The sequence below is a fragment of the Primulina tabacum genome, chromosome 2 (genome assembly GCF_025594145.1).
Source record: "Primulina tabacum isolate GXHZ01 chromosome 2, ASM2559414v2, whole genome shotgun sequence".
Lineage (NCBI taxonomy): Eukaryota > Viridiplantae > Streptophyta > Magnoliopsida > Lamiales > Gesneriaceae > Primulina > Primulina tabacum.
Window position 1 is genome coordinate 13,682,287 of NC_134551.1, and position 72,089 is coordinate 13,754,375.

Here is a 72,089-nt window from a genome sequence, read left to right on the forward strand (position 1 = left end):
AATGACTGAACACAGAGAAAATGACCGACAGATGCCGCCTGAGGCTATACCAATCAGAGATCACTTTCCGACCAGTGATCAACGCGCACTATTCTGGCATTTCTAGAGGAACCACTAACGCCAACAATTTCGAGCTTAAGCCCGCATTGATAAACATGGTTCAACAGAACCAGTTTGGCGGAGCCGCTACTGCAGATCCTCATCTACATCTCAGAACATTCTTGGAGATAACAGACACGGTAAAAATAAATGGTGTTTCTGATGATATTATTTGACTGCGCTTGTTTCCGTTTTCTCTTAGGGATCAAGCAAGAGGATGTGTCCAATCGCTTCCCTTGGGAAGTATTACGACATGGCAGGAGCTAGCGACGAAATTTCGGGCGAAATATTTTCCCTCTGCAAAGTCTGCACAGTTGAAGATTGAGATAAGTACTTTTAGGCAGACTGATTTTGAGCAGTTGTACGAAGCATGGGAAAGATATAAAGAGTTATTGAGGAAGCGCCCGAATCATGGCTTTGAAGACAGGGTGCAAATCGAATTATTCTATAACGGGTTAAATGGTCAGACACGGACGACAGTGGATGCAGCGGCAGGTGGCACGATCTTTGCCAAATCTCCTGAACAAGCTTATGATTTACTTGAGCAGATGACTATAAACAGCTACCAGTGGCCGTCTAAGAGATCTGGAGTGAAGAGGGCAGTTGGGGTTTATGCTGTGGATCCGATTACGTCACTCACTGCCCAAGTGTCTGCACTGACCACACAACTAGCAGCTATGAACAAAGTGAGCACATCAGAGACTGATGGTCCATCGATTGTTGCTGAAGAACAATCCTTTCCTGAAGGAGCTCAGTATATCAACAACATAAATTTTGGAGGATTCGACGGATATCGAGGTAACCCTCCCCCTAACACTTATCATCCTGGTTTGAGAAACCATGAGAATTTTTCATATGCAAACAATAAGAATGTATTGAATCATCCACCGGAGTTCAATACATCAAATGGGGAAGGGAAGCCGTCATTTGAGGATTTAGTTGGGACATTCGTTTCTGAATCTGGCAAGAGGATGGCTAGGACTGAGTCTAGACTTGACAACCTTGAGACACATATGACAAATATTGGAGCTTCTTTGAAAATCCTGGAATCGCAAGTTGGGCAGATAACGAAGCAACTCACGTCTCAACCATCAAGTGCATTACCAAGGACTGCAGATCCAAATATGAAACAAGTGAATGCTATTTTCATCCAACATGAGGAGGTTGGGATGATATAAGGAGAAGAGAAAAAAATTGATCGCACAACCAGCCGGGAAGATAAGCCGACTCCAAGCAAAGGAAACCGAGGTAAGAAAGGTATGAGTTATGATTTTGATCAATGTATTGATATTTCTGTGCTCCCCTATCCCCAGAGATTTTTACAGTTACAAGCTGAATTTCACAAGAAAAAAGGTCTTGAAGATCTCAAGACTCTACACTCTAATATTCAGTCTGCAGAGAAGGAAGAGGTGGCATTTACTGTAGGAGATGATAAGGGCAGGCAAGGAAATCTTCCTCAGAAGCTACAAGACCCCGGAGAATTTGTAGTACCATGTGAAATAGGGGGTAAATTGATGGAAAAAGCTATCTGTGATTCAGGAGCAAGTGTGAATATAATGCCAAGTTCTCTTTACGAGAAACTTGGATTGAGTAGGATAAAGCCCACAAGACTAAGCTTGCAGATGGCAGATAAATCGGTCAGGACACCGCTGGGTATTGTGGAAGATGTTGAACTTAAGATTGATAAAATAAGGGTTCTAGCAGATTTTGTGGTGCTTGACATGGGGAACAGTCAGAATGTTCATGCTATTTTAGGACGACCATTTTTGGCTACCGTTGGAGCCGTCATTGATTTGAGACAAGAAAACTGACCATGGAGGTTGATGGTCAAAACGTAGAACTCAAGGCTTCAAAGATATCATACGATCCACCATGAACAGGATTGGTGTAGTCGGGCTGATGACGTTAAACCAAGCGCTGCGTGGGAGGCAACCCAAAATTTTTATTTTTTAGCATTCATTTTGTTTTTATTATTTTATTTTATTTTACTCCCTTAGTTGTTAATTTTACCCACCACCAGATCTATCACCGCCGCAGCCCATGGACGATGATGCTGAAGATGCAGCGAACGATGACTCGAGCCACGAGTTCTGACTCTCGTGCGCGAGGTATGTGTTGTCGTATTCTTTATTTCTATACATTAAGGACAATGCATACTTTAAGTTTGGGGGGGGTGAATTTTTGTTTGCTTGTTTAAATTATTATTATTATTATTTTTTATTACTCAGTAGTTAAATTGAATTTTTTGTTCTTCTTTAGTTTTTTAGTTATTGCATGTTAGATTTGTTAGGAGAAGTCATGGATAAGTAAAATGTGTGACCGATGATGAAAATTGAATTGCGATCCTGAAGTATATATGTGTTCATGATAACTTAGGAGTCACAATTATTTTGCACTGTCGTGTTTGTATCGTTGCTTAGAGACAAGTTGCATGCCTATGATGCTAAATAGATGAGGGAGATTGATTCTTGGTAATTCTTGCATGACATTGATTAACACTTTTGCAAACATAGAAATGATCTAGGCAATTTTTTTTCACAATATCTTTGGGCCTATATTCTTTGTTTACTATCAATTGTAGCCCTTTGAGCTTCGAATTAACTGAGATGCTGAGAATTTCTTTTGTACCTACCTCGTATATCATTTTTTTGGTTGAACAAATGCATGTGATTAGTTTGTATGAGTTGACTAATGGATTGACGGAAATCTAGAACTTGCTAGAACACTTTTCGAGGCAAAATACGGATAATATGTGACATAGGAATGATTTAGGCGATCTTTGGAGCCGTTTTGAGCCTTCGAGCCTACCAAATGAACATGAAATATCCCTAGTGTCCCATTTTGAGCCTATTAAAAATCAAGTGGTGTATGTCAATGACATACAATTAGCCCCCACTTGTATTATTCTACATCCCACAACGATTACCTAATGAATCTTATACACTTATTTCCCTACCTAATTTTGAGAGAAATAAGTTCATGGGTATTGTAACGATTCAAATACTCCTTGAAAAGAAAAGAAAAATTGAAGTGTGCAAAAAGGAGTTGAAAAAAAAAAGGGAACGAAAAACAATCAAGGCAATGAATCAAACAAAAGTGGTGAAAAAGGAAAAGTTCGAAAATGGAGGATATGATGGGGAAGAAAGCAATAAAGTGATGGTGAATGAAATGATAGTGAAAATGATGAAGATTGATTATTTCTCTAAAATTTTGATTTCCATACCCTTTATTGTAGCCGTGAGTCGTGGCCTAACGTTACAAGCTTACAAGACCTATTAACCTTGTCACATTTATCCAATATACTAGTAGAGAAAAGTTGTTCAAATCAAGCCTATGGATACCTGAAAAACATTGTCAACGAGTATAGACTTTAATCACTTGCTTGCAAGCATCTCATTTTGTGATTTCATCTTTGGCATACTTGTGTTGACCATCTTTCGAGCCGAATAATCACCGATAAAGTCTTATGTGATCTGTTAATGCAAATTTATATGTTGATGGAATGTGAGTTGAACTGAACTGATGATTTCTTGATTCTGTAAGGCGAATGGGCATTGCAACTCTATTTGAGCATTCGATTGGGTAAACGAACATTGATATACCACACACACACGTGACTCTTGAAAAATCGTGAATTACATGAATCTAGATAAGTCGGAGGTCAATATCACTTTTCGCATATCCATGACTTTAGTAGTTTACGTAATTTTTGTTTAATTATTAGCTTTTATTTTATTTTGCTCGGGACTAGCAAAAGTTCAAGTTTGGGGGATTTGATAAGTTCAAGATTTGCACTTAATTTTTATAAGAATTCATATTGAATTATGGCTTGTTTCTATTGTCATTTCAAGTATGGAGAAAAAGTGGAAACGAAGCCAAATGGACCAAGAAATGCACAGCCATGAGCACGCCATCGGTCAGAGGCGCAAGCGGTCGCACCACTTCACGCGCAGCCGCGCGCGCACAAATGAAGAACGAAGACCAGAGGCGCACGCGCGGTCGCGCCACTTTACGCGCGGCGCAGACACGCAACCAAGGCAGAAGCTTGCGCGTGGCCGCGCGACCGCGCGCACACATACATGGGCCAGCGAGCAGAAAGGAACGCGCGGCCGCGCGAGATCATGCGCCACCGCGCGCACCGAGCGTCCATAATCTTATAAAATGGGCGAGCTAGGTCAGAAACAGGAGAGAGGGCAGCCGTCATTGGAGAAAAGCACGAGGAAACGCACAAGCAAACACGAGACAAAGATTCGGAGCGCGAAGAACAATCACAAATACGAAGAACGACGGATCTGGGGACGGAGACGACACTTTGGATTTGTTATCTTTTCCTTCGCTTCTTTATTTTATAGTGTAGCGATGTCTAGAACTATGAATATGTCTTGTGTTCTCTTGGATTTCGTGATGAACTAAATTTCCATTCTAGAGGTTGACGTAGCTTTGTCTATACGATGATTTGACGTGGATATTTTTATGATTGAATTTTTGTTTTGTTTAATTGTGTTCTCTATGTATTATTTCACTGCAATTTACTGGCCATAAATTGTATGTAGTCTGATTAATTCTACAACTCGGGAGAAGGACTAGGATTATAGATCATTATTGACGCATCGTTGAATGTTTATATCGTTCGGAAGGCGTATAACTTTAGCGAGGCTTAGGTAAGAACATTGTTTGCCTTTACCAATTAAACGTAGATTTTATTAGGAATAATTGAATCGAAGTTTGATTGGTACAATTTATTGATCATTTGGGAAAGGGGGAATAAAATACGTAAGTGTTCTTGGCCATTAAATAATAGGAATTCGGGAATTTAAATACAACCAGGAAGAATTATTGTAGAAACTTAGTGAAATCATTCCTCTAGATATTTTCTCTCATTGATGTTTCTCCATTCGGTGATTAGTTTAATTACTTTCTTGCAATCAAGTCATTTACATAAACCAAACATTCTTTCTGAATTTTCTAGATAAAGTCGAGACTATATAATTACAAGCATTGATATATATTTTATTTACACTCCTCGTGGGATCGACACTTGCACTCAAAAATACATTTTACTATAACTTGACGTCGTGCGCTTGCGAGCAATTAAGAAAACACGCAACAATCTTCGACCGGAAGAGTCACTATGGTAGCTGGCAGTGCCTTTGTTTGTTGCGATGTGGATGGATCCTCTTCAGTTCGTATTCCTAGCTCGAACTCATACGCTTTAAGGTCGGCGAAGAGATCATGAAGTTCCAGTTTGTTCAGATCTTTTGATTCTCGCATTGCTATAGTCTTTACATCCCATTTTCTGGGAAGAGCTCGCATAACTTTTAAAGCAATTTCTCTGTTGGAATATTCTTTTCCGAGTGAGGTGAGTTCGATGATGATACTGCTGAACCGTTCGTCAAATTCTGCAAGAGTTTCTCCTGGCTTCATCTTTGCATTGTCAAACTTCTGGATAGCCACAGTCAACTTGTTTTCCTTAGTCTGATCATTGCCTTCGCATAGTTGAGTAAGTTTTTCCCATATTTCCTTCGCAGTAGTGCAGGTCTTGATCTTGGCGAATATATTCTTGTCCAGAGTTTTATAGAGAATATCTTTCGCAACATTATCCAAATTTGCCTTCTTTTTATCCTCAGCTGTCCATTCAGATTTGTGCTTTTCAAACATCTGAGTAGAACCTTCAGTTATTGTTGCAGCTGTATTCACCTTCAGAATTCTCATTGGCCCATCAGTGATGACATATCACATATCGTCATCTTGGGCTGCTAAATGTGCATGCATGCGAATTTTCCAATCATCATAATCTTCTTTAGAGAACATTGGAATTTTATTGAAAGAAGCCATAAGTGATTGAAAAGATGTCAGTGTTTGAGAAAACCCCGCTCTGATTGATACCACTTGTTGAGATCGGGAAAGAGTTTAGAGAGGGGGGTGAATGAACTTTTTCAAATTTTCTTATTTAAAATAAGTTTTTCAAACGTTTTTATGTGGTTGAAAATTCTTTCTCAAACGGTTGGAACTTGAACCACTGATGAGTGCGGAAAACGGTTCACAATTTCCAATGACGGTACAAACACTTTTAGCAGACTTAACATATTGCGGTTAAAAAGGTAAGAGCTTGCGATAAGTAAATAACACAAGATTTTTATGGATGTTTGGAGATTGAATACTCCTACGTCACCCCTTCTTCTTTTTCCAGGAAGGATTCCACTAAAAGACTTTGGCTTTAAAACGTATTTGCAATAGCCCACTCCAATCAGGACTTATCACACTGCCTGTATTGGAACTCTTAGTGATCACTTTACACTTCTGGATATTAAGAACACTCAGTTCACCAGATAACAAAACTTGATCTAATAACCAACAGGTTACTAATGAGAATAAACGGTTTGGTGTGAGTAGCACGAAAATGATCCTAAGATGATCAAATAATTTTCTGTTGAAAGCATGATGATTTGAGCGAAGAAGTATGTAAACTTTTAGGAGCGCTCGGAGATCATTTTAAGTATGCAAGCAAGTTGTTATCATTCAATTGTGAGCTGAAAGGACGTATTTCTGCTTAGCACACTCTTCCGTTAATATACACGATTTTCTTAACGGTCGGGAAGGACATAGCAACGTTAACCTGATTCTCTGAACAGATGAGTCGTTGTCGTCTTTATGAGCATTAAATGTTCTTTAATGAACGCATTTAATCTTCCTTTTACTCAGCAACGTTCTGAAGTGCTTTTCCTGAGGAGTTCCTTTTATAGTAACTGTATTTAGCATCAGAACATGCAGTCTATACTTGGTCTCCTTTCTTTGGGATAGGATCATAAATGCGGATCAATCTTGGAGCAGATGTATATACGTTGACTTCAAGATGATGTAATACTTCGAATGTATTAAACCGGTCAGAGAATGTCTTTGAGTAATAAATGGTCTTTTAAATGATCAGGTTCTGATAAGCGGTTGAAACTCCTTTTAGCTTTGGCCGGTTAGAAAGATACGCCATTATTTGAGCTGGACGGTTGAACTGATATATGTATGAACCGCAGAGCTGTCTTGTTTTTGTCATACGCCAAAATTTTTGGGAATAATATTTTCTTCAACACTATCATTTATATTAGCCAGCGGATAAGAAGAAAGTAGTCTTGTAACTTTCATAAATCATTTTCTAGAAAGATTGCATAAAAAGCTCTGCAATACAACTTATAAGTAATTGTAGAGCTCATAAGCTCTTAAAATTTTTGGAAATAATTTTGTAAACAACTTATAAGCTATCAAAATAAATGGTTTGACAACTTATAAGTTATTTGCAGAAAATTAGGTTTTTTTTGACAAAATTTTATTTTAAAATTTTACTTCTCTAAAATATCTTTGTATATTTTCTTAAATCAACACTATGTACTCCAAAATTTTTGATAAATTCTTAACCTGATGTTTTTTTTTTTGATCAAATTTACTAGAACAAATTAAAAATACTATTAAATATTTATTTTTTTCCAAAAAATATCTATTTTGGAAATTATAAATATAAAATAGCTTTATTTCCTTTTTAAGTGTAGTGTTGGATAAATAATTAGAAGTTATCGTAATTTGAAAAAAAAAAATGTGAAAAATGACTAAGTATTGAAATTCAGCAAGTCTTGCGACAACTTCAACACACCTAGTTAAAGACCAATATAAAAAGAATTCAGCAAGTTCGTCTTTTAAGTGTAGAACCAAGATTAGGGGACCAGATTGAAATGCTTTTAAAGCTATAAGAGCCCTCTGAATCTTGGACAACAAGAAGTTTCAAGTTGTTCCTTTATATCAGGTTCAAAGAATGTTTTAAAGTAAATACAAATTTATTATGGACGTTAACTGATAGTATACCCAATCAAAGGATATGTCACGCTAAAATTATTTTTGGTTCATGCCTCTGTACAATCTCGCTTAGTGGTTTTAATCTGAACGTTGAAAATCTTGTATATAAGGCCAATTGAAGATTCAAGAAACTCTCTACGATCAACGAAAAACCGTTATCCATTTGAAATCTTCAAGCATTCTTTGAATACCCTGCTGAAAGTTATAAAACACACTCTTAATAGTTTAAAATCAAATTATTTAGTATCAATCGTGTTGTCTTAAATATTTACATTGTAATCAAGTTTCATTTAATCAAATGTGAGTAATATTGTAACTACTAGAAAGAGTTTTTTTCACATAAGTTGTTTGATAAGTTCTGCAAGTTTTAGTAGGCAAATGAAAAGTAATTCTGAAGTTGCATGCTTCAAATAGCTTGTAATTGCCAAAGTGTTTCTTTTGGTAACGAAATAAGGAAAAACGCAGAAATATTTTTACCTTCAAACTTCCAAAAACATATCTCCATGTTATTACTCCTTTTGCTAGGTTCACTAAGTCCAGCCGGGCAGTTCCACTTTTTGCTTCTTACTATTCAGAGATTACCTGCTACACCCAGCGTAGATCTGTTGTGACATCGAATTCTCGCACCCAAGACGAAGCGGAAGTTTAAAAATTTTGTTCTTGGGCGTCGTGTGTTCAAAACATCCATAGGGTGTTTAGAATTATACCTTTGCGTTCTAAACGCTGGACTCCAAACTATTCCGATGTTTAAGCGGATATAGCCCTTCTTGTAAATCCCTACGAACGGCTCTTCTCCTTTGATCTCCTAATTAGGTCCCACGATCAGAAACTTTGTTCCTCGCTTGAATTGCACTAGAAATCACAAACGATTTGTGCGTTGAGATTGTAACCTCCGAATTTCCAAAATCCAGAGTCGGTGCAACGTTGGAAGAACACAAAGTGGCCGAATTATTTTTCTCAAAAATTCTATGGTATGGCCGTGTGTTCCATGATTCATAGTCATGGATTTTGTGCTAATTGATTCTTAATCAATCATTAACCAATAATTATTGATTCTTAATCAATCATTAAGAAAATCCAATTTGCTTTTGGTAAAAAATTCTTCCAACTTTTGTTTAAGGAGGCCGAGAGCTTTATGGCAAAGGGAGGAAAGTGTTTTTCAATTTTTGTGTGCAAAATTAGGGTTAGGTTTATTATGAGTCCTAGTGGTATATATATAGAGTGAGACTCCTAATCCACAAGGACTCTAATAATTTCATTATATTTAAACTCTCATATATTATATATATGATGTATTTATTAACCTTTAATAATACATGACATAATAATATCATATACACATATTTTATATCACCATATAAAATATATACATATATATGTATATTAAATTAAATAACTATTATTTAATTTATAAACTAACTCCTTAGTTAATTTAATTCTAGACTCCTCTAGAATATTTATGGGAATTTTTTCATATTAGTAGTCACTACTACTAGCACAATCATTTAATTAGTAAATTCTCAATTCACTAAATAAATGATTCCGAACTCATTATAACCCCGATCGACGATCCGAAAGCGTCGATGTACCAAAGTTACAAATCTTGTTCATATAATGAAAATTGAAAATTTCGAAGATCAAAATTTTCATTTGCCAAATTTAGAACTTACCATATATGGCAGTTACCATATTTGGCAGCTGCCAGTTTTAGGGAACTCCTTCACAAAACAGGCAGTTCCACTCTCCTTCCTTATTTAGAAATCATGCTAACTTTCACTTCTTCCATCATATGGAATCAGCTCACAAACTTCTTTATAAGTTTCATGTTTGATCTCCATCAAACTATAGTCGCCAAATTCCAACTCCTTGAAATTTGACTATCTCAACAGGAACACAGAATCCGATACTTGTGTGACCCTCAATGGTTCAGGGATACAGCTAGCCGTGGGTTAACATCTATATGTGATTCAGAATAACATTTATTCTTATTTGGGTTTATCCTAGTTAACCTCATTCTTTTCATCAACTCCTTGATCAAGAATGTCAGAACTCATTTCTGATTGCACCCATCGGATCATGGTAAGAGCGTCTAGTAGCATCGCCCCATGATCCCCTAGGTATCACTGATAGTGCCTGCAAGAACTTTTAGTCATGGTTAGCGTACAGTACGGTCCCTTCAACACATATATCCCGATCGAATCTGCAACCATTGGTATATCGAGAGTTGCATATGAATTCGATAACGATGTGATTTATCTTTGAGTATTAATAGTGGCATGGCATGTGCAACTAGGAAAACACCTTTCCCTAAAGCACATTTCTTGCTCTGGCCAGAGACTCCTTGCACTATTAACTCATCAGATCACATAGGATATCTTCACCCATAGGCGAACGATGAATCCCCGACTACAATGCATTTGCTCCTACGTATTTCGAAACTACACCCAACCTCGCCACCTGATGACCCTCGATGGAGTCGGTAAACGGATCAAAGTGAATGCTAGTACGTATAGCCCCTACATTGTCCCGGGTCAAAGGACTAATGGTGTACAACCATAACTGCGAACTATTCCACTCGATAAGTGGGAACCACTTGGATAGTCCGAGGGAGGGTTGTTCAGTGCATCCTCATATGATCACCCATCTGTGTGAATGGGCATCTCCATGCCTTTGCCAATGAAACATGGCGTTTACACCACAAATGCTAGTCTCAAGCTCGAGCGACATTTATCCTTGTTTTAGGCGGCGGATTCGACTGGGAACCGGTTTAGAATATACGTTACACTTCCTAAAGAGTTTCATGATCTTACGTTGTGACACATACCTCATGGTACCTATTGTATATTCAAGAACTTTATCTATGCAGCTTGCATGGGTATACAAATAAAGTATAATGTCATAATCGAATAAAATCATAACATATTATTAAAATAAATATTGTTTTGCATTAGAGTAAATAAAAGCCCTAGCCACAAATTGGCTTGCCGGGCACCTACTCTAACAAGATCGAGATCTGTTCTTGATTGCGAACACCGGTCGAGATCCCAAGTTTTTGAAAAAATATCGTGAGCTGTTTATTCACCCCTTCTAAACACATCCGATCATAACATATAGATGTGACATTTATGATAAAATTTTGAAACTGTTTTCACACACACATATATATGTATATATAAAAATAAATACCTACATTACCTTCATAATATTATATCTGTTTTTGTAATTCCGACAACAAAAATGTTATATAAGATCAAACACATCAATATTTTTAAGTTGTTTAAGATAATTTCATTTAAAAACATTAATTTATTTTTAAAATAAGATTATGCAACTTATAACTTCATAAATAACTTATAACGTATGAGATATGTGAACTTATAAACAGTTTTAATTAAATTTAGTCAAACGCAAATTTTGTTGTTGAGTTTGAAGTTTCACCTGGTTAGGGTTTAAAGCTAGCTGGAATGGTTTCGTATAAGTTGTTGTACAATCAAGGTTTAATAGTAAAGATCTACACTTGGAAGAAATGGAGCCGTAGAAGAATTTTCTTCGAACTTCCATAAACAAATCTTAAGTCATTTATTTACAGCATTTAATATTACCCAATAAAATCTTTATACTTTTTACTTGGATCTTGTTATTTTAACCCAACTGGTTCGTCATTTTATTTACCAAGTCTAGAATAATTTTTTGCACTTGGGAAATTTTTTAATTAACTATCTGTTGCACCCAACTGATTGAGAGTCAGGTTTTAGCTACTAACATAGCTGAAATCACTTGAGTTTAAAAATTCTCCAAAAGTTGATAGGTAAATATTTATTCACCTTACTCTAAACATGTATCCTATCCTAACACATATAAAGTCGTACATAGGGTGGACATCAGTTGGGTTTTGTCAAGTTCCAATAAGTTTAGTCATGTAGCCAACATATGGGATAGGTGAAAAAATACCCAATTATGACTCGACAAGAACGTGTACCCAATAGAGGACGAATTATTTAATATTATAAGTTATATTTAATTGTTTTACGAGAAAATGAAAAACCATGTCATATTTACCATTAGAATATCGTTTAATAAATTAATATATAAATTTTATTAGTTTATATGCATAATTATTTGTTTTGTAGTGACGTAGCCAAATAATATAGTTACCTGAATCAAGAGAATTTAGTGTTGAAGTAGGTTTCCGATAAACTAACTTGTAGCTCAAAATTTTATTGACTCTGATGTAAAACAATCTTTAATGTAATAATATTTTACGATTTACTTCTATTATGGTATTATAGTTTATCTGTATACCCATACAAGCTGCATAAACACAGTCCTTGAATATACAATAAGAATCATGAGGTATGCCTCGCAACGTAAGATCATGAAATTCAATAGGAAGTGTACCGTATAATCTAACCATGTTCCTAGTAGAATCAGCCGCCTAAAACAAGGATAAATGTCGCTCGAGCTCGAGACTAGCATCTGTGATGTAAATTCCATGTTTCATTGGCAAGGGCATGTAGATGTTCATTCAGACAGATGGGTGATCATATGATGTGCACTGAACAACCTTCCATCGGATTATCGAAGTGGTTCTCACTTATCGAGTAGAATAGTCTGCAGTTATGGTTGTATACCATTAGTCATTTGATTCGAGCCAATGTAGGAGTTATACGTACTAGCATGTACTTTGATCCGTTTGCCGACACCATTGAGGATCATCAAGTGGCGGGGTTGGGTATAGTTTCGAAATACGTAGGAGCAAATGCATTGTAGTCGAGGATTTACCGTCTGCCTACGGGTGAAGGTATCCTATGTGATCTGATGAGTTAATAGTGCAAGGAGTATCTGGCCAGAGCAAGAAATGTGTTAAGAAAAGATGTTTTCCTAGTTGCGCATACCATGACACTATTAGTACTTAAAGATAAATCGCATCGTTATCGAATTCATATGCAACTCTCGATACACTAATAGTTGCAGATTCGATCGGGATATATGTGTTAAAGGACCATACTGTATGCTAACCATGACTAAAGTTTCTTGCAGGCACTATCAGGGACACCTAGATGATCATGGGGCGATGCTACTAGACGCTCTTACTATGATCCGATAGGTGCAATCAGAAATGAGTTATGACATTCTTGATCAAGGAGGTGATGAAAAGAATGAGGTTAACTAGGGTAAACCCGAATAAGAATAAATGTTATTCTGAATGACATAGATATGTGAACCCACGGCTAAATGTATCCCTAAATCATTAAGGGTCACACAAGTATCAGATTATGTGTTTCCGTTGAGAAATTCAAATTTCAAGGAGTTGAAATTTTGCTACTGTAATTTGATGGAGATCAAATATAAATCTTATAAAGGAGTTTATGAGCTGATTCCATGAGATATACAAAATGAAAATTAACTTAATTTCTAAATAAGGAAGGAGAGTGGAACTACCTAATTTGTGAAGGGGTTCACTAAAACTGGAAACTGCCCTATATAGTAAGTGAAAAATTTGATATTCGAAATTTTCAATTTTTGTTATATAAACAAGACTTGTATACTTGATACATCGGGGTTCTTGGATCGTCGATCATGGTTATAATGCATTCAGAATCATTTATTTAGTGATATATTATAATAAATAATAATATAAGAGTTTATATGTAATGAAATTAGATCCTAGTAGGGTCAAGACATTAGAGTCTTTGTGGGAGAGGGACTCCTAATTGGATTAGGAGTCTCACTCTATATATATACCACTAGAACGCATTAAATAATACCATAAATTTTGAACATAAAACTTTGCACACAAAATCAAAAAGTTCTTCCTTCCCTTGACAAAAACCTCTCGGCCGCCTCATAGTTTGTGGAGAAAAATTTAGGCCAACTTGATTTGCTTCCACGCCGTGCTGCCGCGCCACATCGTCTTCGGATTTTGGAAATTCAGAGATTACAGTCTAAACGCATAAATCGCTTGGAATTTCTAGTGCAATCCAAGCAAGGAACAAAGGTTCTGATCGTGAACCTAATTAGGCAATCAAATGAATAAGCCGTTCGTAGGGATTTACAAGATTTGCTATATCCACTAAAATCCGGAATAGTTTGGAGTCCATTGTATTACGTAGGTACAAAACTACTAAATACCCTATGAATGTTTGTTAAACAAACGACGTCCAAGCAACGTCTTGAATTTCGAGACAAGAAAAATTTTGACCTTCCGTTGCGTCTTGGTTACGAGAATACAATGTTCCAACATTTACTTGATGCAGGGATGTTGTATTCAAGTACGAAAGTGTCGCTTGTACGATCTATAAGAAAGATGGTGAATCATTGTCTGCATCACAAACAAAAACATTAGAGATGTAGGGGAGTATCAGATGAAAACAATTATACGCTTAAATCGGATCTACCCAAAATGAGAAAATTCAATATTAGCACTTAGAGAAATCATAATATTCACAAGAATTTCCTGGCCAACAGAAGATGCAACTCCTTCTTTCACATCTTCATCTTCGAACTTGTGTACAAGTTGTTCGACTGATCTTCCATCACCATCAATATCTTCTACATGTGAACGATGGTCCTGACCCTGAGATTGGGAAATTCCTTCATTCTTCTCAGTACATTTTAGAGTCATTGGGTCCCACAAAATCTATTTGAACAGAAAATTGTGAGGAGTTCCAAATTTGTAATTAATCTAACTTCTATGATCAAACGTTTTGTTTCTTGATTCGAACGTTCGTTATAATTCTCACGGTTTGACTTCAAAGCTAAGAATTTTGCTGAAGACTATAGGAAAAATTGCAAAAAAGTTCTATGAACATCATCAAATTTAAACATGCTATTATGAATTTGAACAACATTTTTACAAGAAAAATAAAATATTATGCTGAAAAAACTCAAAGAATTCAAATATTGAAAATGGAAATAAACGAACAATTAATTGAGAGAATTTGCAGAGCTTTGTTATAGTTTTTTTCCTGATGAGTTTACGAGAGTTTTCTATGATGACTCATGTTTAGTTTTGTTCCATTCTTCTTGTGCCATCTTTTATGATTTTCCATAATGGATCGTGAGTCAACTTTCTCAGTCGTACGCCTTCTCTAACCAACAATAACTCTAGTGGACTTTGACAGGATTTGAGTTTTTACATTTGATGGAAATTTGTTGGGGATCGATATAGAGTTTAGAGGGGGGTGAATAAACTCTTTCCTTTTTTGATTGATTTTGCAAATGGTGCTAGAATCCTGTAGCTTATCTTGTACAAGACAAAATTCAGCAGATCACAATAATAAGTGCGGAAACGATCCGATGGAGTACGGTGAAACACAGTAAAACAGTAGGCAGTAGAACAGTGGTTGTTTCTGGAAGTTCGAAGATAAAATCTTCTACGTCTCCCCTTCTTTTGTTTCCAGAAGATATCACTAAAAGACTTTGGATATTACAGTCCAATACTTGTACACACCCACTTCAGTTGGGCTTACTCTTGGCCTACTGAGTCTCTTAGTTACACAACTCAGTAATAAAACGAATACAAAAAGGCACTCGAAAAGATTTTTTTCCAGTTTACAAACTCTTCTCAAAGATGTAGTAAAGTGTTAAGCTAGAAGAGATTTACAAAACAGCAGCACAATATGATATCAGAAGATCGGATATTGATAATAAAGCGTGTGCTGTTTTTCTGTATGTTGAGCTTTGAAGATAAGTAGTTGATGATAGCTCAAACTCACATTGGAATAATCGTTGCATTGATAAAGATAATAGCGTTGTTTTCTATATAGGATTGAACCTAATATATGTAGAAAGAGTCCAACGTCTATATTCAGAGACGGCTTCTGAGACTTCTGAGCAAGATCAACTTTAATACCTAAAATGAATCATGCAGAAATCTACGAAACAATCAGTCTTGTTTCATACCAAAACTGGCAAGGAGCGTTAAATGTCTTGTTCAGCATTAATGGTGCAATAAATACTCGTACTAGAAAAAATAACGGTAACATTTAATATAATAACGATCAAGTAAAAGTCGTTAAGTGCTGATCTTGTATAAGTCGACTTCTGCTTCTGTTTATCTAAGTTGATAAGTACTCGAAGAGTACTGCTTTGTTAAAGCAATACGAGAACTTCAGCTTTTATATTATCTTCTGGTTTTACTAACGTGATCTATTAGGTTTTGACTCTCATCACCATAATTAAATTAAGTCTACCAACTTTGTGGACGATGATTTTTTTTTTTTTTGCATAATTTGTTTCTGACACCTTCATTTGGTAAAACTTAGAAATTAATATTGCATAAATTTATTTAAAAACTAATAGTTATTATTGTTTTTAGTTATATGATGTAGCGTTTGGTACGACTTTTCTTTCTTCACCAACCTGACATATAAAATTCAGGTGCGGTTAATAAGAACCTGATTTTTGAAAAATCTGAAACGACCAATATAGTATCGGAATGCCCACCACTTCTCATAATGATATATATAGAAACTATAATGTTTTAAATATTAATAATTTATTAATGCATGAAATAATCCACAATAACTATCCATTAATTTAAAACATATTTTCTTCCGGAAATTAATCATTACTATGATAATAATACTCTTTTATCTATAATATATATCTATTATCTATTATATATATATATATTACATCATCTTTCCAATTTATTTAACTACCGAATTATATATATATATATATATATTACATCATCTTTCCACTGTTTATTTAACTATCGAATTTGGTGTAATTTTGTAACAACAAACTAAATTTACATATATATTTTTGTATTACACACATTGTGTATGCTAAAAGTACTAGGCATAAGTTAAGCAACAAATAGAACTATCAAAATTGGTTAGGCTCGTCCTGCCAAATGATGGCTTGTGGCAAGTCGTAGACCAACACACTCCAGCCCGCTTGATGCAACTAAAAACTAGAGGGTTTCTTGCACCGTCTTGTCAAATAATTCTGTAACGTACCGTATTTTTACTACTTAAAATTTGCGGAAAAATTAAAATTTTCTTAAATAAATGTTGAACCTTCAAAATTTGATAAAACAACTGTTCATCATCAAAAATTGTTGCAACATAAAAATCTCAAAATCGAACCTCAAACAGTAACATAAAATCAGAGTAATTAAATATTTTCATAAAAGCTTAAACTTGGGCGGTCCTCGGGTTTAGCCTCCTGCTCAGTCCAAGCCTGCTCCTTGGTCCCCACCCCTTGTCTCCTCGAAAACATCCTCACCTGCATCGGTCAAGTCTAGTGAGTCTAAAGACTCAACACGTATAAACTGGGAGTAACGAATAATACGTAATAAAACCACGTGCAACTTTAAAATAGAGCATACATAACAAGAAACTTGAACTCACACTAAACATGAATATACGTACATAACTTAGACGTGCCATAACGTGAAAATTTTCATAAACATGCTTGCATACTTGTACATACATAAACATACATGAACTTCATTATTTTGCGTAGAGGCATGTTTCAAAGCAAGTGACCCATAAAATAAATCGCCTAATCAGACTAAACCACATAACTGGGCTAACAGGGGCAAATCCACTGCCACATACATGAGATCCCTGTTCATGCTTTAACGGGTGGATTGGTCCGCGTTCATGCTTTAACGCTTTCCAATCCTTATCTAAACTCGTTCATGCTTTAACGGGGTGAGTTGGTCCCCGTTCATTATTTAACGCTTTCCAACCCCATACATACATTGGTCACAAGACATTTAGCATATCTCAAAAACTTAAAAATATTTTCTTGCACGTCAACATACTTATTTGGGGTTGAGGGATTCGTTGGATTTCATTTGGGGTCGTTGCTGCACATACTAACATGAATTCGAATGCTTAACTTGCATAACTTAGACGTAGGTATTCGTGCTCACCACCGAATTAAATAAATAACTTAAGACATTCTAAAACACTCGGGACTTGACCTCATATAATCATTGTGTTGAACCATGATATGAAAAACCCAAGAGCACAATAAAGTTTTCCCAAAACAGGTGCTACACGGACCCCGTGCCCTGGTCCGGCTACGGGTTCGTGTAGGTTCGCTAAAAGACCTACCGAAAAGAGGGAAGGACACGGACTCCGTGCTAGGGTCCGTGTAGGGGTCCGGGTATCCGCGCAAAATTGACACCGAAAAGAAAGAAAGGCACGGACCGCGTGCCCTGGTCCGTGTGGGTGTCCGTGTCAACTCGCAAAAAGGACAGTCAAGAAGAAGCAAAGACACGGACCCCGTGCCCTGGTCGCTGAGGGGGTCCGTGTACCTACGGGAAGAGCAAACTCACGAATTTCAATATACGCGATGCTTATCATTCTAGACTCGATTGTACGGACCATGAACCGACACCCCGAGATCCATCCTAGCATGCCATTACTTCGAACCAAGTTCGTACAAGCACCCAAAGCAACGACGTTCACCCTACGACACATACAATTCAAAAACATGGCAATTGACAGCAAATCGATTCCTACGTCTTCTAATGTATTCGAGTGCCTATCGACACTAAACGACATATCAAATAACAACCCAACATCATACTAAGCATACCTAGACTCAGCAACAATCACCCGTCGATCCCCAACGAAGCCTGCAACAATAAAATCTCGAGAACACATCAATACATAATTTTCTGAAAACGCAGTTTGAGCAGTCCCACAAAAAACATCATAACTCACTCAATTTTTATCCAAAAAATTCGAATTTATTGTCAAATCGAAGGTATCGAAAAGTTCTACAATTTTTGTGTTGAAAGTTTTCTCAAAAACGCGACCGAAAAAATCGCAGTATTTAAAAAGGTCAGCAAAAACGAAAATTTTATATTTAAAATGGTTTCGAAAGTGATCTAAACACAATTGCTCAAACTTCTACGCATCACACATGTATTTTTATGCCTAAATAACAACACAACGCATAATATGACGAGATCGATGCAGCAATAACATAATATACGTTCCTTTTGATGATAAAATACCGAAACGACGATACCGACGCGAGGAAGGAAGCGAGGTTGATCCGGGACGATTGTGGCTCGGTTTTTCTTGAAACAAAATCACGGAAACTGTTGAAATCTTTGAAGGGAGGGGCGGCTGCTGAGTTTTCTCAAGAACCCTAGGTTTTGACTCTTAAAAAAATAAAACTAGAATGAATTGTGATTGTGTGTGTGTTTTACGGCTTTGTGTGTGTGAAAAAGGTGTGTGTGTGTGTGTGTGACTAACGTGAGTTAGTGGTGAAATTAGGGAAAAATAAATTGCTTAATCATGAATTAACCACTAATTGAAAGTTAATCAAACACTAACTCACTCAATTTCCTTAATTGAAATAAAATACACACTAATTTTATTACATTCTCCTTTAATAAAATAAAATCCACAAAATGCTAATTTTAAAGGTTTTAAACTCTTAAATCCACTAAATAAATAAGTTAGGATTTAAAATGCTAAACTTAATAGTTATTTAAAAATGCCCCAACCTCAACTTTAAATAAAACACCACATTCTAGATTACCAAAATCGTCACCGGTCTTTTCCTCGATCCCGCTTTGAATAACCGTCTGAAACATGAAACTCGAAAAATATTTTAACGTGCATCACCTAAACATGAATAATTAAAAATAATGTATTTTTATAAATCGTGCACTGCTAAAATCAATATAAAATTAATTAAATGATTTAATAATTAAATAAATGCATGGGTTATACGTGTTCTGAATTTGGGCACTACAGTTTCTCCCCTACTTATAAAATTTTCGTCCTCGAAATTAAATCTTACCAAACAGCCCCGGGTAGAGAATCCTCATGTCCGCTTCTGACTCCCAAGTGGCCTCCTCCACGGATTGATTTAGCCATCGGCACTTTGACCAACTTGGTTACTTTGTTTCGAAGTCTCCGCTCCTGTCTGTCTAGGATTTGGGCAGGTTTTTCCTCATATGATAGGTCTGAAGCCAACTGCAACGGCTCGTAGCTCAGAACATGCGAAGGATTAGCTAGATACTTCCTCAGTATTGAGACATGGAATACATTGTGCACCCCGGCCAGATTTGGCAGAAGGGCAACACGATAAGCTAGTGTCCCAACCCTGTCCAGAATTTCAAACGGTTCAATAAACCTCGGACTCAGTTTGCTTCTCTTTCCAAATCTCATAACACCCTTCATGGGTGCTATCTTTATAAAAACGTGATCACCTACGGCAAACTCGAGATCTCTCATTCTCTTGTCAGCATAACTCTTCTGACGACTTTGGGTGCTCTTCATCCTGTCTCGGATCTTGACCACCACGTCTGCGGTCTGCTGAACTATCTCTGGACCAAGTTCTGCTCTATCACCGACTTCATCCCAATGAATCAGCGATCTACACTTTCTTCCATACAATGCCTCGTAGGGGGCCATACCTATGGATGATTGGAAGCTGTTGTTGTAGGTAAACTCCACTAGAGGTAGCTTAGATTCCCAAGTCCCCTGGAAATCGATCATACAGGCTCGTAATAAATCCTCCAAAATCTGAATCACTCGCTCAGACTGGCCATCTGTCTGCGTGTGAAAAGCGGTACTGAAAAGCAACTTCGTCCACATGGCTGCATGTAGGCTCTTTCAAAAGGACGATGTAAATCTCGGGTCCCTGTCGGACACAATAGAAACTGGGATCCCATGCAATCGAACTATCTCCTTGATATAAAGCTCCGCATACTGCGTCATGGAGAAAGTCGTCTTTATTGGTAAGAAATGTGCTAACATGGAGAGTCGGTCCACTATAACCCAAATGGCGTTAAATCCTCTGACTGAACTCGGCAAACCAACCACAAAGTCCATTGTAATATTCTCCCATTTCCACTCGGGGATAGGGAGTGGCTTATGTATTCCTGCTGGCCTCTGTTGTTCTGCCCTCACCTGCTGACAAGTGAGGAATTCAGACACTAATCTATGGATGTCTCGCTTCATCCCTTGCCACCAATACAAAATCTTCAGATCCTTGTACATTTTGGTTCTTCCTAGGTGAATGGAATACGGAGATGCATGTGCCTCTGTCAGAATATCCTCTCTGATCGAATCAATGCTAGGCACCCAAATTCTGCCTCTGTATCTCACAATACCATCTGAAACTGTGTAGAGCACACTGCCCTTGGCTTCGTCCTTCAGCCTCCATTTTTGTAACTGCTCATCTGAAGGCTGACCTGTACGAATACGGTCAAGCAAGGAAGATTGGACTATCAGATTAGACAGCCTCGGAGCTCTGCCCTTGCGATAAACTTCTAAACAGAACCTCTGAATCTCTGACTGAAGAGGTCTCTGTACTGACAATTGTGCTACGACTGCAACTTTACGGCTCAAGGCATCTGCCACAACATTAGCTTTCCCTGGGTGGTAGCTAATTTCACAATCGTAGTCTTTCACCAACTCTAACCACCGTCTCTGTCTCATGTTCCGTTCTTTCTGTGTGAAGAAATATTTGAGACTCTTGTGGTGAATATCTGACACTTCTCGCCATACAAGTAGTGTCTCCAAATCTTCAACGCAAAGACGATGGTGGCTAATTCCAGATCGTGAGTCGGATAATTCTTCTCATGCACCTTCAACTGCTTGGAAGCATAAGCTATCACCCGACCATGCTGCATCAACACTGCGCCTAACCCGATCTTAGATGCATCGGAGTATAGCACAAAATCCCCTTGCCCTGTTGGCATGGCTAGCACTGGCGCTGAAATAAGAGCTTGCTTCAAAGTATCGAAGCTCTTCTGACATTCATCGCTCCAAACGAATTTAGCATTCTTCTTGGTCAGTGAAGTGAGTGGCACTGCTATCGAAGAAAACCCCTGAATGAACTTACGGTAGTAACCGGCTAAACCCAGAAATCTACGGATCCCAGAAGCATTCTTCGGTTCAACCCATTCCTTAACGGCAGCCACCTTCGCTGGATCCACCTCAATTCCACTGTTAGACACTATGTGACCCAAAAACGCTACCTTTTCCAACCAGAATTCACACTTACTGAACTTCGTAAATAACTTGCGACTCTGTAGGGTCTGCAAAACTGTCTTCAAGTGCTGACTGTGTTCCTCATGACTCTTCGAGTAAATAAGAATATCGTCAATGAACACTATGACGAATTGGTCCAAGTAGGGCTGGAATACTCGGTTCATGAGGTCCATGAAAATTGCTGGAGCGTTCTTCAATCCAAACGGCATCACTAAGAACTCGTAATGCCCATACCGGGTCCTGAAGGCTGTCTTGTGAATATCTGCGTCTTTCACCTTCAGCTGATGATACTCTGATCGAAGATCTATCTTAGAGAACGCCGTAGCTCCCTGCAACTGATCAAACAAGTCCTCGATCCTTGGAAGCGGATATTTATTCTTGATCGTTACCTTGTTCAGCTCCCGGTAATCGATGCACAGTCTCATGCTCCCATCTTTCTTCTTTACAAAAAGCACTGGTGCGCCCCACGGCGAGAAACTGGGGCGGATGAATTCCTTGTTGAGAAGCTCCTGAATCTGCTGCTTGAGTTCTAACATCTTAGCTGGAGTTAATCGGTACGGTGCATTAGAGATTGGCACTGTGCCTGGCATGAGATCAATCGCAAACTCCACCTCTCTCTCCGGTGGAAGACCTGTGACGTCGTCAGGAAAGACGTCTGGGAAGTCTCTGACTACTGGCACATCTGATATTGATGGAGTGGGTATGTCAGGTGTTGAAATGATGCTGGCTAAGAAAGCCTGACACCCCTTGGAAATAAGTTTCCGCGCCTGCATGCAAGAGATCATGCGAGGGAAACTCCTCCATCTAGCTGGCTTGAAGAGAAACTGCTCCATACCCAAAGCTCTTACTAGCACTGATCTCTTCTGGAAGTCAATCAAGACCCTATTCTTCGTCAGCCAGTCCATTCCTAAAATAATAACGAATTCCGGCATTGGCAACATTATCAAGTCTGCATACACTAAGTGGCCCTGCAGCTCGAGATCGATGTCTTTGACCATGCTAGTAGCTGATATTTCTTCCCCTGATGGGACAGTTACTGAATAACTCACATCGAGTCCAATGGTCTTGATATCCAAGTGACTAGCGCAGGTTTCCGAGATAAATGAATGGGTGGCCCCGGAGTCTATCGGGGCCTGAGTAGCTATTCTCTTAATGAAAATATTTCCTGAGAGACGTTAGCACAACACAAAACTTATATCCTTAAAATTTCTAACATTAATCTCAAGCATAGTAGAAATTAATATCCCAAGTCACTAAAATTTTTTTTTCTAGCACACTAATAATCCCAAATATAATTCCAACACGCAAAGCAAAAATTTAATACTGTGCCGAATTAAATAAGTTACAAGTCAAAAGTGTCGTGTCTGGGTTCGCCTCTTGTGCATGCATGGCGAATACTCTGCCCTGGGTTGGCTGCTTCCACTGTGGGCACTCCTTCAGCATGTGGTCACTAACTCCACATTTGAAACACTTGCCTGACCCATACAAACACTGTCCCGGATGCTGGCGGTTGCATTTCGGGCACACCGGGTATTCTCCCGGCCTTTGAGGAGCTTTCTGCTGCTGAATTGGACCCTTGCCCTTTGGCGGTCCCTCGTATGGCTTCTTCTCTGGCGGCCCCTGGAATGGCCTCTTAAACTGAGGTCGTTGTTGCTGTTGCTATGGAGCCTGATAGGGCCTCTTGCCCTGCCTATCTGCCTCAATATCTCTCTGATCCTGTTCTACCGCCAAAGCTCTAGATACAGCAACGGCGTAGGTAGTAGGACCAGCAACTCAAACGTCACGGCGCAAAACCGGCCGCAACCCGTCCATGAAATGCCTCAGCTTCCCCTGGGCATCATTAGCTATCAGGGGCACAAAGTGACACCCCCTCTCGAACTTCCTGACAAACTCTGCAACACTACTGTCTCCCTGTCGCAGCGTCATAAACTCCCTTGTCAACCTGGAGTAGAATACCTCCTTAAATCCATTCCAAGGCAACACCTGCAAGTTGACTGCCACGGATGCACTCTCCCATCATAGTTTGGCATCCCCTGTCAGAAGGAACGTGGCACACCTGACCCTATCTGCATCGGTCAGTTCCATGAAATCAAAGATTACCTCGATGGACTTAATCCATCCCTCCGCTATCATCGGGTCAGTGGTACCCGAAAACTCATTCGGATTTATCCTCCTAAATCTTTCGTACACAGCCTCCGGTCTGGGCCTCTCCCCTGCGTCTACTGCAGTCTGGTTCCTCGCAAACTGTGCGAAGAACTGCGTCATACCTGCAAGCATCTGTGCCTGCATGTCCGTAGGTGGAGGTGGAGGAGGAGGAGCGTCTCTTCTCTCCTCTCGAGGCTCTCTGTCCTCATCCCTTGCTTCACGGTCGATCACACGTCTAGGAGGCATATTGTTCCAATAATTTACCCAACACGTAAACCACACATGCATGAACATGATATAGACAACATAAGATGCACGTACTTGAACTTTAAAATATGCACATGCTGAAGTCAGAACTTAATGCTTATTACATGACATAAATTTGAAACCTTAAAACTTACAGACTTGAGGTGTGACTTCGTGAGCTTCTTGCGACTGGCAGTAGGCATAACCCTTTACAAGAACACCGCTCTGATATCAACTGTAACGTACCGTACTTTTACTACTAAAAATTTGCGGAAAAATTAAAAATTTTCTTAAATAAATCGTGAACCTTCAAAATTTGATAAAACAAATGTTCATCATCAAAAATTGTTGCAACAGAAAAATCTCAAAATGATATCTACCAAAAGTATTTGTTCGAACCTCAAACAGTAACATAAAATCAGAGTAATTAAACATTTTCATAAAAGCTTAAACTTAGGCGGTCCTCGGGTTTAGCCTCCTGCTCAGTCCAAGCCTGCTCCTTGGTCCCCACCCCTTGTCTCCTCGAAAACATCCTCACCTGCATCGGTCAAGTCTAGTGAGTCTAAAGACTCAACACGTATAAACTGGGAGTAACGAATAATACGTAATAAAACCACATGCAACTTTAAAATAGAGCATACATAACAAGAAACTTGAACTCACACTAAACATGAACATACGTACATAACTTAGACGTTCCATAACGTGAAAACTTTCATAAACATGCTTGCATACTTGTACATACATAAACATATATGAACTTCATCATTTTGCGTAGAGGCATGTTTCAAAGCAAGTGACCCATAACATAAATCGCCTGATCAGACTAAAACATAGTACTGGGCTAACAGGGGCGAACACACTGCCACATACATGAGATCACTGTTCATGCTTTAACGGGTGGATTGGTCCCCGTTCATGCTTTAACCCTTTCCAATTCTGATCTAAACCCGTTCATGCTTTAACAGGGTGGGTTGGTCCCCATTCATGATTTAACGCTTTCCAACCCCATACATACATTGGTCACAAGACATTTAGCACACCTCAAAAACTTGAAAATATTTTCTTGCACGTCAACATACTTACTTGGCGTTGGGGGATTCGTTGGATTTCATTTGGGGCCGTTGCTGCATATACTAACATGAATTCGAATGCTTAACTTGCATAACTTAGACGTAGGTATTCGTGCTCACCACCGAATTAAATAAATAACTTAAGACATTCTAAAACACTCGGGACTTGACCTCATATAATCATTGCGTTGAACCATGATATGAAAAACCCAAGAGCACAATAAAGTTTTCCCGAAACAGGTGCTACACGGACCCCGTGCCCAGGTCCGGCTACGGGTCTGTGTAGGTTCGCTAAAAGACCTACCGAAAAGAGGGAAGGACACGGACCCCGTGCTAGGGTCCGTGTAGGGGTCCGGGTATCCTCACAAATTTGACACCGAAAAGAAAGAAAGGCACGGACCGCGTACCCTGGTCCGTGTGAGGGTCCACATCAACTCCCATAAAGGACAGTCAAGAAGAAGAAAAGACACGGACCCCGTGCCCTGGTCCGTGAGGGGGTCCGTGTACCTACAGGAAGAGCAAACTCAGGAAATTTCAATATACGCGATACTTATCATTCTAGACTCGATTGTACGGACCATGAACCGACACCCTGAGACCCATCCTAGCATGCCATAATATCGAACCAAGTTCGTACAAGCACCCAAAGCAACGACGTTCACCCTACGACACATACAATTCAAAAACGTGGCAATTGACACCAAATCGATTCCTACGTCTTCTAATGTATTCGAGTGCCTATCGACACTAAACGACATATCAAATAACAACCCAACATCATACTAAGCATACCTAGACTCAGCAACGATCACCCGTCGATCCCCAACGAAGCCTGCAATAATAAAATCTCGAGAACACATCAATACATAATTTTCTGAAAACGCAGTTTGAGCAGTCCCACGAAAAACACCATAACTCATTCAATTGTTATCCAAATAATTCGAATTTGCTGTCAAATCGAAGGTATCGAAAAGTTCTACAATTTTTGTGTTTTAAATTTTCTCAAAAACGCGACCGAAAAATCGCAGTATTTAAAAAAGATAGCAAAAACGAAAATATTAGATCTAAAATAGTTTCGAAAGTGATCTAAACACAATTGCTCAAATTTCTACGCATCACACAAGTATTTTTACACATAAATAACAACACAACACATAATATGACGAGATCGATGCAGCAATAACAGAATATACGTGCCTTTTGATGATAAAATACCGAAACGACGATACCGACGCGAGGAAGGAAGCGAGGTTGATCCGGGACAATTGTGGCTCGGTTTTTCTTGAAACAAAATCATCGAAACTTTTGAAATCTTTGAAGGGAAAGGCGGCTGCTGAGTTTTCTCAAGAACCCTAGGTTTTGACGATTAAAAAAATAAAACTAGAATGAATTGTGATTGTGTGTGTGTGTTACGGCTTTGTGTGTGTGAAAAAGGTGTAAGTGTGTGTGTGTGACTAACGTGAGTTAGTGGTGAAATTAGGGAAAATAAATTGCTTAATCATGAATTAACCACTAATTTAAAGTTAATCAAACAATAACTCACTCCATTTCCTTAATTGAAATAAAATACAAACTAATTTTATAACATTCTCCTTTAATAAAATAAAATACAAAAAATGCAAATTTTAAAGGTTTTAAACTCTTAAATCCACTAAATAAATAAGTTGGGATTTAAAATTCTAAACTTAATAGTTATTTAAAAATGCCACAACCTCAACTTTAAATAAAACACCACATTCTAGATTACCAAAATCGTCACCGGTCTTTTCCTCGATACCGCTTCGAATAACCGCCTGAAACATGAAACTCGAAAATTATTTTAACGTGCATCACCTACACATGAATAATTAAAAATAATGTATTTTCATAAATCGTGCACTGCTAAAATCAATATAAAATTAATTAAATAATTTAATAATTAAATAAATGCATGGGTTATACGTGTTCTGAATTTGGGCACTACAGGTTCGGTTTGGTTGAAAATTTCCAACGAGTCCAAAAGGCAGACCGACCAACCCCACTCGCTCGTTTTAACAGCTCTTGCTACACCCCCTTATTAGTATGACCAAAATACACAAATTATATAATTTACTCATTAATAATTTAAAAATCTGTAAACTGTACATGCATACAATGCGAGCACAAAGTACTATTATCTATTAAACATATGGACCGCTGACCGCTGTTAGTATGATCAAATTACACCAAAAATTAAAAGTACACTTATGCCCTTTTTTGTTTTTTTATGAAAAATTAAATTAATGTAAAAAAATTCAAAAACTTATTAAAAAAAATTAAACAATTGCTAAACAAGAGTACTTAAGACAAAAAAAGGCAACGCATGCAGTTGGACACATATATATTAGAAAAGAAAACGTAACAAAATAAAAGGTCAAATGTAATTTGCAAGGAAAATTTCAATCCAATTAAATTATACCTTATATAAAACTATATTTCACATTAACATTCAACACAGAATCAATGCTAGAAAGTATTTACGTCGAGCGTGTGAGAAAGTGAGGGAGAGCAGGTGGGGTAAATCATCTTCCGCAAATTGAGGTGATTATACTTTGATAGAGCCGATGATTCCGACGATCGATATCAGGTTGGGAAAATAAAAAATGCCTCGTTTATAAAAATTTAATTAAATATCCAATTTTAATGTAACCTAAATTGAAAACGATTTTTTAATCAGAGATAATGAAAAATAGCTCCGAAATCTTGGCCAAATGTCAAAGGTAATCTCAATAAAATAATAAGTATTAAATTATAAATTTGAATTTCCTTATAAATAAGAATATGGTTTTTATTAAATTAATAATCGGACTTATAATATATCTATCTGTCTTATTAATGTAATAATCATAATTAATTAATACATTGTGTAACCAGAAAGTTATTATGTGAAAGAAAAAAATCATGGTTAAAGAGAATAATTTGACTAAGAAAAGATGTGGCAATCATTATCGAACATGGGTGCCACCCAATGATAGTTGACATTGTGTAATCTTAAAATTCAACCACCCAAATATGCCTTCCTATAAATATTTCAATGTAAGAAGGAAACAGTACTGTCCAAATTATATATATATATATATACATACAATGTAAGAAAAAAAGAGTAGAAACAGCTCAAAATGAAAATAACCATGCATGGTTTCATTGCCATTTTCCTCTTCATCGTCACAACAAATTGCACCAGGGCTGCTGTCGCACCCCAAAGTAATACCCAACAATTTTTGGGTCCCCAAAACGCAGCCCGAGCCCTCCTGCGATTGCCACCGTTGGTGTGGGATACAAAGCTCGCAAAGTACGCAGCATGGTACGCGAACCTTAGGCGCGGGGATTGTGAGTTAGAGCACTCGAATGGGCCGTACGGAGAAAATATATTTTGGGGAAGCGGCAACGGGTGGACTCCGGTTCAGGCCGCAAACGCATGGGTGGCGGAGAGGCGGGGATACAAGTATCGGTCGAATTCTTGTGCATTTGGAATGGAGTGTGGTCACTACACTCAGATTGTTTGGAGGGACACGAGGAGAATTGGGTGTGCTCGAGTGGTTTGTTTTGGTGGACGGGGAGTTTTCATGACATGTAATTATGACCCGCCGGGAAACTACATTGGAGAAAAGCCATATTAAAATTATTCCAATATATATATTTTGTTCTAAATAATAATGTATATGAAGTGAATTGCACGTCTTTGAGATAATTTTAATTTAATGTATGCATGCCGTTTGCTTTGGTAGATATAAAATACGACGACGGAGTGGAAGATCTTGTACTGCCACTCGTTTAAATTTTTTTTGATTGATTTCATATTGATTTGATCAAGATTATGCACTGCAATAAACGTTTGACAATACTTAACAATTTTAAAAAATGAACATACAAAATTTGATAATTTTTGATAAATGATCAAAATTTAGCGAATCTTTGATAGAGCAAGTGTTCAGCGAGTCAACTTGTGACTTGAGATTAATTAACTATTATTTAAAAACAATTTTTATTTTAATAATATTTTACAATTTTATCTGTATACACATGTAAGATGCTTAGATAAAATCATTGAATATATGATAGATACTATGAGGCTTGCCTCGCAACGTAAGATCATGGAACTCATTAGAAGTATACCATATATTCTAAACAGTTTCATAGTTAAATTAGTTGTCTAAATAAAGATATAGATAGTTTGATAGCTTGAGACTGACATATGTGATGTAAACATCATGTTTCATTGGTAAGCACATGTAGATGTCCATTTATACATATGCGTGATTTTTTGATGATGCATTGGTGCCACAACTTTAATTGTTGCACTCTCAAAGCAGGTTGTCCATAAGTAATATAATTCAATGAGCCTGAATGTCTATCCACAGTGAAGCTAAGCTAATTACACGTGCAATATGATGTCTTTTTGTTTTTTTTTTAAAAAAATTATTTTTACCTTAAATGATGATTTTTATATGGTCAAAATTTTAAATTAAATAGTCTACATTAAAGGATTCACTCTTGATAATTAAATTATGTTAGAATAAATGAACATAATTGGGATGCGCTTGATAAAATGGTTCCAATATATTAAATAATCATTATTTATATTATTGTTATATATTATTATCTTATTCATACATTATATACACTCAAACTTATAAATGTTGTCAAGTATTTATTGAATTATATGTTAGTAAACATCAAATAAAAGTAACTACTTTAATTGTTAGGTAATACCAAACTAATATTTAAATGGTACCAAAAATTTAATATTATGATAATATTCATATATAATAAATCAAGGTAACCGCTTTAAATTGTTGGTAACACAAAACTAATATTTAAATGGTACCAAGAATTTGATGTAACATATAACATCAATAAATTAAAACTCCCGCATATAAGTAAGATATAAAAATCCTTAATAAAAATGTAGTGCCATTACCCGAGCCACTATTAAACAGACTGATAGGATCGATTAACTGGTGAAAGAGTGTTTAGAAGGGGGGTTGAATAAATACTCACGATTTTCACACTCTTTTTGAAAGTTGAGTCAGTTTAGTGACAAACTCAAACTCGAAATCTTGTCAGTCGATATCAATCAGTTAACAATAAAGTGCGGAAATAAAATAACTGATAGATAGAATAAAACTGAAATGAGAAAACACGAGATTTTACGGATGTTCGGAGAATTCAATCACTCCTACGTCACTCCTTCTATAACAAAGATATGATATCCACTAAAAGACTTTGATTTGTACAGACCCACTTCAGTTTGGACTTAACAATGTCAAAACTGAAACTCTTAGTTTACAAAATGTTTCACAGTACTCAACTGGACTTAGCACAACTGATCTCTTTAAAGATCGAATATACAACAAAATTATTTGTGCTAGTAAGCTCGAAAATTAGCCTAGAATGCTACGAATAAATCTGATAAGTGTGAACTTCTAATTCTTTTGATATGAGCGAGAATTTCAGCAGAGTAACAGCAAGATTGATAGAATAGTAACTCGTTGATTGTTAGGATGGTTTTCAACTGCCTTTCTCTGCTATTTATAGGCTTCTCTTCAATGTTAATAATCAATGTAATTTGAATCTTTATATCCGTTGTTTGTCACGCCAATATTCTTCTGACATTCGTACACTACAGATTTGCAGCGTTCCCACTATTTGTTGGAGTCTGCTTGTACTGTTGTCGGTTGAAAGTCTTTTTCGTTAATTGATTACTTGTACAGCCGAAAAGTAATAGCTGATAAGATCACAACTGAATGTAGCAACTGATCAGTCAGTTGTCTGTGTAAAATCAGTTCATCTGGTTCAGTTGCCTTTGATAATCTGTGCATTAATCTTCAGTTATAGGCAACTGTCAGTTGATTATTTGTTCAGTTACTGATCAATTAATCCAATCGATTTAAGCATTTGGTTTGTCAAACAACCGAAATTTAGTTTCCAACAATTTCTCCCTTTTTTGTGTCTGACAAAACTTGGAATACATGAACTGATCAACTGAACTCACAAAAATAATCTTCGAATTCTTTGTAGATAAAATAATCCTTTCAATGTACAGATTCGTACAAAGAATAAAATAAAGAAATAAACTTCAAGAAACATTAAAATAATCTTCTATTTCTTCTTGATGATCTTCGACGATTTTTTTGGCTGATCCTTTCCTCCTTGTAAATAATATTCTATTTCTTCTTGATGATCTTCGATGATTTTTTGGGCTGATCCTTTCCTCCTTGAAAATAATCTTCTATTTCTTCTTTATGATCTTCGACGATTTTTCTGGCTGATCATTTCCTCCTTGTTCTTGTTCTTCCCCCTTTTTGTCAAACTCATTAACATTTTTCGATAAAGTCCGCACATCTGAGTTGAGATTTGACACTGCATTTAATAGAATATCTTGCAGTAAATCCATTCTTTTGGACATAGAGCTTTCCAGAAAGTCAAGGCGTATTGTAACCAAAGCTTGAGTCTGGAAATGAGCTTCAGCTGACATTCTGTCTTTCCAATGTTCGTCCATTTGAAGGAATAAGACAGTGACGTCCTTTTCAATTTGCTGCAATTTTCCCATGGTATTGTCCTTAATAGAATCAAACCTCATAGTGTGCAAGAAATTGAGTTGACTTGATATCTGAAATGGAAGACACTACACCGACAAGATTGGTCTGGATCGCCTAAATTTCTTCGAACAAGGATTCAGTTGTTATCGAGATGCCACGAGACATGGCTTCAGAAGTTTCTGGTTTCTGTTCTCTGTTCTGTTCATCGAAGATGATCAGTGCTCTATCAGTTGTATCTGTTTCAAGGGTCACCATTTCCGAATCATGTTTTGGTAAGGCTTCCTGTTGAAGCTGTTGAGGAGAGGAAAGATTTGGATCAACAGATGTAACAGTTGGCTCTCTTGTATGAGAATCAGTTGGTTGAGAAGCTAGTTCTTCAGTTGGTTGAACAACTGAAATATTAACTAGTTCTTCAGCTGGCACTTCTTCAGTTTGTGCCGAGTCCAGCTGAGCCTTGTCAGTTTCTTCAAAAACTGCCTGTTCAGTCGTGTCTGCTGACTGAACTGGCTCTTCTGATTGAGAGAAAGTTTGTACAGTTGGTTCTTCTGTCTGTTCGACTGGTTCTTCAGTTCCAAAAATTTCCTCAACTGCTCTTGTTGATTGTAGCTGGAAATTGTTCCTGATAATCATTTGGTAGAGCCTATTGACAATATTCAGTTACCAACTAATACAGCTCCAACTGAAAATGAAGAAAACATTCAGTTGCCAACTGAAGCAGTTGCTGATATGGACGCAACAAATACTGAGTTAAGATGGAAGAAATCACATCCTCCAGAATTAGTGATAGGTGATCCATCTGATCCGGTAAGAACTAGAAATTAAATGCTTAACTTATTTATTCATTCATCTTTTGTTTCACAACTGAAACAGAAGAAAACTGATGAAGCTTTTGCTGATCCTAACTGGATAAATGCAATGCAAGAAGAGCTCAATCTGTTTACCCATAACAATGTCTGGAACTTAGTTCCAAGACTAGTTTGTAAATCTGTGATAGGTACAAAATGGGTATTTAGAAACAAACTGAACAAAGATGGTTCAGTTGCACGCAACAAAGCAAGACTTGTGGCACAAGGATACAAGCAAGAAGAAGAAATTGACTACGATGAAACATATGCACCAGTTGCAAGGCTGAAAGCAATCAGAATGTTCCTTGCCTATGCATTATTCAAGAATTTTAAAGTCTACCAGATGGACGTGAAAAGTACCTTTCTGAATGATCATTTGCAGAAAGAAGTTTATGTTGAACAACCACTAGGTTTTATCAATTACTCTTTTCCTGATCATGTCTATCATCTGAACAAAGCTTTGTATGGTCTGAAACAAGCTCCAAGAGCTTGGTATGAGACACTTTCTAAATTCCTAACTGATCATTATTTTACTGTTGGATCAGTTGATAAGACTTTGTTCAAATTCTCTAAGAATGATCATATTTTACTTGTGCAAATTTATTTTGATGATATTATTTTTGGGTCAACAAACCCCAAATTATGTGAGAAGTTTGCCAAGTTAATGCAGGACAAATTTGAGATGAGTATGATGGATGAACTGACATTTTTCCTCGGTTTGCAAGTGAAGCAACTGAAAACTGGTATTTTTATCAGTCAGATCAAATATACGAAGGAATTGCTTAAGAAATTTGGCATGGAAACATGTTCAGCTGCAAATATTCCCATGAGTTTATCAGTTAAACTTGACAATGATCAAGGGGGAATATCAGTTGAGACGACACTCTACAGAGGTTTAATAGGTTCTTTATTGTACCTAACTGCTAGTCGTCCTGATATTGTATTTGTTGTTAGTATGTGTGCTAGATTTCAGGTAAATCCTAAGCAATCGCATTTTTTAGCTACCAAACGTATTTTAAAATATCTTAAAGGCACACAAATATGGGATTATGGTATGCTAAAGAGTCTTCTTTCCATTTAGTTGGATATTCAGATGCAGCTTATGCAGGATGTAAGCTAGATCGTAAAAGCACCAATGGATCTTGGCAGTTTCTAGGAGACAGACTGATCTTATGGTTCAGAAAAGCAAACATCCATAGTTACTTCCACAACTGAAGCAGAATATCTTGCTACTGGAAGCTGCTGTGCCCAACTGGTCTGGATTCAGCAACAACTGAAAGATTATGGAGTCGATGCAAAAGATTCTCCTATATTTTGTGACAATATAAGAACAATTGCGATCACATACAATCCAGTTCTTCACTCAAGGACAAAGCACATTGATGTCAGGCATCATTTCATCAGAGATCATGCTCTAAAGAAAGCAATTAGACTGGAATATGTGCCAACTGAACAACAAGCTGCTGACATCTTCACCAAACCTTCACCATAGACTAATTTTTCTCACTTTCGCAATATTCTTGGTTTAATTAACGTGTCTTAATTATATTAGTTTATTGTTGATATATCAGTTGCTATTTATTCAGTTAGTTAACTGTTTATCAACTGATGTCGGTTAATCATTTATCAGTTACTTCATTCAGTTAGTTCTTTGTTTGTCAACTCATGCCAGTTAGTTTTGCAGTTAAGAAAAGAAACAACCACATTCAATCGTAACAAAATTTTATTGCTGATAAAATCGAAACCAAGTTACAAGATCCATGTGTAGTGTGGTGGCATCTTGCCAAACAGTCAATCAGTTATTCAAATCATGACTCATGATACTCGTGAAAGTTTCTGTAGTTGAAATACTTTCAAGCCAGAACCACTCCTTCCTGAGCATCATATGGATCAGCACATCATCCTTAACAAGCTCGGAAATATGATCGACATCCGCAAGTCTCTTATACTTCTTGGCAATTGATTTCTGCTTTGCAGTAGCAGGAAATTCACCACCGTGAATTGATTGGAGTTCATGAGCTGAGGTCCAAACAGGACATAACTTCTGAAAATACATACTTTTCAAAAGCCCTGTTAAATCTTTCAAAACGATGAGGAGTCCATGAAGGATGAGGGACGTGGGAACTGCTTTCACAATCCATCGAAGTTTAAAATGTTATTTTCAAATAACAAACGGTCTGATTTATAGACAGCTATTGAAGAGATAGGAGGAAGACGAAGAGTCATCAGTTACCAAATAGATTTAACTGATCCAGACTAAGTTTCTGTTACTCTTCTTTTAAATTTTATGCATGTGTTGAGGGGGAATATCGAATAAATGGTTAACTGAGAAGACAATAGTTAGTTGGTCCTTAACTGAAATGATTCAGCTCATAACTGGTCACTCAGTTGCTGAAATGATTTAATATAGAATATTATTCGACTAATCAGTTGGTCCTTAACTGAAATGATTCAGCTCATAACTGGTTACTCAGTTGCTGGCCTAACTGATCTTCTCTAATAAGTTAACTGATTAGTCGAATAATATTCTATATTAAATGATGTGACTGATTGTTTACACATTTAATTGCTGTCTTTCAATAAATAGTGTTTTAAAACGTGGACCCACGTGATCCATTTATGTTCCACACACGTTTACACACGCTTTTATTCAAATTCTCTTGGACGGACACATGTCCAAAATTTTAACCCTCACATACATATGTACTATACCCCGCTCCATTTCAGTTTTTCTTTCTTACACGCACATTAGCATTCAGAGCAAATCACTACTCAAAGCTTATTCTCTTTCGTAGATTACAATTCACTCAAATGGCCAACCAAGTTCCTGCTCACATTATCAATGCTATGGATGTTGATTTTGATTCAGTCTTGATTGTGAAGGATGAAGGAGTCAAGAATATCTTTCTAAAACTGGAATCAGTCGGGCTGAAGGGATTTCTGGGAAATATTTTCCCAAGAAATTTATCTGAAGGAGATTCAAGACTTCTACGCTAATGGATACATCACTACTGATGGCAAGATCGCTACTACTGTCAACCCAGTTGCTGATTATTGATGAAGACTTCTTCAGCGATCTATTTCAGCTGCCTACTGATGGGCTTACATATATCACTGAAGTAAAGGCATCTGATGTTGAAGAAATGCAAACCCTTCTTTCTGCTGATGGTAGGAAGATCAAGGTTTCCGATCCCAAGAAAGAGCTTTTCCTTGGGGTGCTCCAGTACTATTTGTGAGAAAGAAAGACGGTTTAATGAGACTTTGCATTGACTACCGGCAACTGAACAAGGCAACGGTAAAGAACAAATATCCTTTGCCTCGTATCGATGATTTATTTGATCAGTTGCAGGGTTCTTCTGTTTATTCCAAGATCGATCTGAGATCGTGATATCAGCAGCTGAGAGTCAGATATTCTGATATCTCGAAGACAGCTTTCAGAACCAGGTATGGCCATTATGAGTTTATTGTCATGCCGTTTGGGTTGACTAATGCTCCAGCTGTATTTATGAGTTTGATGAACCATGTATTCCAGAGATATCTTGATGATTTCGTGATTATATTTATTGATGCTATTTTGATAAATTCAAAGAATATGATTGATCATACTTAGCATCTGAGAACTGTGTTTAGAATTCTGAGGGCTGAGAAATTATATGCCAAACTGTCGAAATGTGAGTTTTGGTTGAGACAGGTGATATTTCTGGGTCATATTATATCCAGAGACGGTATTTCTGTTGATCCTAGCAAGGTTGAGGCTGTGATCAGTTGGCCGACAACGACATCTGTGCCAGAGATACACAGTTTTATGAGTTTAACAGGATATTACCGACGATTCATCAAATATTTCTCGAGTATTGCTAAGCCAATTACACAGCTGACTCAGAAGAATGCCCCATTTGTTTGGTCTGAAGACTGTGAGTTCAGTTTTCTTGAATTGAAGAAAAGATTGACCAGTGCTCCGACCTTGACTATTCCATCAGGTACTGGTGATTTTGTGGTTTATTGTGACGCTTCTCACAGAGGATTGGGTTGTGTTTTGATGCAACGGGGACATGTGATTGCTTATGCCTCGAGATAACTGAAGCCACATGAGTCTCGCTACCCAATTCATGATCTTGAATTGGCAGCCATCGTATTTGCACTGAAGATATGGCGACATTACCTATACGGTGAAAAGTTTGAGATTTATTCTGATCATAAAAGTTTGAAATATCTGTTTTCACAGTCAGAGCTAAATATGAGGCAACGAAGATGGCTTGATTTGCTTAAAGACTTTGATTGTGAAATCAAGTACTATCCAGGAAAATCGAATGCAGCAGCTGATGCACTAAGTCGAAAGGTATGTTCTTTATCCTTATCGACGATCGGTGTTTCGAATTTGATAGAAGATTTCTGTTTGTCTGGATTGGTATTTGAGATAGATTGTAAACCCTTGAGATTATATGATGTTCAAGTCGAATCAGATATGATTTTGAGAATTAAAGCGGCTCAGAAAGTTGATCAGAATATTCAAAATTCGATATCGATGGTCAGAGCAGGGCATCGATCAGAGTATCAGGTTCGTGACAGTGTTTTATATATGAATAATTGTCTTGTTGTGCCGGAGGTTTCAGATTTGAAACGACAGATATTGTCAGAAGCGCATAGCAGTCGATTCAGTATTCATCCTGGTGGCAGAAAGATGTACAATGATTTGAAAAGACAGTTTTGGTGGAAATAGATGAAAGCTGATATTGCTGAATTTGTATCCAAATTTCTGAATTGCCAACAGGTGAAAGCCAAAAGAAAGAAACCAGGAGGACTGTTACAGAGCTTATCTATTCCTGAATGGAAATGGGATCACATTTCCATGGATTTTGTAACGAAGCTACCAAGATCCTCTCGAGGTTGTGATGCGATTTGGGTTGTGATTGACAGATTGACCAAATCCGCATGTTTTATTCCGTACAAGATGACGTATAGGCATGACCAGATGGCAGAGATCTATGTCAGATAGGTGGTCAGATTACATGGAGTGCCGAAATCGATTGTATCAGACCGTGATCCTCGATTTACTTCGCACTTTTGGCAGAGTTTATAGCAGGCTCTAGGTACGAAGTTACATCTGAGTACTGCATATCATCCACAGACCGACAGACAGTCAGAGCGGACTATCCAGACACTGGAGGATATGCTTAGAGCTATAGTGCTTTATTTTAGCACTAGTTGGCAAGAATCTTTGCCACTTTATGAGTTTTCGTACAACAACAGCTATCAGACGAGTATTAAGATTGCACCGTTTGAAGCGTTGTACGGTAAGAAACGCAGATCTCCTCTATATTGGGATGATATCTCTGAGGTACCTGAGATTGGAACTGATATGATCAGAGATATGACTGAAAAAGTGAAGCTGATTCAGAAGAGAATGAAGGCAGCTCAAGACAGACAGGCCAAATATGCCAATGTTTGACGTAGACCGTTGGTATTTGAGGCAGGAGACCGAGTATTCTTGAAGATTTCACCTTTCAGAGGAGTTGTCAGATTTGGAAAGAAAGGGAAGTTGTCTCCACGTTATATTGGGCCGTACGAGATTCTCGAGAAGATAGGAGATCGTGCCTATCGACTCGCCCTACCGCCTTCTCTATCTGGAATACATGATGTCTTTCATGTATTGTTATTGAGGAAATATCTTCCCGATGCTTCACATGTCATTCAGCCAGACGAGGCCGAACTTGACGAGACACTGAGTTACTTCGAGAAACCAATCCAAATTCTTGATTGTAAAGAAAAGCAACTCAGAACGAAGACTATTCCGCTTGCAAAAGTTCAGTGGAGTCGTCATGGCATCGAAGAAGCTACATGGGAAACCGAATCAGACATGAGACAGAGATTTCCCGAGTTGTTTCACTGATGTGAGTTTTCTATTTAACTTCTGTTATACATTTCTTTCTGATATGATTTGATTGCCTCTGATTTCGGGGACGAAATTGGATCTTAGGGGGGAGAAATGTCATGCCCGAGATTTTGATTATTGTAATCTGAAATGATTTGTTGATAAATTGATGTGATTATAGACAGAACGGATCAGACCGAAAAAGACGAACGAAGACACGAATTATGTGCGAGGACTGAACCCATCGCGCATAAGCGCGACCGGACAGGGCGCATATGCGCGAGGTAGGCAGAGAACCTCGCGCATATGCGCGACATAGACCCGCGCATATGCGCGAGTATGGCAGAGAGTTGCAAAGAACCTCGCGCATATGCGCCGGGTGAGGACGCGCATATGCGCGAGTTGCCGTGATGATACGCGCCGAGACATAGTGTCTCGCGCATATGCGCCGAAGGAGGTCGTACATATGCGCGAGACGTGCAGCCTAAAGGATGAGCCATTTGTCCTAAAACATGTAAGATATAAGTGATTTCCTTCATTTCCTCAGCAAGAAAACAAGAAAAGAACAGAGGAAACGGCCAAGAAAGCTTCAAGCCTTTCAATAGTAGCCTTTTGATTTTGTGTACAAGCCAACCGTCTGAATTTCAATCCGACTTCGATACCGTGTTCATATCGACAAGAGCTTCAACTGGACGTAAGTTTTGTTACGTTTTGTTATGATTTGAAAATATGATATTGAAGGAATCGGATATGATTCATATATAATGCTCTTGACATAGTAAACATCGTATAATCGAAACCGGATTGAAGAACAGATACCGTATGAAGTTGTTATGATTTATCAGATTTGATTTGATTGAGATTATATCGATTTGATATCAGATTTGTATTGTTACTGATTATGAGTTATGGATTGGTATATACTGATTTTGTATTATCGGGATATATCGAAATTGTACTGGTATGCCGTCAGAATTTGATAAGACAGAGATGTCTCGAGTTGAGTTGTATATTGATAGAGTATATTCGATTATCATTGCCAGATTGAGTGGTGACAGCGGCGACTTCAAGACTTCGTCAAATCGACAAGAGAAAGGTATAAATCAATGTTGATCAGGGATTGCACAACTCGAGTTTGATTTAACTTGAGTTTTTCAAAATCACATACTTAATGGTCATTGCCTCGATATGTTGCAATGTCTGAGATTGAGATGCTTATTCTATTGATTTGTAGCAAAGCGTGTATTGAGTCATGGGCGGAGATGCCTAGTCATTGGCAGGATATGCCAAGTCTGTGGCGGATATGCCAAGACACTGGATGTTTGGTTTATATCGATGTTTGCTTAGGAGTTGATTTATTCCTATCACTGAGATTCGATATATCAGACAATGTCCAGTAACCGGGATCCCTAGATTAGAGATGAGTCGAGTCTGAGATGATGAGTCACGAGTTTATTTACAGTTTTACATCATTCATGTTTTCGGATTTGATACATGTTATTGATAACTGTTATATGCTTTTATATATGTTTTTATATGATTGCATGTTTACATGGTTTATACTGGGATTATATTCTCACCGGAGTTATCCGGCTGTTGTTGTGTTTGTATATGTGCATGACAACAGGTGGGACAAGATCAAGGTCAAGAAGAGAATGAGAGAGGACAAGTTAGCGTGGAGATCCGGATCAGAAGTAGATAGACTTCAGTACTTGATATATAGTAGTTGAACCCTAGTTTGATTTTAATGTATTGAGTACAAGACATGTACTTTACTTTTGATATGTATATCAGATTGATTACATTACGTTTCCACATTTGTATTTAAAAAAAAAATTTAGACCCTGTTTTTTTAATCATTCCCAAAGATGATTAAGAAATGAATTAGCGTCCGGGTCCCCACATGTATGGTGATGTTTTTATGTTGTTTTGGATTTTATTTGTGGTATGTTGTGTCTAATCCTGGCCAGTGCGGCTGTTTGATATTTGTTTGGTTGATTGTGAACTTGATGTTATTTTCGAGCGTATATTGTTGTTGTTGTGTTTAGAAATTTTTGGGATGTCCTACTTATGGGGAGGTCATGTCGAAATTTCTGTAGGCCCTAATGAATGTTTTAAACTCATTTTCGCTGTTTACACCAATTAATCCTTGTTGTTTTGTAATTAAATATTAATTAAGAGCATGGGCCCTCACAATTGATTTTGTACCTTTGTGCACAACTGGATTCCATTGAATAAACTTGTCGAGTTCTGCAACTGATTGGTTCTAACTCATCTTCAGTTGGGCTAGTGAAATAAGTTGACTCGTCAGTTGAATTGATTTCACTCTTTCAGTTGAACTGATCAGCTTGGATCTTCATCAATTGAACTCTTCATAAGCTGGCCAAGCTTCTGAAGGTCTTCTGCTAAACCACCTATCTGCTGGACAATCAGTTGAACTGGTTTACGATTCATCAGTTGAACTGGTTCAGTTTGCATTCTTTGAAAACTTCAGTTACGTTAACTTAACTGCACACTTAGATAAGTTTATTAGTAACAAAATAACAAGTTTTGATAACATCAAAATCAAGCAAGATTGCGAACATGAAATGTTCCAACAACCTCCCCCTTTTTGATGATAACAAAACTTGAACAATTAAAGCGATTTAAAAAAATTTAAAATTTAACTGGTTCTCCCCCTTTATGAGAATAAAAAACATTATTAAAAGAAGAAAAATTTTCTGTTCGAGGGATAAGATAGCTCCCCCTCAAGAACTAAATTAAAAAACGAGTTTAAAACTTATTTAAAACATTTTTTAGTTCGAGGGATAATTTTAAAGAAAAATCCCCCTCAAGAACTGAATTAAAAACCCCCCCTTAAAAATATAATCATTTACACAATTTAAAAAGAAGTTTTAGCATTATTTAACAATCAAGCAGTTTGAACAACACATATGAAAATAGCAATTCAGTTACATAGAAACTAACTGGATAAAATTATGTTTATTTAAACAAAAACGCGTTCCTTTTATACATTTAAGTGCATCAAATTGTAAAGGAAAGTGCTACTATAATAGCAAATTTTAAACAACATAAAATATCAGTCAGTTTATACATGCTAGAACTAGATATACCAACAATTGATCGCCTTGAATGCTTTGAATTCTGCGTCGGTCTTGAGTCTCTTTTGCCTGAACGGCAGCTAATTTTCCTTGGACTTGATCTCTTTGCTGGCTAACTGGTCGAGCTGACTAAGACTGGACTAAACTGATGCTGACTCAAACACAATATTCTAAATCAGCCGCAATAGCTCGTGTTCTAAAAATGTGAACACCGATGAATTAGATCAAGTTTGGTTTTAAACCAAGCGGAAAATACTCAAAATAATCCTTCGTGAAGAAAGCTAATCAGGTTTATAACTTGTGCAATTGAATAACTGAAAATTACATGGGATCAGTTCTGGCTTATATCCGTTCAGTTATGGACAGAACTGAACTTATATCAGCTGAACCGATCAAATCAGTTAAGAACAAAAACAAGCAGTTAAACAGAGATAACACAAGTTATGTTTATGGATGTTCGGAGACTTCAACTGCTCCTACTTCCCCCTTTCTACCTCCTCGGGTAGGATACACTAGAAGAATTTGATTTACACTACACCTTGTACAAACCCACTCAGCTTAAGACTTACTCTTCTGCCTAACTGAAATCCTTGTCTAGACTGAAGGCAACACCTTCTAGCCAACACTTGTTTAACGTCTGTGTGTCAAAGACTACATACACAAGTTTCACGTCTTTGTGCAAAACTCACTCAACTGATTTTTTAAGCTCTACTCTCTGATAGATGTGAGTGATAGCACGTGAGTGTGTGTGAGAACTGAACAATGAATACACCGAGAAGATATTCTCACACACTGAGTGAAACGTCTGCTATTTGTTTTCTGTAAAAGTACTCGAAATTTTTTTTTTTAAAAAAGAAACCTCACATAGCATCGGCCGAACCATAAAATTTCATAAAATACTTTTGTCATCATTTTAAAATAAACAACCAACTAACATTTTTTCTAAATCTAAAAATAACATTTGAAAAGTATAGCCCATACTATAACCTCTCAAAAATCACTCATACTCATGATAAAAGTCATAAAATCTTTTAACATAAATCATAACATATATGCGGAAACTAGCGTCGGTCCTCGGGTCATGTGCACCTTCAGTCCAGTCGGATCAACCATCAAGACCTCCATTAGCATTATCATGATAACCTGCATCATACACACCTAGTGAGTCTAAAGACTCAACACGTCATATTCTTGATAACGAGTAATACGTAATACAGTTAACATATAACAGTGAAAAATATTTGTACGTAAAATATCGTTTTCATGAAGATGCATAAACATAAATATTTTCGTAAACATTTTCATGATGCATAAAACCTTTAAATAAAAACATTTTTATAATCTTATGCATAAACATTTTCATATAAACATAAACATATTCATGTTCGTATTCATATTCATATCAACATATTCATATCATCATATTCATGTTCATGTTCATATTCGTGTTTGTTGAATTCAGATCGTGATTGTGACTCGTATTCTTAAACGTATTGGGCGATGGATCCATCTACATGTAACCACAGTACTGGGCGGCGGGGACACCAGCGACACTCTCACCCGTCAACTGGGCCTTGGCCAACGTATTAACATATTCGTATTCGTATCACGTATTCGTATTCGTATCACGTATTCGTATCCTATCCAAGGAAACACGATCGTCGGGCTCCCACTGGGACCATAACCCTCACGATATTTCCAACATGTAGTAGTCACAATCCCTTCACGTCCTTCAACATGTTATCATCACTTAATAAAAACATGCATAATATCATTTTTATTTTGAAACCAAGCATGCAACATATCTTTTAATTGTCCAATTTAATCCTTGATAATCCATGATATTTAAAAATCATATTTCAACATGTAAAAATTCATAAACATGTTACATAATCATATTAGCATATAAAACAGCAAATAGGGTACTGCCATGACGTTTACTAATTTCTATGTGTAAAATGACCGTTTTACCCCTAGACGTAAAATTTCACGTTTTTGACTTTTTCTTAATTCCATTGACTCTAACATGTCCCAAATAATTATTTAACCTTACTTGAATTTTCTCATATTTTTATTTAGCTTAATTCGATGACTTTTAAATAAATATTTAAATGTGACGTATTAATGCGTTTTAATCCCGAATTAAACCAAACCTCAATATAAAATTTCCAAATTAAAAACTTAGACTTATAATAATTATTTAAGCTTAAACCTAATTTTTCATAATTTTCTAAGGCCTAAAACTAGGCGTTTCAGTTAACTCGTTAATTAGCGTTTCGTGCGGCGATTAAATCCCGGTTAAATCCAAAACTCGTTATTTTGATCCCAAATTTTTAACATAGCATTTTTATTATTTATTCTACCCTTTCATGTCATGAGCCACCCCCATGGACCCATGGAATCAATTTTGGCTTAATTAATCTCGTTTTTTGACCCTTCGACGAACACACCGAGCCATCTCCTAATTTACCCGAGCCACGCCCGAGCCACCTTGAGCCAAAACCTAGCCAACCCATCTAGGCACCCTCCTGACCAAGCCCAAGCCCCTGAACCTAACCCATGCTCGCTCAACAAACTGTTGAACAGCAGCCCAGTTTGCATGTGTGTGTACGTGAGGAGTTCTAACTACACTAGGAATCTTTACTAGCCTAGGGCTCTTCCAGCCATCTAACCACCGACCACCATGACCCTAATCTTCCCTGGACCACGCCCAGACCAAACCCAGACCGACCCAGGCCCTGGACCCTGCGCACGAGCCACCTGAAGAAGGCAACACCTGTGCGTGACTCTAAGGATGCAACCCTCACGTTTCTGTTACTAGGCCTCTAACCATCGCACCACCCCTTGAACCAGCCCCTCAAGCGCCCTTCTAGGACCCTAAGAACCTAACCTAGCCCAGCCCAAAGCCCCTGGCCGAGCTCACAATCCATCTGCGTGAGCTGTCCACCTGCGCTTCTCGCATGCATCCTCTCGGGTAGGAGTCCTTCTTGGCAAGGACTCCTCCCAGCCCACTTACTCGAGTCCTAGCATGGCTAGGACTCTTTCCTTGACTCCCCCTTGGTCTTAGCTCGGTCCTGGTCCCAACCAAACCCAAGCTAAGCCCCCAACTCGTGAAAACCGAACCATAAGATCATCCCATGACAGATTTGGTTCTAGCTTTGCGTGTTCTGTTTCGTGCAGGGTTTGTGGCTGGTTCTAGGACTCTAAATTCATGAAAACAATGCTTGAACATAACCTATATCATGACAGCCCTTTTGCACACATAAAAACATGATTTTGGAAATTAAAAACACCAATTTAGAACACATAAGCATGTAGTTACGAAAATTTAACTTGTGTGCTATGTTTTTCTTTAAAAATCATGCATAAACAAATACTATGGTGTGATGATGAGTAAAAGGAGAATATGGCGTGTTTTTGCGTTTTTAACGCACGAAAAACCGTTGGCGATTGCGAAGAACGGGGACGACGGGACCTTGGCTTGTAACCCTTAGCAAATTCTCGAAAATTCCTTCAATGTTTAAGCATGTGTGTGCCGTGTAGGGTGGGGCAATTTTTCAGAATTGTGGCCGTGTGTTTGTGTAGGAATTGTAGGGTTTTGGGGTGCTAATCATATATTATATACTAATTAACACTAACAAGGCTTTTAGGCCTATTAAGCCATCAATTAGGCCCATTAGTTTATTAGGATTTAAATAGAATATTAAAATAGTTTTTGGTAAAATAGTTTGTAGATTAAATAGTCGGATTGCTAAAAAGTTCGCATTTTTGATGAAAAACCAACACCGATAAAATTTTCGTCCCGGCGTATAAAATCACCTCAAAACCCCTTATTTTCAAAAATAAGAAAAAGCATCGCCCATACTTTAGATAATTAAAAACAATTATTTATTAAAAACATTTTCTATTTTTCAGTCCTCGGTCTCCGTTCCTCGATCGCAACTCGAATAACCTTTTAAAATACATTTTAATGCAACCATGTAGAAAAATATATTTTAAATATGCAAGTATGCACAACATAATTAATTTATGCAATTAAAACATTTAATTAAAATACAAAAGAATTTAATAATTGCATGCACGTGGTTTGCGTGGACTTTAAAATTTTTCGGGGCGTTACACTGAGGGAAAAGATATTATATACTAAGCTGATAACATGTTGAAGTGTTCCCTCACAACTGGGATGATTAATTCTTGTAAGCTGATAAGGCTTTTAACGTGCCCTTCTTCTTCACACACCCTTGTTGTTCTATTTTGTTATTGTTTTCGCTAATCTTCATATTCTATTTATAGGCACGTAGTTCGATCAGACAGTGAGACTCAATTATTGTATCTGTTGCATTTTGAATATGTTCCTTGAAATATGTCTATACTTTTTCGACAGCCATTCTGGAACGTTTTGGCTTTAAACATTGATGCAACGTCTATTATTGTCCTTTGCCTGGACAATTGCTTTTGTACATTTTGCTACTACTTAAATTATAATTCACCCAAGTGTAGGTTGTCTGCAAATAATATATTTCGTGAGTACGAGATCGATCCACAGAGATGTTATTTTTAGTTTAAATTTATTAATTTATAAATTACCAAATTCAAGAATGAAGTTTACAAATTATAAATTTTGTCAAGGCTTAAGGATTTATTCTTTGTTTATGTAATATTGTTTAACTAAAAGTAAAACAATGAAAACCACCATAAATAATGGTTCCAATAAAATTAAATAATTAAACACATATATAATATAATATAGTTCCCACTGTATAAAATACCGAATTAACCGATATTTTATATATGGTACCTATGATTATATATATAACTATATAAATATATAATTGCATAAAGTAAATGTTAAATTAAATCATTATATTTCATTTAGAACAACCGGCAGAGCCACGCTGTTGCCTAAATGAAATATATGATTTAATAAGTTAGTTACGATAAAGTAAATGTTAGTTGCAGTAAAGTAAAAGTTAGATGCGAAAAGTAAAAGTTAGTTGCGGGAAAGTAAAAATTAATTGCAGTAAAGTAAAAATTAGATGCGAAAAATAAAAGTTATTGCGATAAAGTAAATGTTAGATTGTTAGATGTTAGTATTAAATCATAATATTGCATTTAAAACAACCGGCAGAGCCACGCTATCGTATAAATGAAATATATGATATACTTATATAAATATATATATATATATATATATACACATATATATATAATATGACAATAATAATAATTGATGAAATATTTATTGTATCAAAATTAAACAACAAATCAAGATAACCACTTTAATAGTATTAAGCATTTGGTGTAAATTAATAACAAAAAATAATTCATTATTATACCTACAATAAAAAGAAGTAAGCTAAATAAAAATAAATAAAAAAGAAATATACAAAATATAAACAATCTTACTTCACCAAAAATTCATCATCTTCACCTTGACATAATAGATTTAGCTTTCCATGAGCTTACTTTTGATTAACACTCATATGAATGAAAAATATATTGGAACTTAGAACTTTTATACAAACACACTATATTTTACAATGTGATAGAATGATTCTTAAGCTAGCACAAGGCCTCTGTTTACATATGAGAGATAGGGTCAAACATTTTATTAATGCCATGTAGTTGTAATAGTAGTTTTTGTTTCCTCCAACTTGAATTAGATGGCCCTTCTTTCAATGCTATGTTCCACGACATTAATCACCGAATTTGACTCTGCTCAAAACAGCAAACATGTGGGGAATTGTCTGTAGATGATTTTGGCCTTTTGGTTCACTTCATTTGGTTAAATATTGAAATAGTTATGATTTTTTTACTATATGCTGGTCATAGTAAAAGTAAATCTGTCCTCCTTTTGATATTTGCACAATTTGATCTTCTTCATGAACTTTTTAAGCAATCATGTTTTCTGCAAAGTTGTAGATAATTTCTCAAGAATTCCAAACATGTTTGAATCACCTCCATTTGAATTTTGTAGCTTGAGTTATCATTATTTTACCAACACGTAGAAAACCTGAAAATAAAACATATTTAGTAAGACAATTAAATATAAACAAACAATACTAAAATAACATAATTTTATAATTTTAATGAAACTTAAATTTTAAAATATATGTTTTAACATATAATAAATTATTAATTTTAAGTTTCATCACACCCCCACACTATTTTATTACTAGTCCCTTAGTAATAAAATAAAATTTATCAGAAAATCACAACCTAGATTCTATATTCCTTTTATACATTCAAATATACAAACATATTCATTTTAAATACAAAATCATATACTGTTTTATATATATATATATATATATATATTTAATATTTTGTTTAATATAATAATATATAATTAGATGTGTTTTTATTATTATTCTTATTTTTTGTTTAATATAATAATATATAATTAGATGTGTTTTTATTATTATTCTTATTTTCACATAATATATAAAGTAATAATATATATATATATATATATATATAATTTTTAAATTTCTAAATTTTTTATAATAATATAGTTAAAAAGATCATTCACTCCACCCACGATAACATGTATAATATCAAGAATATTTTTGTAAAAGTCTTAACTCCATATATTCTTTCAGGTCAAAATATTTAATGAATAGCTAGTTTTCACTCATGGAGTTGTAATGAATATTAACTCTCATTGAAAAAGACTAAGTATTAAAGCAGACAATTAAATAAACTAATATTCAAAACAAAATATGAAAATTTATAAAGAATAAAATCCCCTTTCTTTTGTTTTTTTCTCTTTTTTTTCTTTTTTTAAAAAATAAAGTGACTGCAAAATTTCACAATAACATAAAATTTTTTATCCAAACATTCTACCATAAATATCTATATATATATAAAAACATTATATAACGGATACATCCGAGTTCCGACTACCTTTGAAACTTATCTAGCACAAACAAATCTTTTTGTTTTTGTTTTTGTTTTTGTTTTGGTTTCGTTTTTTTTAAGAACACATTGATAGTTGTTTTTACAACACATTGATAGTACATCAATCAAATCTAGAAAAAAAATAAATTACAATGAATAAAGTATTTTGCAGTCCGTTATTTATTTACTTATTTTTTTTATTAAATATTTTTTAGGGGAGTTATATTCTTTTAATTAATCCTTTTTTAATAATCAATAAAAATTTATTAATTGTTTTCTCATTTCTCACCACTTACTCACAAAAGATGTGTGAGTATATATTATACTTTTACAAAAAGAATTCTTTCAATTATACATGTTAACAACCATACAAACCATATCTTTTAACTATATTCTCATAAGAAATTATTTTATTTGAAAACACACACAATTATATATATAAATAAATAACTAAACACATCTATTATACATTTTATATTAATTGATCAAAATATATATATATATATATATATATATATATAATGAATATTAAAATCTAGTGTATTGTGATTTTTCAATAATTATTAACTAATGCGTCTCAGGTGCATTTTACTGACACCTTACTCGACATTGAACTAAAAATTATTATTACTATTACTATATATAAGTATATATTTTTATTTTCATATAATAAAAAAAACTAAGAGGAGAAGAAGAAGAAATTATTCATACCTTAAAAAAAATTAAAACATACCGTTGAATCACAAGTTTAGCGTCACATGAATTTTCTTTTCTTACTCTTGGATGTAGGCCAATTAAGTTGAGATAAGAATGGATCTGGTTGATGACTAAATCCTTGCAGTAAATCAATAAGTTCACCTTCACTTGTAGTAGAAACTAACATCCTTCGTGAAGTTAATGAAAGAAATCTCTGTTCCACAACATCATCAAGAAACGATAACAGTTTATCATAATAATTGTTAACATTTAACAAACCAATTGACTTATTGTGGATATTTAATTGTGCCCAGCAAAAAGTATGAAATATTTCCTCCAAAGTACCGAAACCTCCTGGCAAAACAATGAAAGCATCTGAATGTTCAATCATTTGAGTAATTCGTTCATACATGTTGTCCACTTTCATTTCTTCTCCTATTGTTGGTCCAGTAAGATTGGCTAAAGTAATCGGAATAATGCCTAAGACTTCACTTCCACCTGTATGCGCAGCTTTAGCAACTTTCCCATGAAACCAACTTCACCACCACCATATACCAAATGAATCTTTTTTTAGCAAGTGTTATTCCAAGATTTCCTGCTACTTTCTTCATAAATTGAATCTTTTCCTGCACTAGATCCACAAAATACACAAATATTTTTTATTTTACTTACCGTGGATGTTGACATGTTTAGAAATATGTTTTCTGTAATTGTTAGATCACAGCATATGAATTTATAAGCGTACCATGCCAAAAGTCAATATTTGAACAGGAAATTATTATTAATAAAAGAAAATAAAAATGACATAAAATTAAAACACATATATACAGCGTAGTTATGATTGTGACTCACATCTTCCTCTGATTTTACGTTCAGTAACGACTTCAAAGCCTTCTATGAGTTGAGGATATGCTTCCCATCCAACTTTCTTATAAATTGGCAAACATGGTATTTTAACGTCAGATTCCCAAGACTAAATTATGTGTGTGTGTGTATATATATATATATATATATATATATATATATATTACTTATCAAAATAGATATGTGTTACAACAGTAGGATCTTTTTAAGGCTGATTCCACCGTCCATGTTGATATTCCTCATGTTGAAATTGCCACCATAGTTTAAGAAGTTCATTTTGCACGCACCCACTAGAATGAGTATCAAGAACCTCTAGAAAATTATCCAAAGGCTCTTTACTCAGACCATTCTTAATGAATAAAATTTTATCTTCTCTATTCATTGATGTCATTCCAACATTTTTGCATTTCTCTTTACAAGTCCACCTTGCACATTTATGACATCTACCTATACGTTTAGCTCTTCGCTTTTTGGCATATGTGCTTTTACCAAATCCTGGCATATGTCTTACTATTATTTCACTTGCTTCCCCAACTAATCGGACTTTTGATTCAATTATCAAACGGACATCATTCGGTATGCCATAAGACATCATCTACCTTAGTCGCTCACATCTAGCTTTATATATTTTTTTCACCGCATTATCAGGTAAACAAGCAAAATATTTACGAAGATTCATAATACACGCATTCATATTTTTTTTTTAATTTTTATTATTATTATTATAATATATATATTTCAATTATTTTGGGAAAACTGAAGAAACCGACTTAAACAGTCACGGAGTACCGTTATCCGCCACTTAACCGGGAAATGAACTAGAATCTGCAAAAAAAAAAAATGAAAAAATCAAACAACTATTGTGGATCATATAAAGGCATAAACTCATCATTAAGAATTTCATTTTCTATAAATGGCTTAAGTCTTTGCCCATTAACTTTAAACACGTCATTATTTTTAGGATTTTCAATATTAACAGCACCATGAGGATAAACAAATTTAACTATAAATAGTCCTGACCACCTCGATCTTAGTTTTCCTGGAAATAAATGCAAACGAGAATTATAAAGTAAAACTTTTCGTCCAATTTCAAATGACTTTCTCATAATATTTTTATCATGAAAGGCTTTAGTTTTATCTTTATAAATCTTTGAATTTTCATATGCATCATTCTTAATTCTTCAAGTTCATTTAATTGCAATTTTCTTAATTTAGATGCATCATCTACATTCATATTAAATGCTTTAATTGCCCAATAAGCTTTATGTTCAAGTTCAACTGGTAAATGACAATACTTATCAAAAACTAACCTATATGGTGACATCCCTAATGATGTTTTAAATGCAGTTCTATATACCCATAATGCATCAGTTAATCTTAAAGACCAATCTTTTCGATTTGGATTAACTGTTTTTTCTAAAATTTGTTTGATTTCTCTATTTGCAAGTTCAACTTGACCATTACTTTGAGGATGATATGGCGTATAAACTTTATGTGTAATGCCATATCTTCTTAACAAAGAAGAAAATGATTTATTTATAAAATGACTTCCCCCATCAATAATTATTGCTCTAGGTACTAAAAATATTTTCTTTTAAAAATTTTATAACAACTTTATGATCATTAGTTCTACATGCAATTGCTTCAATCCATTTTGAAACATAATCAACAGCGACTAAAATGTAGGTAAATCCAAAAGATAATGGAAATGGACCCATAAAATCTATCCCCCAACTATCAAATATTTCAATAATTATGATTGGATTTAAAGGCATCATGTTTCGTTTTGAAATTGATCTCATCTTCTGACAGTTTTGACAAGATTTGCAAAGTAAATGTGTATCTTTGAATAAAGACGGCCAATAAAATCCACATTGTAAGATTTTTGTAGCTGTTTTATTGGATGAAAAATGACATCAACATGGTTCAAAATGACAAAATTTAATAACATAACTTACTTCATTGTCGGGTATGCATTGTCGAAAAATTTGGTCAGGACAATACTTAAACAAGTAAGGATCATCCCAATAAAATTGTTTAACTTCTATCAAGAATTAATTCTTATCCTGTGAATTCCAATGAGAAGGCATTTTATTTGTCACAAGAAAATTTACAATGTTAGCAAACCATGGCATAATAGTAGCATAAAACAACTGATCATATGGAAAATTTTCATTTATTGGTATTTCATTATGAGATGATTCAGTCATTATTCTAGATAAATGATCGCCTACGACATTTTCTTTTCCTTTTTTATCTTTAATTATAATATCAAATTCTTGTAACAATAAAATCCACCATATTAATCTTGGCTTAGCATCTTGTTTATTTGATAAATATTTTACGGCAGAATGATCAGTGTAAACAATAGTAGTAGAACCAATTAAGTAAAATCGAAACTTATCTAATGCAAATACTACTGAAATAATTCTTTTTCGGTAGTTGAAAAATTTATTTGGGCATTATTTAAGGTTCTACTAGCATAATAGATTGCATAAAGATTTCCTTCTTTTCTTTGTCCTAACACAGCTCCTATAGCATAATCACTTGCATCACACATTAATTCAAATGGTAAAGACCAATCTGGAGGTTGTAAAATAGGTGATGTAACTAAAAGATTAATAATTTTTTAAAAGAATTTTCACATTTTTGAGTCCATTCAAATTGTGTATCTTTTGTTAAAAGATTTGAAATTGGTTTAGATATTATACTGAAATTTTTTATAAATCTTCTATAAAATCCTATATGACCCAAGAATGATCGAACTTCTTTGACCGTTTTGGTGATGTTAAATTAGCAATAACATCAACTTTGGCTTTATAAACTTTAATTCCTTTTTCAGATATCACATGTCCTAAAACAATTCCAAATTTAACCATATAATGACATTTTTCCCAATTTAAAACAAGATTTTTTCTTCACATCTTTTTAATACTTCTTCTAGGTTTTTAAGACAATTTTCAAATGAGTTTCCAAAAACAGTTATATCATCCATAAAAACTTCTACAAATTCTTCTATCATATCACTGAAAATACTTAACATGCATCTTTGAAAAGTAGCCGGAGCATTACATAAACCAAATGACATTCTTTTAAATGCAAAAGTTCCAAAAGGGCAAGTGAAAGTAGTTTTTTTATCTTCTAATGATATAGTTATTTGATAATACCCCGAATACCCATCAAGAAAACAGTAATAAGAATTACCTGCTACTTTTCTAGAATTTGATCTAAAGATGGTAGTGGAAAATGATCTTTTCTAGTTGCATCATTTAATTTTCAATAATCAATACACATACGCCAACTAGATGGAATCTTTGCTTGTAATAACTCTCCCTTTTCATTTTTTATAACAGTGATGCCTGACTTTTTAGGTACTACTTGTGTTGGACTTACCCATTTACTATCTGAGATTGGATAGATAATTCCAGCATCTAATAGTTTTAATAATTTATTCTTAACAACTTCCTTCATATGTGGATTTAACCTTCTTTGTGGTGGTTGATATGTTTTAGCATTTTCTTCCAAGTGAATTCTATGTGTGCAAATTAAAGGATTTATACCTTTTATATCTTTCAAAGTCCATCCAATTGCATTTTAATTTTTTTTAAGTAAGTTAATTAAATCTTCTTCTTGATTTGGTAAAAGAGTGAAAGAAATTACAACAGGAAATGTTTTATTTTCACCAAGAAATACATATTTCAATTCTAATGGTAAAACTTTTAATTCAAGTTTTGTATTATCATCTTCTTTAAAATTATTTTCAGACTCAAAACTTTCAATTGAATAAACTTCAGATTGTTGATTTTCTTCTTGTATATTTTCTTCCGCAATTGTTTCTATTTCATTATCATATTCATTTTCATTTATACTTGGTTGTTTACATAAATTGAACACATTAAGTTCTAGAGTCATATTTCCAAAAGACAATTTCATTATTCCATTTCGACAATTAATTAAAGCATTTGAAGTTGCTAGAAATGGTCGTCCCAATATTACTGGAATTTCATTATGTACTTCTATTGGTTGTGTATCCAAAACAATAAAATCGACAGGATATATGAATTTATCAACTTGAACCAACACATCTTGTACAATACCTCTATTTATTTTGATTGACTTATCTGCCAGTAAAAGAGTAACAGAAATGAGTTTTAATTCTCCTAAATTAAATTTTTCATAGACTGAATATGGAAGTAAATTCACACTTGCTCCTAAATCTAACAAAGCTTTTTTAATTTTTTTTCTCCAATAATACATGAAATTGTTGGACAATCAGGATCTTTATATTTTAAACTATAATTGTTTTGAAGAATAGAACTTACTTGTTCGGCCAAGAATGCTTTCTTCTTCACATGCAATTTTCTCTTCACAGTACATAAGTCTTTTAAAAATTTTGCATAGGAAGGAACTTGTTTAATAGCATCTAATAATGAAATATTTATCTTTACTTGTTTAAAAACTTCATAGATATCAGAATCATTTTTTTTATGATTTGTTAATGCATGAGAAAATGGTGGAGGTTTATTTGACTCATTTACTATTTCAGATGATTTATCATTTACCATATTATTCTTAGAATTTAAGGGATCATCATTCTCAAAAGTATCAGGATTATCATCCTTACTCTTTGAATTTAAATGATCCTTGTTTTCATTACTATATGGATCAGTAACTATTTTACCACTTCTAATGATAATAACAGATTTTATTTGATCAATTTTTTCATTTTTTAATTCTTGATTTTGATTTTTAGGATTAGGTTGAGGTTGAGATGAAAATTTTCCTTTTTCATGAATATTAAGTGCAGATGCAAATTTTGCAAGAGTTTCTTTCAAATCACTCATAGATTTACTGTTTTGAATATTGATAGACTCTTGCTTTTGGATAAATGCAAGAAATACATCTTCAAAGTTTTTTCTTGGAGGTGTAACATATGGAATATAACCTTGATGATTTTGGTTATTTTGAAAATGTTGTTGTGAAGGTTGTGCATTATTATCATTCCTCCAACTAAAATTAGGATGATTTTTCCATCCAGGATTATATGATGGTGAAAAAGGATCTAGTATTGGTTTTTTATAATTGTTAACATAATTTGCTTGTTCATGTAGACATTCTTTAAATGAAGGTAATGTTGGACAATCTTTAGAATGATCATGTGTATCACATATATGACAAACAATTTCTTGAATACTTTTTAATTGACCACTCCTTTTCATTTCTAATGACTCAATTTTTCTTGCTAAAGATGCAAGTTTAGCTTGAATATCTATATCATCTTTAAGATTGTAGATACCACCCCCATTTGTTGAATTATTGATTTTAGTTGTTGGTGGTTCTATTATGCCTATATTATCTCAATTTTGAGCATTTTCTGCTAATGAATCCAAATACTCCATAGCTTCATTTGGGTTTTTATCTTCAAAAGTTTCATTACACATGAATTCTAGCATTTGCCTATCTTTAGGTATAAGACCTTCATAAAAGTGAGAAACTATTCTCCATGTTTCAATACCATGATGTGGGCATGTATTAAGTAATTCTTTATATCTATCCCAACATTGATAAAATGTTTCTCCTTGTTTTTGAGAAAAAGTTGTAATTTGTCTTTTAAAAGAGTTTGTTCTATGGGAAGGGAAAAACTTTTTAAGAAATTGTTGTTGCATTTCTTCCCATGACCTTATTGAACTCGATCTCAAATTTTGTAGCCATGTTTTAGCTTTATCTTTTAAAGAAAAAGAGAAAATCTTTAATCGAACTATATCCATGCTACAATTTTGATCATTATAAGTGTTACAAACCTCCTCAAATTCTCTTAGATGTAAATATGGATTTTCAGAATCTAAGCAATGAAAATTTGGTAAAAGTTGAATAATTTGAGGTTCAACGTTGAAATTAGATGCATAAGGAGGAAAAACTAAACAAGATGGGGCACTAGTTCTAATAGGATTCATATGGTTCCTAAGTTTTCTTAATTGATCATGTTCTTGATTATTATTATTATTATTATTATTATTATTATTATTATCTTGATTATTTGAATTATCATCCATGTTTAAATTATTTTCAGATACTCGAATAAGTCTACCACTTTTTTTACGACTCCAAATACTCATACAAGTAAAAACAACACAATACTTATAAATAAAACATAAATAACAAATATAGACTTAATTTATACCTCCCGGCAACGGCGCCAAAAACTTGCTACTACTTAAATTATAATTCACCCAAGTGTAGGTTGTCTGCAAGTAATATATTTCGTGAGTACGAGATCGATCCATAGAGAGGTTATTTTTAGTTTAAGTTTAGTAATTTATAAATTACCAAATTCAAGAATGAAGTTTACAAATTATAAATTTTATCAAGGCTCAAGGATTTATTCTTGGTTTATGTAATATTGTTTAACTAAAAGCAAAACAAACGAAACCACCATAAATAATGGTTCCAAGAAAATTAAATAATTAAACACACATATAATATAATATAGTTCCGACTATAGAAAATATCGAATTAACCGATATTTTATATTTGGTACCTATGATTATATATATAACTATATAAATATATAATTACATAAAGTAAATGTTAAATTAAATCATTATATTTCATTTAGAACAACCGGCAGAGTCACGCTATTGCCTAAATGAAATATATGATTTAATAAGTTAGTTACGATAAAGTAAATGTTAGTTGCAGTAGAGTAAAAGTTAGATGCGAAAAGTAAAAGTTAGTTGCGGGAAAGTAAAAGTTAGTTGCAGTAAAGTAAAAGTTAGATGCGAAAAATAAAAGTTAGTTGCGATAAAGTAAATGTTAGTTTGTTAGATGTTAATATTAAATCATAATATTGTATTTAGAACAACCGGTCTAAATGAAATATATAATATAATTATATTAAAATATATATATATACATATATATATATAATATAACAATAATAATAATTGATGAAATATTTATTGTATCAAAATTAAACAACAAATCAAGATAACCACTTTAATAGTATCAAACATTTGGTGTAAAATGATAACAACAAATAATTCATTATTATACCTACAATAAAAAGAAGTTAGCTAAATACAAATAAATAAAGAAAGAATATACAAAATATAAACAATCTTACTTCACCAAGAATTCATGCTCTTCACCTTGACATAATAGATTTAGCTTTCCTTGAGTTTACTTTTGATCAACACTCATATTTGGGAAAATGAAAAATATATTGGAACTTAGAACTTTATACAAACACACTATATTTTACAATGGGATAGAATTATTCTCAAGCTAGCACAAGCCCTCTATTTATAGGCCAAATGAGAGAAAGGGTCAAAAATTTTATTAATGCCATGTAGTTGTAATAGTAGTTTTTGTCTCCTCCAACTTGAATTCCATGGCCCTTCTTTCAATGCTATGTTCCACGACTTTAGTCATCGAATTTGACTATGCTCAAAACAGCAAACATGTGGGGAATTGTCTGTAGATAATTTTGGTTTTTTGTTTCATCTCATTTGGTTAAATATTGAAATAGTTATGATTTTTTTACTATATACTGGTCATAGTAAAAGTAAATATGTCCTCCTTTTGCTATTTGCACAATTTGATCATCTTCATGAACTTTTTAAGCAATTATGTCCTCTGCAAAGTTGTAGATAATTTCTCAAGGATTCCAAACAAGTTTGAATCACCTCCATTTGAATTTTGTAGCTTGAGTTATCATTATTTTACCAACACGTAAAAAACCTGAAAATAAAATATATTTAGTAAGACAATTAAATATAAACAAATAATACTAAAATCATAATTTTATAATTTTAATGAAACTTAAATTTTAAAATATAGGTTTTAACATATAATAAATTATTAATTTTAAGTTTCATCACCTTTGTGCACAGCTAGATTCCATTGAATAAACTTGTCGAGTTCTGCAACTGGATTGGTTCTAACTGATCTTCAGTTGGGCTGGTGAAATCATTTGACTCGTCAGTTGAACTAATTTCACTCTTTCAGCTGAAATCTTTATCAGATGAAGTCTTCATCAACTGGCCAGGCTTCTGAAGGTCTTCTGCTGAACCAACTATCAGCTGGACAATCAGTTGAACTACTTTAAGATTCATCAGTTGAACTGGTTCAGTTTACATTCTTCGAGAGCTTCAGTTACGTTCAGCTAATTGCACAATTAGGTAATTTAATTAGTAACAAAATAACAAATTTTGTTAACATCAAAATCAAAAAAGATTGCGAACATGAAATGTTCCAACATTATCAAAGGAAGATAACACGTAACATAATTATATAAGAAAAATACACAAATTCATCTCCTTTTAAACGACAAACTTTTTCGGCTAACTTGAATTTTTGAAGGAAAAATCCGGCCATCCTTTTCCACCGCCCCAACAGTGTCGTTACACCGTCATATTTGTATTCCGCCGATATAATTTCAATCATGTCATTTTCATTGTTTAAATCGTGTTGAGTAAGCCGCTCCCCCAATATAGAGTGTTTAGCTACTCATTCATTCACATTTGATTAGGCAGAGAAGAAACCTTGATTCTTATTCTAATTATTCTATTTCTAACCACGTTTGAAATTCTAGAAAATTGAAGCCCCTAAAATTTTTTCGAAAATAAAAAAATCAATAGCTGCCCAAAACTGTTCCAGGCAACGCGCGTGCAGCCTCTACAATTTTTGGCAATGACGCTGCCCATAATAGTTTTATTTAATTTTTTTTGGGGTAGGACTGTGCAAATCTCTGCTCTAGACGTGCTGCACATGGACTCTTTTTGGGAGCCTTTGAATGATTTTCTGATTTTTCAAATTTTTTGAGTAAACATTGATATTTTATGAAAATTAATCAAATTAAACCTTAAAAGTAATTTTGATCAAATTATATAATTTTCTCATGAAATAAATAATTAGAATTTGTTTTTAATTATTTATGGTAAAAAACTATTATACTATAAATTTAATTATTAATGAATGAATTGAAAATTTATTTAACTTATTAATTTATTTCTAATTATGGCGGTTAATGATAAATTTACAAAATGCATTATTTTTTGATAATATTTGATATTATGGTTTTAAATATAATATTTGATATTGTATGGTAAAAGAATGATCGTGAGCCATGACCAATTTTTTAGTTGTGTTTTAAGATATTTTATATGTTGTATTTTTAATTATTTGATATTTATTTAAAGCGAGTCCTGTTTATGGTCTGTTCCTGCAACATACCATATTTTTTTTGAACTAATTGAAATTTGCAGAAAAATAAAAATTTTCTTAAATAAATAATAAAATTTTAAATAGCGATAAAAAAAATCTACTTGTCTAAAATATTTGAAATAAAACAACTACAATCCAAGTGAAGGATTGTTTGCTGAGCATTCTTTCGGATGCTTCAAATTAAATATTCTCCAATGAGATGCAATAGCTCGTGTTTTAAGAATAGTAACACCAATAAATTAAATCGAGTTTGGTTAAAAACCAAGCTGTAGAAACTCGAAGTAATCCTTCGTGAATAAAACTGTTATATTAGAACACGTTTTAACTTATGTAAACTGAATAATTGAAAAAGGGTAGATTAGTTTTTGCATTCATCATTTCAGTTATGGTGACAATTGAAATGACAGATACTCTAACTGATCCAAACAGTTTGAAAAACAATAGTTAATCAGTTAAATACACAAGTTATATTTATAGATGTTCGGAGACTTCAACTGCTCCTACGTCATCCCTTATACCGCCTCGAGTAGGATCCACTAGAAGAGTTTGATTTATACAACTCTTTGTACAAACCCAATCAGCTAGGAGTTACATTACTGCCTAAACTGAACTCCTAGCTACGACTGAAGGCAGCTTCTTCCAGCCAACACTTCTTTAACGTCTTTGTGCAAGACTGTATTTGAGTGGTTGAGAGAATTTGTGTGTAAGAATTGAACAAGGATGTTCTCATACACTGAGGGAAAATGACTTCTAAACTAAGCAGATAACACGTTAAAGTGTCCCTCTGGGCTGAATGCTTCTGAAAGCAGATGTGCAATGTGCGTGCCCTTTCTTTTCTCTCTTGAAGAAGCTTTTTGTATTGAATCTCGTTCTTTTTCTTCAGCTTCTTCTTGTTGTGTATATTTCTGTATGTATGTATGTATATATTTGAGTCTTCACCGATCTTCTCTTTATATAGGCGGGAAGACTGAACGTACAGTGAAACTCATTTATTGTATCCGTTGCATCTTGAATTTGTTTATTGGACTTTGTGTTTCGACTGCCCTTCTGAAACGTTTTTGTCTTTAATGCTCTGATGCAACGTCCATTATTGTCCTTGGGCTGGACAATGACTTTGTACCTTCACGTACAGCTGGACTCCACTGAAATAGTTTGTCTTCAACCATAACCGAAAGATTCTGACTGATGCTTCGAACTGGTCAGTTGAACTGATCTTCATTTGGGCTGGTGAAATCAGTTGACTCGTCAGTTGAACTGATTTTACTCTTGTTCAGTTGGACTGATCAGCTGGGTTTCTTCATTACTTGAACACTCATTCAGCTGGCCAGGCTTCTGAGGTTCTCCTGCTGAATCACCTATCAACTGAACAATCAGCTGGGCTGCTCAATTGACATAACAGTTAGACTTATTCAGTTTGTGCGATCAGTTGGGTCGTCAGTTTGCGATGTAAACAGCTCGTGAGTGATTCTAGATACTGCACACTAAGGTAGATTATTAGTAACACTATTAACAAGTTTTGTTATCATCAAAATCAAGATTGCGAACTTGAAAAGTTCCAACACAAAGTTTGAAAAAGCACTTGTTTAAACATCGTAAAATAATCCCGTGAAAATCAGAGTAGTTGATACGTGCATAAAAAATTTCTTAAAATGTAAGCGGTCTTCGGGCTTAGCCTCTGTGCAGTCCGAGCCAACTCACTGATCCCCACCTCTTGTCTCCTCGTGTTTGTCCTCACATGCATCGATCAAGTCTATTGAGTCTAAAGACTCAACATATATAAACTGAGAGGTGGGGATCATTTCATAAAACTTTAACGTACTAACATAAGCATAGACGTGCCATCATTTCATAAAACTTTTTATAAACATATTTGCATCATACATGTTTGAACATGCATAACATCCTTTTGTGTAAAGATATGTTTCAAAGCAAGTGACACATACATAAATGCGCCTGATCAGACTAAACCACAGTACTGGGCTGGCAGGGATGTCCACTACCACATACATGAGATCCACGATCATGCTTTACCGGGTGGATTGCTCCCTGGTCATGCTTTACCGCTTTCCAATCCTAATATAAACCTGATCATGCTTTACCTGGGTGGAGAGGTCTCTGGTCACGTTCACGGGCTTCCAAACCCGTTCATAATTCGTCACAAGACATTTAGCATACCTTAAAAACATACACATTTTCTTTGCACGTCGAACATACTTACATGGCGTCGAGGGATTCGTTGGGTCTAGCTTGGGATACTTCTGCACATACTTACTCAATTTTCAGCACTTGATTTTTCATAACTTATATGTAATAGTCGTGCTCACCCCCGAAATAACAATTGGCTTATGACATTTTAAATCGCTCGAGACTTGACCTCGTTTAATCATCAAACTAATCCATGACATAGAACCCCGAAACAATCTCTATATGAAGTGTGCACATTTCCCAAAATATTGAAGACATGGACCTAAAATAGTGGTTTAAAAATCATCGAACAAGCGCCTAGGCGCTGGGAAGTGCTGCGTTGCGGCGCTGCTTAACACTTAGGCGCTAGCAAAGCCGCAGCCCTAGCACTGCGGCGCCACAAGGGCAGCGTCGCGGTGCAAGGCTTGTGAAATTCGGGCACTGAGGCGCTCCCGTAGAGCGCTGCAGCGCTAACTCTGCGCAAACTCGACCCCAAAGAATAAAATTTGATACAAACACTATGCCACGCCCAATTGACTCAAACCAACACCTCGAGACCCATCTTAGGACGATATGACAATGATTCAACTCAGACAAACACCCCAAAACAACAACACACGACATGCAATGAAATACAACTCATAAACACGAATTTTTTTGACGCAAAATGCTTCTTACGACTTCTAATGCAACCACGTGCTTAACAACACAAAACGAAACACCAGAATATATCTGAACACCATAGACAATATATCTAAACGCAGCAGTGATAACCTGGCGGTTCCCAACAAAGCCTGCAACAATGAATTCTCAAGAACACGTAACGAACACATTTTCATAACATCACAGTTTGAGCAGTCCCACAAAAATGATCATAACTCACTCGTTTCTTGTCCAACAATTACGAATTTAATGTAAAATTGAAGGTATCAAAAAGTAATACGTTTTATATGTTGAAAGTTTTTTCAGAAAATCTATCAAAAATTCATAGTAATCAAAATGACAGCAAACTCGGTTTTTCAGATCTTAAAACCGTTTCAAAATCGATCCAACCATTTTTGCTCAAACTTTGCATAACATACATGGATTTTTGTACACAATAAACATCAAAACATATAATACAAAAAGATCGATGCAAAAATGAAAGAATATACACGCCTTTGATGATTTTAAACTCACAACACTACGATACCGAAGCGAAGAGATGCGAGGGTCGTTCCAGGACGACTTGTGGCACGTTTTCTAGAAGAAAAATAGGCAAGGGATTGCTGGAAAATTGTATGGGAAGGGAAAGGGTTGTGGCTGCTGAAAGAACACCTAGAACCCTAGCTATCTCCTTCAAAAAATGAAAGCAAGGTGTGTGTGAATTATGTGTGCTGATGGTTTGTGTAAAAACGTGTGAGTGTGTGTGAGTGTGTGTAACGTGTGTGTAAATGATTAATTAGGGGTAATTAGTGGCTAATTAGGTTATTTAAATAAATAATAATTAATTACATGATAGTTAGAATGCTAATACCCAAAATTTAATGAAATACACATGTCTCAAATTTTCAAAGTTCAAAAATCCCCAACTAAACAAATTTCCCAATAAATTAAATTAGGATTAAAAAATGCTAAAAATTCATAAATCATTTAAAATAAAAATTTTCTTGACTTGAAATAAAATACCACATATTTACAAATCGCCCAAATCGTCGACGGTCTCTTTTCCTGATCCCGAATCGATTAATCGTCTGAAACATGAAACTCAAGAAAACACTTTAACGTGCATCAGATAAACATTTAATAATTTAAAATAATGCAAATCCATAAATCATGCATCGCTAAAAATTTCTTTTAAAATTAAATAAATAATTTATCAATTTAAATAAATTCATGGGTTTTACGTGTACTGATTTTGGGTTCTACAGTTCCCACCCAATAATTTTTATCCTAATGTGCTAATGAAATTTAATGTAAATATTAAATTTAGTAGAATATCAAGATTTGAAGACGGTGGGTCCAGATGCTCAAGATTATAGAAGATCAAAGACACTAAATATTATAAGCTTATGTAATATTATATTTGCATCCCTACATTTGCCTAGGCTTCGGTCATAGATCTATATATGACTCTGTTAGGATCGGCTATAAGGATTGAAGTGTTTAGAAAGGAGGGATAAATAAACACTTAACTATATTTGACTCTTTTTCGGCAAAGGTGAATCAGTTTAGCGATAAATTGAATTCAAGATTATCAATGTCAATCAGTTAACTAGTATAAGTCCGGAAATAAACTGACTGACAGATTGAATACTCAAGGAATTGGTGAAGTAAAGAACACACAAGATTTTACAGATGTTCAGAGACTTCAAATGCTCCTACGTAATCACAAGGATATGATATTCACTAAAAGACTTTGATTAATTACAAAAGTTGTAATAAACTGCTTCAATTTGGTCTTAACACTGACAACTGAAACCCTTAGTATCTTTACAACTTATCAGTATACAACTGATTTTCTTATCTTAGCACAACTGATCTTACAAGATCATATACAACAATGTAATGTGCTAATACTTTTGCTCAGATGATAGCTTGAAAGCTATGAATATTACTGTGAGTTTTTCTGTCTAAATATCATAGCTGAACTTGTAAGTTTGAATTAAAAATTCACTCAGAGTAATTGTTCGCAAAAGCCTCTTTCTCAGCTGAACTTCATGGTTATTTATAGTCTTTGCTACAAACGGTATTATTGAATGCGTTTAAATGATTTATATCCATTGATTTGTCTTTTCTGAATGTGTCAACATTCTTCTGACAATAGTACACTGCGGCATTCTGATATGCGGCGCTTCCAATACGAGTTACAGTTTGCTTTTGTACAAATTGTCAGTTGTTGGCTACGCTTTTAACTGATGACGTGTTAAGCTGATTATCAGTTGACTATATAGCTGATCTGTTGAGTTGTCAGTATAACTGATCATTCTTAACTGATAGTTCAGTTAGCTTTGATCAGTTCGATTGCCTTCGATTATTTTGCGCATTAATTATCAGTTCGGGCAACTTCAGTTTAAGATCGAATTAATTCAGTCGAGTCGATCAGTTAAGCAATCTTCAAAAGATTTATTTTTCAAACTCCGAAATTCTAATTCCAACAATTTTCCCCTTTTGGTGTTTGACAGAACATTGAATTTAGGAACTGATAAACTCCATCATAGATAAAATAATCTGAATCATTGTAGATGAAATAATCATTCTTTGTACAGATTCGTACAAGTAAAGAATGAAAAAATGAAATGAACATATTCGTACAAATCAAAGAATGAAAGAATGAAATGTACAGATTCGTACAAATCAAAGAATGAAGAACTATCATCTAACTGATCTAGCTGCTTTTCACTTCTTTGCCCTTTTATCAGCAGGTTGTTGATTAGTTGGTTGACTCGATCATTTCTTTAATTGCTTCTGCTGCTCTTTTTTTTCCTCTTCCCCATTTTGTCAACACCAGCACGTTTTGATAGAAGGCGAACTTCTGAGCTGACCTGAGATATAGCGTTTAGCATATGTTCCTGCATCAAATGCATCCGTTTGGACATACTTGTATGCATGAAATCAATTCGTTGGAAGAGCATGTCCTGAGTTTGGAAAAGATCCAAAACTGTCACTCGGTCCTTCTTCAGCTGATCTACGAGGAAAATAGTGAAGTAATATCCTTAGTAACATGCTTGAGGTTCTTCATCGTATTCTCCTTCATAGAATCAATCTTAAGCGTGTGCATCAGCTGGGTTGATTTTATATCAGAAATATTTGAGATTAGATTGTTTAGATTGGACTAGATTTCTTCAATCATGAGGTTTGTTGCCATAGGTATTTTAGGAGATAAGACTTCCGATGTGGCAGGTGCTTTGCCCTTGTCTTTTTCGCTGAAAATTACCGTAGCTAGACGTTGTGATTCAGTCTCAGTCTTGTCTAGTTCTTTAGCAACTTCTTCAACTGCTTTCTGCTGATTGTCTGGGGCTGAAGTAGTTGGCACTTGCAAATCAACTATAAAGTCAGAGTGCAACTGGGCCGTCTCAAGTTGTTTTCGTTGTTCAATCGTGGTAATTGATTGAACTAATTCTTCAACTTCTTTCATAGCCTACAAGGCTAGTTGTTCTGATGAACTTGAGTCTCCATTTGTCTCAACTGTTTGAACAGATTCAAAATTCAGCTGAATGTCAGAGGCAACTGATTGAATGTGTTGGAACTTTTCAAGTTCGCAATCTTGATTTTGATGTTAACAAAACTTGTTATTGTGTTTCTAACATATTTACTCAAGTGTGAAGTTGTAAACACAAGAAGCAAGCTGAAACTGAATTTTGCACAAACTGAATTTCTGGCGAGCTTTGGTATTTTGATTATATCTCTCAACTGAATTATCCAAATGACAATCCGCTAACTGAGACTTGTTAGAAAATTCAATTTGGAATAAATCGTATTTCACGTCAGTTGGGCAAAATCGGATGTTATCATGGTCTAACGGATCGCTCAATTACCGAACTGATCACACGAAAATAGCAATCAGTTGAGTTTGAGCAGCTGCGGTATTTTGGTCATATCTCTCAGCTCGTTTATTGAAATGAAGCGATTCAGTATGCGTTGAAAAGATAAGACGATGATCTACAAATCATCTTCAGAAGTCAAAGTCTGAATCAAAGCTTAAGATGCTGATAAATGACGATGAAATTACTGGTTCTGCACAAACTGAAATCAGCTAGGATGATTTCAGCACACCAGCTGAAACTGAGCCAACTGAACCAACTGCTGACCAGCTGACCAACCAACTGAACTGAACCAGCTGCTGACCAACTGAAACTGAACCAGCTGCTGACCAACTGAAACTGAACCAGACCAGCTGAAGACCAGTTGAACCAGACCAGCTGAAACTGAACCAGACCAGCTGAAGACCAGTTGAACCAGTCCAACTAAACCAGTTGAACTGATTGACCAGTTGAGTTGACCAGTTGACCAGAGTTGACCAGTCGAGAAAATGTCCAGCAAGACGAATTTGACAGTTGCAATTCCAGAAACAGCACAGAAACTTTCCAACAGTCATATTCCTGTGTCTAACGTATATATCAGTGTTGGAGCCTATAAATACAACATATTGAAGATCAAACAACAGCTTTTGAAGTGGATTCAAAGCATGGGCAGTTAGCATGAAGATATCAGCTAGTTGAGAGCACAAGCCCTTGTGTGAGGATACATTTGAGATATACACAGTAAATGATAAATTCCTCACACACAATCACTCACACATATATAAGAGAGTTGAACTTCAAAGATTAGTTGAGTGAGTCTTGCACAAAGACAATAAACTTGTGTATGTAGTCTTTGCATATGAGACATTAAACAATATGCTGATTGTGAGGTGCTGCCTATAATCTTGAGTGCTAGGAGTTCTAGTTGGGTGCTGCCCTTCCGGAATGGGTTTGTACAAGTAGTTGTATAAATCAAAGTCTTCTAGTGGATCCTTCCCAAGGGGAAGAAGGGGTGACGTAGGAGTGTTTGAAATCTCCAAACATTTGTTTATTGCATTTGCTTATCATTTTCACTGTTTTTAAAGATGCATTGTTGAAGCATTTTATGTGTTCTTCAAATATCAAAATATTGTATACCAAGTGTTTGATAAAATGCTTCAACTGAATATTTTTTACTCATTCAACTTGCATATATTTTAAATGATTTACAAAATATTTATTCGGTTTCTACGAAGGATTATTTCGAGTATTTTCCGCTTGGTTTTAACACCAAACTCGATTTAATTCATCAGTGTTCAATATTTCAAGAACCGAGCTATTTTAACTCAACAATTACCCCCTAATCGATCCTAACAATTGGTATCCGAGCGGGTGTTCTTGAAAGAACATTGAAACTGATTTTGATGTTTAAAATTCGAAAATTTCAGATTTTTTACACATATATATGCAAAACTGAATTTTCGCGCAGCTTACAGCGACCGTAGGAAAAATGGCATATCTCCTTGCTCGAGTGTCCAAATGATGAACCGCTTTTTGCGTTGCAAACTAGACTCATAGAGGTTTACAGCGGTATAAAATTTGCAGCCTAATTATGCTCGAGAAAATACAGTTTATTCGTTGAAGGCAGAGCATATGTGCTGTAGCAGAAAATGAGCCATGGAGAAAATTGGTTAGTTATCCTTCTTCTTTTATAATTTTCAAAATTTCAAAAATATAGGGGGAGAAATCATTGTAATTTTAATGGAGTTATTATTTTAAAATATTGAGGGGGAGAAAATTTTGTTTAAAATGTTTTGAAAATATGACTTTTTGATTCACACAAAAAGGGGGAGAAATATGTTAGTTGAGTTGATTGTTTATCCAAGTTTTGTGATCATCAAAAAGGGGGAGATTGTTGGAACTTTTCAAGTTCGCAATCTTGATTTTGATGTTAACAAAACTTGTTATTGTGTTTCTTACATATTTACTCAAGTATGAAGTTGTAAACACAAGAAGCAAGCTGAAACTGAATTTTGCACAAACTGAATTTCTGGCGAGATTCGGTATTTTGATGATATCTCTCAACTGGATTATCCAAATGACAATCCGCCAACTGGACTGATTAGAAAACTCAATTTGGAACAAATCGTATTTCACATCAGTTGGGCAAAATCGGATGTTATCATGGTCTAACTGATCGCTCAATTACCGAACTGATCACACAAAAACAGCAATCAATTGAGTTTGAGCAGCTGTGGTATTTTGGTTATATCTCTCAGCTCGGTTATTGAAATGAAGTGATTTAGTATGCGTTGGAAAGATAAGACGATGATCTACAAATCATCTTCAAAAGTCAAAGTCTGAATCAAAGCTTAAGATGCTGATAAATGACGATGAAATTACTGGTTCTGCACAAACTGAAATCAGCTAGGATGATTTCAGCACACCAGCTGAAACTGAGCCAACTGAACAAACTGCTGACCAGCTGACCAACCAACTGAACTGAACCAGCTGCTGACCAACTGAAACTGAACCAGACCAGCTGAAGACCAGTTGAACCAAACCAGCTGAACTGAACCAGCTGAAACTGAATCAGACCAGCTGAACCAGACCAACTGAACCAGTCCAACTGAACCAGTTGAACTGAACCAGACCAACTGAACCAGTTGAACTGATTGACCAGTTGACCAGAGTTGACCAGTCGAGAAAATGTCCAGCAAGACGAATTTGACCGTTGCAATTCCAGAAACAGCACAGAAACTTTCCAACGGTCATATTCATGTGTCTAACGTATATATCAGTGTTGGAGCCTATAAATACAACATATTGAAGATCAAACAACAGCTTTTGAAGTGGATTCAAAGCATGAGCAGTTAGCATGAAGATATCAGCTAGTTGAGAGCACAAGCCCTTGTGTGAGGATACATTTGAGATATACACTGTAAATGATAAATTCCTCACACACAATCACTCACACATATACAAGAGAGTTGAACTTCAAATATTAGTTGAGTGAGTCTTGCACAAAGACAATAAACTTGTGCATGTAGTCTTTGCATATGAGACATTAAACAATATGATGATTGTGAGGTGCTGCCTACAATCTTGAGTGCTAGGAGTTCTAGTTGGGTGCTGCCCTTCCGGAATGGGTTTGTACAAGTAGTTGTATAAATCAAAGTCTTCTAGTGGATCCTTCCCAAGGGGAAGAAGGGGTGACGTAGGAGTGTTTGAAATCTCCGAACATCCATAAACAAATTCGTGTCTATTTGTTTATTGCATTTGCTTATCATTTTCACTGTTTTTAAAGATGCATTGTTGAAGCATTTTATGTGTTCTTCAAATATCAAAATATTGTATACCAAGTGTTTGATAAAATGCTTCAACTGAATATTTTTTACTCATTCAACTTGCATATATTTTAAATGGTTTACAAAATATTTATTTGGTTTCTACGAAGGATTATTTCGAGTATTTTTCGCTTGGTTTGAACACCAAACTCGATTTAATTCATCGGTGTTCAATATTTCAAGAACCGAGCTATTTTAGCTCAACGATTACCCCCCTTATCGATCCTAACATAATGACTTCATCAACATTGGCCAATGACAACTCAACATCTGTGTATATTTGTAGTTCAGCTGGCGGAGATTTTGGATAAGCGGAGGATGAGGATGGTGGATCATCCTGAGAGACAGGAACAATCACTGGCTCAGAGCTCTATTCAGCAACTGTTTCCTTGGTTGGCTCTGACTGATATCTAGTTGGCTGAGCCTGCTCTACGGATGTTGGACTTTGTGAATCAATTGTTATATACAGTTGTTGATCCATTTCCCATACTTTGATCTTTAGGTGCAGAGATAAAAGATCCGAGTCCAGCTGCTGAAAGACGGCTCTGTCATTGTAAGTAGTCGGACTGATCGGGTCGTAGTTTAGTTTCAGCTGAGCTGTTACTTCAATCAGCTTCTTCATGCGTATCAGATCAAAGAAATAGGTCCTCCTCTCCAGTGCTTGAGTGATTGTGACAGCCTTGACTGTCTTCAAGACCATTGTTTCCAGATAAATGAAATCATTTAAAACTGATTTCATCTTCAGTCATCTGGCAAACACCACAGTCCTAAATTTGACCCATTCATCAAAATTTTCCAAATTAGACTCAGCAAACTCATTTATTTCATTCCAGACTAGATCAATGTGAGTCTGAATCAGGTTGGTAGGCCTGAGCTCTTCAATTATCTTGCCCTTGCCTTTCGGATCAATTAGGGCATGAGAGATACTCAGTCCTGTTGTAGTTGTATCCACTCTTTCACTTATCACCACACCTTTTCGTCGAGCGAATGGTTGGTCTAATGACAGTGATAGGTTGTCCTCGGACTACAATAAGCTTTAATATTTCACCATATTCGGTGATGATTTTCTTTGGAGGATAAGTTGGCTTTTTCAACTGAGTCTCTTCAGCTGATGTTGCAACTGGAACTGACTGAATGGGTATTGCAGTGATTGTTGTCTCAGCTCCAGTATGCTTCAGTCTATAAGCTAGAATGACTTCAAAAGAAACTGATTTGGGCTTTTGAGACTGCAGCTTCTTCACAATCTTCCGAGATGGTGTCTTCTCCGAATCGCTTTCACTGACAATCATTTTTCTCTTGATTGTCAGTTTCTTGACCAAGTCCTTTGTCCTAGCTCTCTTCATCGATTTGGGAGCTGCCAACATCCCAATCTCTTGCTTGATTTTGGTGAACTTTTCAGGTGTGATGTCCAGCTTAGTCTTTGGTGGCTGAACATTTTTGGCATTGAACACCTTGAATTTTGATGACTTCTCAACTGAGTCATCTACTAAACCAGAGCGTTTCATCAAATAGCTGAGTGGCAAAGCGAAGCCATTGGATTGCTTCGAAGATTGAACCATATTCTTCAAAATGTTAAAGATGATGGTTTAGCAGTTCAATCTTTTGTCAGTCATGATTGCTTTCATGACATAGAATTTTTCAAGGGTAAGGATAACAAATGAACCTGCATTTGCAAGAACACCATTTGCATCAATATCTGCCAGTAGTTGGATTTCTGGCTTCAGCTCTTATTTGGGATCAGACACCTTAATCTTTTTTCCATCAGCAGACAACAGAGTCTGCATCTCTTCAATATCGGCCAGTTTAATCTCAGAGAAGTGATATAAACCATCAATAAGGAGCTGAAAGAGAGTGCTGAATGATTCTTCGTCCATATTCAGCTATTGATTGTTAATGGTTAAGATAATTTTGCCGTCGTCTGAAATCGTACTATTGGCGTATATTTCTTGAATCGCCTTTGGGTATATGACTTGTTTTGCCAATCCAAGAAATGTCTTCAATCCAACAGCTTTAAGTTTCAGAAATACGCTTTTAACTGCTTCATCTGTTATAGATAGAACCTATTAAAAATAGATTGTCATAGCGTTGATAATGAAAGCTGGAGTTTGGCTTGCCATTTGCTTGAGTATAGATTTTCTGCAAAGAAGAAATGCTCTAAGTGTTGGAATGATTTGAGTGAGAGTCAAATGATGTAAAGTGAACTGAATAAGGGCGGCACGAATATTTATGTTTGTGACTTGTTCAAATTTTTGGACACATGGAAGTCCGAGAGTAATTTGAGAAACCGTGTGTACTACATATGTAAATATGAGAATGAGTCGATTGGATTACTTGTGACCAAGTTATAATTCAATATACAATGAATGATATAATTAATGACGTAATTTTGAAAGTCACAACAGTTTTTGTGGAACTTCAACTGAATTGTTAATCAGTTAACTTATGTGATAAGATCAGTTAGGTCGAGAACTGAATGATCAGTTGCAACTGAATTAGTTCAGTTTAAGACCAACTAATAGTTGTCTTATCAGTTAAACAATTATAATTTGATGTTCTCCCTAAATATATGCATAAGATAAGGTAGAGAAAAAATAAATCTCATCCTCAGAGAATGAACCGTCGATGGC

The 72,089-nt window shown here is 35.4% G+C and overlaps 1 protein-coding gene, 1 non-coding gene and 1 pseudogene across 2 annotated transcripts; 2 read left to right on the forward strand and 1 right to left on the reverse strand.

The window, feature by feature from the left end:
* The first annotated feature begins 28,474 nt into the window (after window positions 1-28,474).
* Window positions 28,475-29,128, forward strand: LOC142537399 (pathogenesis-related protein PR-1). The gene has a single exon (XM_075642931.1). It carries the CDS (start codon window positions 28,525-28,527, stop codon window positions 29,023-29,025), a length of 501 nt encoding a protein of 166 aa, XP_075499046.1. The 5' UTR covers window positions 28,475-28,524; the 3' UTR covers window positions 29,026-29,128.
* Window positions 29,129-50,255: 21,127 nt separating this feature from the next.
* On the reverse strand, window positions 50,256-55,678 carry LOC142537529 (uncharacterized; annotated as a pseudogene).
* Window positions 55,679-55,736: 58 nt separating this feature from the next.
* On the forward strand, window positions 55,737-55,847 carry LOC142538154 (small nucleolar RNA R71). Its single transcript, XR_012818693.1, has one exon. It is a non-coding gene; the product is annotated as a small nucleolar RNA R71 (small nucleolar RNA).
* Window positions 55,848-72,089: the final 16,242 nt, after the last annotated feature.

Coding starts and splice junctions, on each gene's coding strand:
- LOC142537399 (XM_075642931.1), top strand. CDS start 28,525: ATGAAAATAACCATGCATGGTTTCATTGCCATTTTCCTCTTCATCGTC.